The sequence below is a fragment of the Salvelinus sp. IW2-2015 genome, linkage group LG4p, assembly GCF_002910315.2.
Source record: "Salvelinus sp. IW2-2015 linkage group LG4p, ASM291031v2, whole genome shotgun sequence".
NCBI lineage: Eukaryota > Metazoa > Chordata > Actinopteri > Salmoniformes > Salmonidae > Salvelinus > Salvelinus sp. IW2-2015.
In genome coordinates, this window is record NC_036841.1 from 6,154,095 (window position 1) to 6,226,183 (window position 72,089).

General features: G+C 43.4%; 1 protein-coding gene and 1 non-coding gene across 2 annotated transcripts; one reads left to right on the plus strand and one right to left on the minus strand.

The window, feature by feature from the left end:
* Window positions 1-1,464: 1,464 nt before the first annotated feature.
* LOC111959542 (periostin-like) lies at window positions 1,465-35,819 on the plus strand. Its single transcript, XM_023981180.2, is given in 24 exon segments — window positions 1,465-1,659; window positions 2,255-2,353; window positions 14,684-14,748; window positions 15,196-15,353; window positions 15,626-15,790; window positions 16,090-16,236; window positions 16,463-16,604; window positions 20,522-20,734; window positions 21,081-21,184; window positions 21,186-21,216; window positions 23,886-24,034; window positions 24,626-24,762; window positions 25,427-25,557; window positions 25,835-25,965; window positions 27,674-27,776; window positions 29,398-29,465; window positions 32,455-32,500; window positions 32,620-32,652; window positions 33,838-33,932; window positions 34,050-34,185; window positions 34,506-34,568; window positions 34,857-34,943; window positions 35,182-35,220; window positions 35,416-35,819. Coding segments are annotated over 24 exon segments (2,505 nt in total). The 5' UTR covers window positions 1,465-1,540; the 3' UTR covers window positions 35,460-35,819.
* A 24,285-nt stretch (window positions 35,820-60,104) lies between these two features.
* LOC111960810 (U7 small nuclear RNA) lies at window positions 60,105-60,160 on the minus strand. The gene has a single exon (XR_002876916.1). It is a non-coding gene; the product is annotated as a U7 small nuclear RNA (small nuclear RNA).
* Window positions 60,161-72,089: the final 11,929 nt, after the last annotated feature.

Here is a 72,089-nt window from a genome sequence, read left to right on the forward strand (position 1 = left end):
AAGCACACTGCCCTCCCTGACAGTAGGGTTATCTCTATGATCCTGCCGACCTCACATATCTCTGTCTCTCATAGCGCATGTGGAGCAGCTCAAAACAGTGGTTGACTTGTTAGTTGGTTTTGTGTTGTGCAGACACATTTCTTTAAGTAGCTCTGAGAAGCAATTTGATTTGATTGCTCCATTTCCAAACGTACAGTAAAGTTGCACAGCTCACGCAGTTGAAAACACATGTGAACAATCAACAGATCATAGAAATATATTATCTTATTCCCTTCTGTTAGAAGTTAGATGATAACTGACCCTTATCACCCACACACACTGGTATGATTGTCTAGAGGGTTTTCTTCCTCAAAAACATTCTAGAAGGGTGTTGTGTTTTGCTGGATGTTCTATGCCTATAACACATCACTTGGATTTTGTTTGCCTCCCACAACAATTGAGTTTGTTAAATTATGAATTCTATTTTTGAAAGGCTCTATGGACATATGAGACACAGGTGTGTGTTTGTGGCATTGTTTGTTCCTCTGAGGTGTGGGCAGAGAGGCTGAGCGAGGCTTCCTTCCCTAACATCTTTAGTGTATTAAAGAGTTCATCTGGCTCTGGTATTTACAGCCACACTCTGAACCCTGTCTCTCCTCTCCTCTCCTCTCCTCTCCTCTCCTCTCCTCTCCTCTCCAATAGTCATAGACTCCTCTATGTCACACTCCCCTCTGTTCACTAGGTGGGGCTAAACACAAACTGTTACTTCTGACAGACTACTTCTCACTCCTACCTCTTGAGTGTGTGAGTTTTGTTTATGTGGTTTAATAATTAGGAGTTGATACACAGATCAGTGACTGGCACTGTAGGACTCAGCTTCTGTAGGTCCATCTGGAGTGTGTTTGTGGCTTTCTAAATCCGGAGGCCAGCTTTGTTCTGAATAAAAATGACTTACAGCCTCCAGTGGTGCCTGCCTGTTCACAGAGGTGACTAATACGGCAATATGGTACCATGTCTGTCTGGACCTTGTCTGACTAGAACAAGATAACTCTGTCTAGCTACTTGTTTTCAGAAAGGTACGCTGGATGTATGTTCTGTCTTCTACATGCCAGTGTGGTTTCTACAGGTGTTTTCCATGGCATAAATGAATACCATATGTATGATCTTGTCGTGTGATTTTTTGTGTGATTCCTTCAATTTAAACGCAATCTCAACAGAATCTGAAGTATAAAATCTGAAGTGGGAGCAAATTATCAGTATCAAAATTATTACAAAATAAAAAATATCAATTATGACAATACCTTCCATTAATCTTACAACTATTTCCCCGTATAGTAGCGTGTCGCACCACACAGTTTTAGCGTAGAGTGCGTAACATGGTCTTGGAGGGGTGCTGGGTGGTCCAGGCGTGAGTCTGGCTTTGGTGTGTTCCATTCCTCCCTCTTAGTTCCTCAACCAGCCAGCCTAGTGAGTCTCTCCTACTATATAAGTTCCCTCTCCCCAGCCTGCTCCCAGTTCTCAGTGTTTCTGTGTACCTTGAGGAGCTTCCTGGGATATCATCATGAAGATCCTGTTTGCAGCTCTCCTTGCTGTGTTTGTCCTGTCAAACTTTGACATGGCGGACTCCTCTTCTTATGATAAGATAGTCTACCACAGTAAAGTCAGGGCAAGAAAAGAGGGGTAAGTTTATTATTTTAAATTAGTATTGTTATTATTATTATTATCATTAGTAGTAGTAGTATAATTGTTATTATTATTATTGGTATTATTATTTGTATTATTATTATTGGTATTATTACTGTTATTATTATCTGAAGGACTTGATCTGCGTTCACTGATTTATGCTGATGCATGCACAGTCTCTGCAAATGTGTCATGCAAAAGTTGTTTTTAGTCCAAACTTTTGCTGAGTTGAAACACTACTATTTTTCTGCTTTTATGATCATTTACGGAAACAAATTATATCAGAGACTTTAATTCTGAATATGATTATTTCATAATTTCTAAATGAATCATGCTTTAAAGTTCACTAAATAACATTTAAGAGCTAATGTAAATAAATTAATATGTCAGATACATTTTTATGAAAGCAAAATTACCAAATGGACAAAAGGGAAATAACAAAAGTGAAATATACTGTGAATATGAAATAAGGATAAGAAATCAAACAGACATACAGTATTTATTACATGGTATGCTGAGTGCGGAACACTTTAGATATTCCAAATGTGTTCATTTAACCATCTGTCTCCTCTGTTTCCCTGGCGACCGTTAGACCCAACGTGTGCGCTCTGCAGCAGGCCATGGGGACCAAGAAGAAGTACTTCAGCACGTGTCGTAATTGGTATCAAGGGGCCATCTGTGGAAAGAAAGCGTAAGCGCCGTTTAGTTTTTGGGGGGTTCCTCCAGGACACATTCTTTCCTTTGGGTTCAACGATGAATAATATGACACTGTTAGGTTAGGGTCCTCTGTACGGACCACAGAGCATGTGTCCCAAGTTGCTCCGTATTACCTATATAGTGCACTACTTTTGGTCCATAGGGGGTCATAGGGCTCTGGTCAAAAGTAGTGCACTATACAAGGAATAGTGTGCCATTAAGGACACAGACATGGACCCAGGAATGATGTAGTCTCATGTGCCACACAGAAATGTTCAAATGGACACAGGGTGATCCCTAGTGCCATGGAAACTCATATGGACCACACAACTTCAGAGCAGAGCTTAATAATAACAATAATAATAATCATTTGGTGGGTGCTTATATTTGTCCTTTTTCGCACATGTACAAGTGTGTATTAATACACGTGTGAATTGGTAATGTGTTTTTTTTTCATATCCCAACTCCCCCTGAGACAACCTCAGAGAGGGGGTTCACAGCCAAGGGTAACATTCCCTCACTTGGAAGTCAGTGTAACAGATTTATGTGCCTTTTGTGAGGCTTTGAATCAGTTCCAGGGTTGGCTATGGTACGGATTATACGGGGTATGTGTTATGGTACAGATTATAAGGGGTATGTGTTATGGTACGGATTATACGGGGTATGTGTTACGGTACGGATTATACGGGGTAGGTGTTATGGTACAGATTATAAGGGGTATGTGTTATGGTACGGATTATACGGGGTATGTGTTATGGTACGGATTATACGGGGTATGTGTTATGGTACGGATTATACGGGGTATGTGTTTATGGTACGGATTATATCGGGTAACGGGTTTCGGGGTTGTTATGGTACGGATTATACGGGGTATGTGTTATGGGTAACGGATTATACAGGGGTATGTGTTATGTACGGATTAATACGGGGTATTGTTTATTGGTGGTACGGATTATACGGGGTATGTGTTGTGGTACGGATTATACGGGGTATATGTTATGGTACGGGTTAATCAAGTATGTGTAGATTTACGATCACCCTTTAGAACCAGTCAGGGAGTTCCCTATATATTGCACTACTTTTGACCAGAGCCAAAAGTAGTCCCCTATATAGGGGATAGGGTGCCATTTGGGACGCAGAGGGAGTTTTAGGAAAGATAACAAAAGGTCTGTGTTATCTTTGACTAATTTTGCCACTAACATCAGAGGAATGTCTAATGTATAAGGATGACCTGCCATCAAATTCCCTCTCATCATCATCCATGTTGAGAAACAAAGAGACCTTTAATGGTACTATGACTGAACTTGAACTTGAGAGGGGAGTAGTTGAGAAGGATAGGTTTAATTAACATAAACATGAACAGCAGTCAAGATTAATCTAGGAGGATGACGGACCATCAAATACCATCTCTTCATCTAGTGTATGTTGGGAAACAAAGACGACTCTGAAGGAGAGTTCAGAGGGTTTAGTAATGAACGTCAAAGGAACAAGATTTAAGATTATACCCAAGCAAGCCTTCAACTCTTACATCAATGCACAATCCCAAGCATTATAAAGGTCCTGGTTACTATGGTTATGATGGTTATTATGGTACGGTGAGCGTGGTCGCCGTAGGGACGCCACAGTGGTGCACCGCTGGTTCCTGGCTCTGATAAGGCAGTAATGTGTCAGCCATTTTTACTGGTTGGAGGTTGAAACAGTGGAAACTCTTGGAGTACAGACAGAAAGGACAGAGCCCACATAGTACAGAGAGGTTTCCACATAGTGCTGCTCACACGAAACAGACACAGTACAACCACATATTATAACAACCACATAGTATTTCAATGACCACATTGGAAAAAAGTCTATTCCAAAGTACTTTCATGTGAAATCTATCATTTCGTTCTACTTCTAAACTGTTTTAAACTGTATGGATTGTTTTACCAGAAAATACATCTAATCAAAGAACAGAATGGTTCCCATGGTTCCAGCTCTCGTATTGACGTTCTGATCCATGCCGGACTCAGGTCATGTCTTAGTTCCCTATCATCAGTTTGACAGCATGGACTCTGCTGCTGGGTTGTGTTGCAAGGTGATGCACTTACACTATTAGATGATGAGCAGTAATAGTGTTCTATGTAGCTATGCTCCTGGATGCTGAGTAGTGCTCTATGTAGCTATGCTCCTGGACGCTGAGTAGTGTTCTATGTAGCTTATGCCTTCCTGGATGCTGAGTAGTGTTCTATGCTTCCTGGACGCTGAGTAGTGTTCTATGTAGCTATGCTCCTGGATGCTGAGTAGTGTTCTATGCTTCCTGGACGCTGAGTAGTGTTCTATAGCTATGCTCCTGGATCTGAGAGTAGTTTCTATGCTTCCTGGACGCTGAGTAGTGTTCTATGTAGCTATGCTCCTGGATGCTGAGTAGTGTTCTATGTAGCTATGCTCCTGGACGCTGAGTAGTGTTCTATGTAGCTATGCTCCTGGATGCTGAGTAGTGTTCTATGTACTATGCTCCTGGACGCTGAGTAGTGTTCTATTGCTCCTGGATGCTGAGTAGTGTTCTATGCTTCCTGGACGCTGAGTAGTGTTCTATGTAGCTATGCTCCTGGATGCTGAGTAGTGTTCTATGTAGCTATGCTCCTGGATGCTGAGTAGTGTTCTATGTAGCTATGCTCCTGGACGCTGAGTAGTGTTCTATGTAGCTATGCTCCTGGATGCTGAGTAGTGTTCTATGTAGCTATGCTCCTGGACGCTGAGTAGTGTTCTATGCTCCTGGATGCTGAGTAGTGTTCTATGTAGCTATGCTCCTGGAAGCTGAGTAGTGTTCTATGCCCCTGGATGCTGAGTAGTGTTCTATGCTCCTGGATGCTGAGTAGTGTTCTATGTTTCTGGATACTGAGTAGTGTTCTATGTAGCATGCTCCTGGATGCTGAGTAGTGTTCTATGTAGCTATGCTCCTGGAAGCTGAGTAGTGTTCTATGCCCCTGGATGCTGAGTAGTTCTATGCCCCTGGGTGCTGAGTAGTGTTCTATGCTCCTGGATACTGAGTAGTGTTCTATCCTCCTGGATGCTGAGTAGTGTTCTATCCTCCTGGATGCTGAGTAGTGTTCTATCCTCCTGGATGCTGAGTAGTGTTCTATGCTCCTGGATGCTGAGTAGTGTTCTATGCTCCTGGATGCTGAGTAGTGTTCTATGCTCCTGGATGCTGAGTAAGTTTCTATGCTCCTGGATACTGAGTATGTTCTATGTTCTGGATGCTGAGTAGTGTTATATGCTCCTGGATACTGAGTAGTGTTCTATGCTCCAGGATGCTGAGTAGTGTTCTATGCTTCTGGATGCTGAGTAGTGTTCTATCCTCCTGGAAGCTGAGTAGTGTTCTATGCTAGCTATCCTCCTGGATGCTGAGTAGTGTTCTATGCTCCTGGATACTGAGTAGTGTTCTATCCTCCTGGATGCTGAGTAGTGTTCTATGCTCCTGGATGCTGAGTAGTGTTCTATCTCCTGGATGCTGAGTAGTGTCTATCTCTCCTGGATGCTGAGTAGTGTTCTATCCTCCTGGATGCTGAGTAGTTTCTATCCTCCTGGATGCTGAGTAGTGTTCTATGCTCCTGGATGCTGAGTAGTGTTCTATGCTCCTGGATGCTGAGTAGTGTTCTATGCTCCTGGATACTGAAGTAGTTTCTATGCTCCTGGATGCTGAGTAGTGTTCTATGCTCCTGGATGCTGAGTAGTGTTCTATGCCCCTGGATGCTGAGTAGTGTTCTATGCTCCTGGATGCTGAGTAGTGTTCGCTACAACATACTTCCATGGTCGGTTTCGTTGACTCTCCCCTTAAACTGCCCGTAACAACTTCTGAGTCTTTTGGAGAGGATCAGCTTGAGCAAAATGATGTGTAGTATCACTGATCTACAAATAGTATTCCCTGACAAATAATAGTATTTGTCAAACCTGGGTCCAGCGACTGTCAAGCCAACACCTTAACGTTTACACCAACAGGTCCAAACCTCTTGGCGTAACGGTTAATGTGTTGGCTTGACATTCGCTGGATCAGGATTCGAGTCCCAGTCAGGGCTACCTTCCGAATTCGCTACAACATTCTTCCATGGTTGGTTTCATTGACTGTCCCCTTAACTACCCCTAATTGACCCATTTTAAGCTACAACTTCCAAGTCTGTTGGAGAGGATCAGTTTGAGCAAAGTGAGGTGTGGAACAGTTCCTAGCATTTTCTACCTGCAGCAAGCCTAATGGACAATGCTGGATAGAAACCCCCCCACAAAAAACAACCAAACAACTAGGCCACATCATTAGTAATGATCTGTTTATTGGAAACAGCCCAGTTTTCTCCATTGACCAGATGACAGTACTACAGTAGTATTGGTTTGGCTAGCTGACATACAGAGATCTCCAGTCTAAAGTAGAGCTGCTGACAATACAGAGGGAAGTTTCCAACCCCGAAGCCAGGCCAGAGGGAGTCTTGGTTCTCCTGTATGTGCGTGGGAGAGTGGAGGTGGTTTTGCTGACTGTGCCTCATCAGGGCATGTGTGATCTCATGCCTGGCTCATCCCCCCACTCTTCCTCTTCTCTTCTCTGTGTTTCCAGGGGCTAAGTTCAAAAGAAGGCAACTATGGCAGTCAGCCATGAGCCATGAGCCATGAGCCATAACCTCTCCTCATCTGGCACCATAGCCTATTCCCTCAAACTCAAATCTGGAACGCGAAGGCAGTTCCACAGCGTTTTTTCATAGTTTCCCTCTAATAAGAGACTGATTTAGACCTCGGACACCAGGTGGATGCAATTAATGATCAGGTAGAACAGAAAACCAGAAGGCTCTGGACCTCTTAGGGTAAGAGTTGAATACATCTGTCCTATATAGTGCAATACTTTTGACCAGAGCCCTATGGGTCCCTATGGGTCCTGGTCAAAGAGGTGCATTATATAGAAAATAGGGTGCCATTTGGGACATAGCCCCTCTCCTCGTATGGCAGGCCTTGATCTGCTCTGTTTCCCTCTGCTGACTCTTACTGAGGAAGGATAGCTCTGTTTCCCTCTGCTGACTCTTACTGAGGGATGATAGCTATGTTTCCCTCTGCTGAGGGATGATAGCTATATTTCCCTCTGCTGAGGGATGATATCTCTGTTTCCCTCTGCTGACTCTTACTGAGGAAGGATAGCTCTGTTTCCCTCTGCTGACTCTTACTGAGGGATGATAACTCTGTTTCCCTCTGCTGAATCTTACTGAGGGATGATAGCTATGTTTCCCTCTGCTGAGGGATGATAGCTCTGTTTCCCTCTGCTTACTCTTTACTGAGGAATGATAGCTCTGTTTCCCTCTGCTTACTCTTTACTGAGGAATGATAGCTCTGTTTCCCTCTGCTTACTCTTTACTGAGGAATGATAGCTCTGTTTCCCTCTGCTGACTCATACTGAGGGATATCTCTGTTTCCGTCTGCTGACTGTTACTGAGGAATGATAGCTCTGTTTCCCTCTGCTGACTCATACTGAGGGATGATATCTCTGTTTCCGTCTGCTGACTGTTACTGAGGAATGATAGCTCTGTGCGTGCATGTATGTCTGAGGGAGGAGCCGGGAATGACAACCCCACATACGTCATCGTCTGTCGCTATGAAGGAAACAAGCCACTGTAAACCTCACTCCATCCTGCCCTAGACCCCCTCTCTCTCCAGTCAAACTCTGTTGATTTAGACAAGGCTGTCTTGTCCTATTATGGACCCAGCTACCACTGGAACACTGGAGAGCATGTGGAAATGTTTTTCTGGTTTGCAGACTTCCCAGGGGGACCGCTGATGAAGAAGCACAGCTGGACTTAAGTTCCAAGCCACCAAAGACTGAGCAACAAGCAACCATTATTCAAAAACCATTACTCTGGAAAAAATGAACTAAACCCCCAACTAGCATCATCCAGACATGAGTTAGTGAGTTATCTGGGATCAGCATCATGCAGGGTCAGCTCTCTGGGCACAGATGTAAATTCCACATCTAATTTAGTTCAAATATCTTGGAAACAACGTTGATTCAACCAGTGTGTGCTCAGCGGGAGTGTCCATACACCATAAAGCTTTCTACAGAGATCTGTAACCCACAATACATATTTCAGTTTCACAACCATGTAAGGTCTGGTCCACTTCAAACTGGACATCCATCTCCTACTATAGCCCACTTCATGTATCATTGTATTTGTATATTCGGCATTTGCTGGTTTGTGGTACTGTTTAGAATTTCTGCAGCTGGAAACAGTGGAATAGCGTGCTGTCCAGTGGTGTACTTGTACATCACGCTGCCTCACGTCTGCCTCTGGCTCAGAAAAGGCTTACTTACATTTGACATTTTAGTCATTTCTTCTTCTTAAACAGTGGAATACTGGCATTTACTGGCATTTACTGGCATATCATAAAGCTATGTCTGTGAGTTCTCCTCTCTCAACAATACCTCTGGCTCTGCACAAATTGAAGCATACTTGTTCTGCTTTAACAAGTCATGTCATGGTTTATGAGGTGTGGGATTATGAAATGGACTAGCTAGGTGGTTCTAGTGTACGTCCCAAATGGCACCCTTTCCCCTTTATAGTGCACTACTTTTGATCAGTGCCCATAGGGCTCTGGTCAAAAGTAGGGCACAATATATAGAGTAGGGTGCCATTTAGGACCCAGATAGTGTCCTTCTGTGGTTTTTGTCTATTAAAACAAGGTAGGGCTCTGCTTATAATAAATTGATTTAACTTTGATGCCAACTTGGTGCCCATGTGGTACTGTTTACAGTTTGAATACCGTTATAGGAGCTGATTACCACTAAAGAGAGAGATGGAGAGTAGTTACTGGGGTTTCTCATATCTCTATCATATCTCTGGGGTTTCTCAGAGTGGATAAATCAGACTTTCACTGTACTGTAACTCTCACTCACAGTCAAAGTGTGCACAAACACACACACACACACACACACACACACACAGATACACTCGCTCTCGCACACACACACCCATGAACACGCACACACACGCTCAGACATGCTGATCTACAGGTTAAGGCCCTTTATATAGTTAACAGCTGCAGGTTGGATTTCCACCTCTTTATATCTTAATAATTCTTCGTAGAAATGTATAGCTACTGTGTCTTCTCACGAAAACGTCTAAAGCGTCTGAGTGTGTTGGCCTACCCCTCTGTGGTAAGAAGAGACTCTCACCATGCTGCTCTCTGTTTTGCTCTACGACCCCCACAAGCATCAAGGAACTTGTCTGAACTCGATACAGCCTCTTCTGACAGTTTCTGTCTGTAGCGTCCGAACAGTTTGGGCTACAAACTGTCTCTCTGTCTCTGTCTCTGTCTCTCACAGACACATTACTGCACATATCGGTTGTTTTGCTCTAGGATGCCCACAAGCCTCACAAGCCTCATCTGAAGGTCCCCAGTACCAGTTTAAAGAATGAATGGAAATACACTGAACAAAAATATAACGCAACATGTAAAGTGTTGGTCCCATGTTTCATGAGCTGAAATAAAAGATCCCCAAAATGTCCCATACGCACAAAAATCGTATTTCTCTCAAATGTTGTGCACACATTTGTTAACATCACTGTTAGTGAGCATTTCTCCTTTGCCAAGGTAATCCATCCACCTGACAGGTGTGCCATATCAAGGAGCTGATGAAACAGCATGATTATTAGGTGCACCTTGTGCTGGGGATAACAAAAGGCCCCTCTAAAACATGCAGTTTTGTTACACAAAACAATGCCACAGATGTCTCAAATTTTGAGGGAGTGTGCAATTGGCATGCTGACTGCAGGAATGTCCACCAGAGCTGTTGCCAGAGAATGTAATGTTAATTTCTCTACCATAAGCTGCCTCCAACTTCGTTTTAGAGAATTCGGCAGTACGTCCAACCGGCTTCACAACCGCAGACCATGTGTATGGCGACGTGAGGGCGAGCGTTTTGCTGATGTTAACGTTGTCGTGCCATTCATCTGCCGCCATCACCTCATGTATTAGCATGATAATACACGGCCCTATGTCGCAAGGATCTGTACACAATTCCTGGTAGTTGAAAATGTCCCAGTTCTTCCATGGCCTGCATACTCACCAGACATGTCACCCATTGAGCTTGTTTGGGATGCTCTGATCCATGCCCCTACCTTTTTATTACGGTATCTGTGACCAACAGATGCATATCTATATTCCCAGTCATGTGTAATCAATCCATAGAACAGGGCCTAATGAATTTATTTAAATTGACTGATTTCTTTATATGAACTGTAACAGTAAAACCTTTGAAATTGTTGTATTTTGCATTTATATTTTTGCTCAGTATATATATGGAGATAGTTCAGTGCCTAAAATAAGGGGTTGAATACATGTTTCCTGATCTTTCTTTCTTTAATTTTTATTTTTTTATTTTTTATTTTCTTAAGGGGTGGATCAGCTTAATATTGCGGAAAGAATGTTGCTTCCATCAATGTAATTGTCTGCATCATTTCCAATCCCCCATATATTTTTTTGTTAAATATATCCATACACGCATGCATACATATACACATATACACATATATACATACACATACCTATATAGACATACATACTTTTTAAAAGAATATACCTTTATTATTATTCCCCGCAAACCCTACCACCGATCCCCCAATTGGAGTAAACTGATAAACACTTCGGCTTTTACCTTCAATTTATACATCTTATACACATTTTACAGACACAGTCTACTTTACAATAGTTCTCTCTTGTTTGTTCTTAGTCCTTCCTCTATTTATGATGTCCATCCAGTTTGATTTCTATTTGTAACTGTGCTATTTCACAAAAGTTCCAAACCTATTTACATTTTACAGATCCCGTATGCTTTACATTGTTTATCTTGTTATTAGTCCCACCCTTCAGCTCCATTCAACCCCTCCCATCTATCTCTCAACATCATCCATTTCGGATTTATATTTGCCATATATTTTTCAACTGTGCTGTGATGCTTCACAAAATAATTGAACCTTTCTATTCTCATAGCTTCTACAGATTGTAAATTAAAAATAACATTTTTTGCTAAAATAATTATTATATTATTGATTGATTGACTATGGCTTTTCAAATCACCCAGTATTGCTATCTGTAGCGTTAGTTCTAGGCAAATGTTGCAATTCTTCAGCCATTCCTGGACCTGTGACCAAAAACGAGCTYCATATGGACAATACCAAAATAAATGATCTAATGACTCTGCCTCCTCACAGCAGAATCTGCAGAGCTGGGAAGATTGTATCCCCCATATATATATAACATTCTATTAGTTGCAAGAATTTTGTATAGTAATTTAAATGGAAAAATTCGAAGTTTTGAATCCGGCGTTGTTTTGCGTATCAATTCATAAACCATGTGCCATGGAATGGGTACATCGAAAATCTGTTCCCAACTATTTTGCAATTTTTATGGCACAGCTGTCAGTTTTTTGGTCCTTAAATGAAATTGGTATATGTTTTTATTTATCACACTTTTCTTTAACCATTTATGTTCTTTAATACAGGGCCGACATACAAGTTCCTTACTTTTTCCCCCTTCTACTTGCCTCTTACATTTTTGTGGTAATGCTGCAATTAATTGGTTGTAATTTTGGGTAGAGCAGACATTTCCATATGTCTGTGTTAGCTGCATGTGTGACATAACTCCACCAGTCCTATTTATGATATCATTCACTAAAATTATACATTTTTTAAAGAATTCTTCTTCTTTTTTTTATCAATTAGTATATTTGAATTCAACCACAATATTTGTTGTATTAATTGTTCTGTCTTTTCAGGTGGATTAAACTGAAATTGCAACCAACCTTCTAAGGCTTGTTTAAAAAATAAAGATATTTTGGAGATTATTTCCTTTTCAAACAACCGAAAGTGAGCAGGTGTAATCTGAATAAAGGGAAAAAGGCCCTTCTTGAACATAGGATGAGACATTCATACCAATTTACTGGAGAACCAGTTTGGATTTAAGTATAACTTTTGTATGACTGATGCCTTTAGTGAGAGGTCTAATGCTTTAATATTTAATCATTTCTGCCCTCCGAATTCATATTCGTAATATAAATAGGCCCTTTTAATTTTATCTGGCTTGCCGTTCCAAATAAAATTGAATATTTTTTGTTCATATAATTTAAAAAGCAGGTCACTAGGTGTAGGCAAAACCATAAGCAAATAGGTAAACTGTGATATGACTAAAGAGTTAATCAGGGTGATTTTTCCACAAATAGACAGGTATTTTCCTTTCCATGGTAGCAAGATCTTATCTATTTTTGCCAAATTTCTATAAAAATGTATTGGATAATTTCTGTCTTTTTGGGATTTGTCTACCGAGTATGTCCACATCTCCGTCAGACCATTTAATTGGTAAACTACATGGTAATGTACAATTTGCATTTTTTTGTGATCAAATGCATAATATAGTACACTTATCATAATTTGGTTTTAATCCATAGAGGATAGCAAAAGTATCTAGATTCTTTATGAGGCCCTGGAGAGACTCTAATTGTGGTTTTAAAAGAAAACATGAATCATCAGCGTACAATGAAACCTTAGTTTTTAAGCCACGGATTTCTAATCCCTTAATATTATTGTTTGATCTAATCTTAACAGCTAACATTTCGATGGCAATAATAAATAGATATGCCGATAGTGGACAACCTTGTTTTACTCCTCTAGATAGTTTTAAACTAGGGTTACTATACATAACTTTAACCCATTTTATAAGAGATTCCCCAAAATTGAAATATTCTAGGCATTTATATATAAACTCCAGTCGTACTTTATCAAAAGCCTTTTCCTGATCTTTCTTGTACTGTATCTCTCAGATATAGAACAAACATTTCAGAACAAACTCTCTCCTTGGGAGCCCAAGGGGTGCACGTTTAGGTTTTTGCCTTAGCACTACACAGCCGATTCAAATAATCAACTAATCATCAGGCTTTGATCATTTGAATCAGCTGTATACTGTTAGGGCAAAAACCAAAACGTGTTCCCTTTGGGGTTCTGAGAACCGAGTTTGGGGAACGCTGCTCTAGAGGATTAAGGCAATGGTCTCTTGGAAACATTCCTTGTATATCATGGTAACGTTCCTATGAAAATGTTAGTTAATGACTTAAAGTTGTGGGAATGCTTGTTGTTAGCTGGGTTGTAACGTCATGGAGTTTAATTAAAGAGTCTCTGAAAACCTAATGAGGCCTGTTCTGTGTTTGTGTCTCTGTGGTTACGATTGCTTTTAAAAGCTGTTTGATTTAGATGAAAGATTACAGTGCCATTTCCTCCCATCATTTCCCCCCGAGTCATTTCTAATGAGCTAGTCTGTTACAGTTTCCACACAGCCCATTCAATAGTTTGTGGTAAATGCGGGAGTTGAAAAGTTCAATTTCATAACCAAGGTTTCCGACTGCTTATGGATTTGATTGCAACGCGCTACTTCAAGGCCCAAAACATAATGTCTTAGAGCTTAACCAAGGCTGATTCATGGACTAGAGTGTGAGACTAATTGTTTAGTTGCAAAGGGGCAGGGTCCTTGGTAAATAGCACCCTATTCCCTACAAAGTGCATTATATATGGAATAGGGTGCCATTCTGGGGGCAGACATAGTTTATGTATGCATACAATGTGGTAGCGTTACCCTGGAGGCGTGCTGGCCTGGGCCCTGGGACCACATGGCCTTATGGGTAATAAAACAGATAATGAGGACCATGTGGAACACACACACACATACACACACACAGGAGCATGAAACAGCCTTTCAATAAAGACATTAGTGATGATTCAGCTGAAATATACTAGGATGAACTCCGGGATAAATATACGATGTGCTCTGTTGTACTGAAAGATCTTCTAGAACACTGTAATTACATGGGATGTGGGGATCACTGTTTATGTACCCCGGCTCTGAATATTCAAACAGAGGATAGGGTATGTCTCTGTATCTAGCTTGTGACCTGTCCGTCTGTCTGTGTCTGTGTGTCGTCTCTGTCTCTAAAGCGTGATCTGTGTGGGATGTCTCCATCTCTCCCTCCTTTCTGTCTCTAACGTGTGTGTCCCTGTGTTGTCTGTAGGACGGTGCTGTATGAGTGATCTGTCCCTAAACATGACGTGTCTGTGTGTCAATGTCTGTAGGACGGTGCTGTATGAGTTTATGCGTGATCTGTCTGTGATGCATTGTCTATGTCTCTGAACTTGGTCTATCTGTGTCTCTGGTGCGTGTCTCTGTGTCTCTGGACAGTGCTGGTGCTGTATGAGTGATCTGTTTATGAGTGATCTGTCTGTGGTACATTGTCTATGTCTCTGAACTTAGTCTAGCTGTGTCTCTCTGTCTATAGGACGGTGCTGTATGAGTGCTGTCCAGGCTACATGAAGCTGGAAGGAATGAAAGGATGTCCTGCAGGTATGTAGCTACAGTCGGTTACAGTATATGTAATGTTACAGGGTACAAGATACGCTATCTATTTTTGTAGTGCACTTAATGTTATAGTGTACTTCAAAGGTTAAACAAGAGGTTCAACGAAGACATACCAAGGGGTATTACGTTTTCTCATTAAATTCACGAGTCACAATGCCACACCAACATAAAGATTCCGCTGGCACATCGTCCTGCCCCTGCATGTTTCCTTTTAGCTTCATCTGTCTGTTTTTGGGGTTCTTTAGGGTTGTTAGAGTTGTTTCAATGAGACTTGTGTGCATCCCAAGTGCCCCCCTATTCCCTATGTACTGCACTACTTTAGGGCTCTGGTAAAAGTAGTGCATTGTATAGGTTATAGGATACCATTTGGGATTACCCCCGGTATGTAGGGAGATGTAGTCATCATGGTACCTTCTATTCCCTGTTCCACAGTGGCCCCTATAGACAATGTGTATGGTACCTTGGGCCTGGTCAAGGCCATCTCCACCCAGGAATACTCTCACATCTCCAAGCTGCAGGGGGAGATAGAGGGATCTGGGTCATACACCTTCTTTGCTCCCAGCAACGATGCCTGGGACTTGTTAGATGAGGTAAGTCAGGATAAGTGTCATCTCTTACATCTGGAAAATTCCAGGTAAGTCAGACAATCAGTTGAATCCACCAGCGATAGTTTTAGGTTTTTTCAGTGCCAAAACCATTCTGTGCTTGTAATGTGACCATTTAAAAGAGCTACAACATAAAACACCAGAATGTGTGGTTGATTGACCTGAACCCTACAGTCAGTTGCTGTAAGTCTTTGTCATCACTTTATGTTAAGTATTTATGTTATCTTAAGCCTTTCTATTCTGCATTTCTTTAACAGGAAGTGCGTAGCGCGTTGGTGAGCAACGTTAACATTGAGCTGTACAATGCTCTGCACTACCACATGGCTAACAAACGCCTGCTTACCAAAGACCTGAAGAACGGCCTGGTGGTCGACTCCATGTACAACGACCTGGGACTCTACATCAACCACTACTCCAACGGGGTGAGCATCCCACTAGACCTACACAACATCATCTTATGCATCCCAAATGGCACCCGACTCCATTTTTAGTGCACTATTTTGACCAGCGCCCATGGAATGTATTGGGAATCCGATGGTTTCCATGCCATGAGATAGAAAAGTTGCCATCATGGAAAGCGAAGGCTTTATTGTGTGCAGGTAGTTGTTGAAGAGTGTGTTGTGTGAACATTGGAGAGTTACGGACGGTATGCTTTTGTGTGTTGTGTGCAGATACTGACTGTGCTGTGCATGTCCTATGTGGTGTGTTGTTATGTATGAAGATCGTGACGGTGAACTGTGCCAGGATTATCCATGGCAACCAGGTTGCCACCAACGGGGTGGTGCACATCATCGACCGTGTCATCACTGCCGTGGGCAACACCATCCAGGATGTCATCGAGGTTGACGATGACCTCACCACTCTCAGTGTAAGTCTTCTCTTCTCTTTTTGCCCTGATCTACCTTTCATATTCTACCTTTCCTTTCCTACCTTTCCTTTCCTACCTTTCCTTTCTTACCTTTTTCATCTATATCTTTTCTCCTCTTTTCTCCTTTTCTCTTCTCATCTTTTTCATTCTATTTTATTCGATTTATCGATTCATACAGTATTAATGGAGCATATGATGGAGGATATGATGTATTTTCTCCCTACAGGAAGTGGCTCTGGCCTCAGGCCTGCTGGACAAGCTGGGACAACCCGGCCAGTACACCCTGTTCGCCCCCACCAACGATGCCTTCGCCAAGCTGGACTCAGACGTGCTTCAACGACTGATGGGTGACAAGGGTGTCCTCCAAGGTAAACCAAACCGCTGGGCCAGGCTTCAGAGCTCCATCACCTCTCTGGAATGCCTTCTAGAAATACAGAGAGCAGCTCACAGGAGAGTACTTTAAAGCAGAGGGGAGACATAGAGACTTTATATAGATCTCCAACCTCAGGCCATATCCGGGTTTAATGAGATGAAGGTGCAGGAAAAGTAACTCAATGGTTCCCGCTCGCCATGTTTGCAGGGCTGAGTAACCGCAGAGTTTTTCATGTAAGCGCTTTTTCCGACTCAAAAAAAATGGAGCCAACTAGTTACAGTCTGTGCTGTGGATTTGTAATCCTCAGGCAGTTGGCAAACTGAGCGTTCACCACAGTTGTGAGAGTGAGTAATGAAAAAGAAAAGAGCTCTTGTTTCAGATGTTGGATCACATATGGCCTACGAAATAATGGCTATTCAGACATATACTTTCATATGGTGAAGCTTTTTGATAATTTGACAAGTTTACAATCTAAACATTTACCGTCACACTATAATTTTTGTCTGGGTGGCACTCCCATAATAAACACTCTAACTTGTTCAAAAATATTTCCAAAGAGGTGTCGTTCATATGGTGCTAAACACCACAGGGCAGGAAGCAGAAAGCAGCTGGCTCTGCCTGTGTCCCAAATCGCAACCTATCATTCCCTACCTCGTACGGCTCTGGTCAAAAGTAGTGCACTATTTAGAGAATAGGGTGTCATTTTGGGACACATCCCAGTCAAAGGGCTGGGACTGGAAAGGTTCAGAAGGTCCAGAGCATTAGGAGGGTTGGCAGTGGGGTGATGATCCCTAACGTCCCTGAGCTGTGAGATCCCGCCACTTCACACACAGTCAAACAGAGTCAAACACAGCAGTAAAACGTTCTCCCTGCACTCATTCGTCTCCCAACACCAGGACCCAAGGGATCTAAGGGATCTCCAGGTCTCCCGAGTTTCATAGTCTGCATCCCATATGGCACTTGATTCCCTATTTAGTGCACTACTTTTGACCAGGGCCCATAAGGATCTGGTCAAAAGTTGAGCACCTAAAGGCCCAGTGCAGTCCCAAAAAATATTTCCTGTGTTTTATATACACCCAGTGGCCAGTTTATTACCTACACCCATCTAGTACCGGGTCTAAAAAGTTGTTCAATTCGTATCAAGGGACATAACGTGTGGCAGGAAAACATTCCCCACACCATTACACTACCGCCACCAGCCTGTATCATTGACATCAGGCAGGAAGGGGTCATGGACTCATGCTGCTTATGCCAAATCCTGACTTTGCCATCAGCATGAGGCAACAAGAACCGTGATTCGCCGGACCAGGCAATGCTTTTCCACTCCTCAATTATCCAGTGTTGATGATCGCGTGCCCACTGGAGCCACTTCTTCTTGTTTTAAGCTGATAGAAGTGGAACCTGGTCTGCAATAGCCCATCGGTGACAAGGACCACCGAGTTGTGTGTTCCGAGGTACCGTTCTGCACATCACTTTTGTACTGCGCCGTTATTTGCTTGTTTGTTTGTCGTACCATTCTCTGCAAACCCMAGGCTGTTTCTGAGATACTGGAACCGGCGCACCTGGCACCGACAATCATTCCACGCTCAAAGTCGCTTAGGCCACTTGTTTTGCCCATTCGAACGTTCAATCGAACAGTAACTGAATGCCTCGATGCCTGTCTGCTTGCTTCATATAGCAAGCCACTGCCACATGACTCACTGTCTGTAGGAACAAACTATTTCCGTGAATGGGGTGGTGCACCTAAAAAACTGTCCACTGAGTGTATATTTCCATATACAGTATTTTGGAAAATGTGAAAATTATGATAATGCTCTTTTAATCTTTACATATTTTACCTTTGTTAGGTTCAGTTTGATAATGTGCACCTGCTCATTAGTTAGCTAGCTAACTAACTTTAGCTTGCTAACTGAGCCAGGCAGTCACACACACTTCATATGAAACAAATGGGGTGGTAAGTGCAGCACAATGCACACAATGCTAAATGCTTTACCAAACTAGCTATCTAGCAAGATGATGAAGAAATAATTTTATTCGCTCTCCATTTTCCCATACTTCCAGTGCCAGTTCACTTGTTAGCTAACGTTAACTAAACGGTTAGCATCTCCATTTAGCATACAGTAGCTACTCCACCGAATCTTGACAGCTAACAGGCAGCTGCTTCATTCAAAAAATGAATCCATTGTGGTTTACTTATGTTGCTATCTACACTAGTCATTTAGTTGTGGCCATCTGGTTAGTATCAACAAGGGCTTACTACAAATTCTAGCTAGAAACAACATTAGTTCTTACTATTGGCTATATATTGGCTATATTGTAAAAATGTATGAAAACAAACATTTGCTTTTGGGTGTTTATTTAAGTTTAGGGTTAGGCATAAGGTTAGCAGTATGGTTAAGGTTAGGTTTAAAATCACATTTTACGAAGAGAAATTGTAGAAATAGGCGGGGTTTATGACTTTGTGGCTGTGGTAACTAGTGATGACCCATTAGCACAGCTTGCTAGTTATCTTACATTATTTACAGCAGGCACAAGCCAAAAAATGGCCTTATGGCCTGGAGTATATGGTCTGGAGTATTTAAACGAAGCAAATCGGAGGTAAACTCAATCAATCAATCAAATGTATTTATAAAGCCCTTCTTACATCAGCTGATGTCACAAAGTGCTGTACAGAAACCCAGCCTAAAACCCTAAACAGCAAGCAATGCAGGTGTAGAAGCACGGTGGCTAGGAAAAACTCCCTAGAAAGGCCAGAACCTAGGAAGAAACCTAGAGAGGAACCAGGCTATGAGAGATGGCCAGAGATTATAACATAACATGGCCAAGATGTTCAAATTGTTCTATGTGAACAACAAAAAGTTAACTGTCGACACTGGGCAGAGGTGCTAAGTACCTATTGGCAGTCAGATTTCTCGATGTATCTGACCCTTTAGAGTTGTTTGAAATGACCGCCTGAAATTTCTGCAAGTTTTGGTGGGAGGGAGTTTTGCCCTTCCATCGTGAAATCACCATGAGCTAAATTAGCTAATAGACCAACAAGAAAGAGAGTTACAAGCCTCTCTGCCAATAACAGCTCATTTTAAGTTTTTCCCTCCCCACTCAAACCACTCACAGACAGTCCTAGCAAAGTTCTTGCTCAAAAACAATCACACTAAGTTACTTAATTGTTATCCAAAAATTATTTGATTTTGAGATAAAAATGGCTGCATTGAACCTTTAATGGAGAATAGGTTGCCATTTGGGACGTAACCTGTGATTCATTTGCTATTCTGAAGCCATGCTGGAAATGACATCATCCCATGCATAGGCACCTCTACTACCAGTCATTTGTATTGGTTACCTTCAGAAGAACCCTGTGACACTTGTGGAGGATGTAGAGTAAAACGAGTGTCTCCCCTTTCCACACTGAGGTCAAACTAGTTTGTAGCCCAAAATGTTTGGACGCTACAGACAGAAGTTGGCAGATCAGCGTTACCGACTTCAGACGTGTCCGACGGGACGTATTCATGAGAAGACCGATTTTCGGGATGTCTCATGAGAAGCTCTGACAAACACCGCTGTAGCTCGGCCACCTTTCACCTCAGATGTGGATGGCCGACAAATACGATGCAGTAGATTGAGACAGAGCCAATGCAAAATATCTCTAGCTTAAACTGACAGGTTTTGATGGGGATTTTTATATTATTTAGGATTAAAATGACGCCTGGCTAGTACAGTATATGAAGTCAAACACATATCACTTTTCCCGGGATGCTGGTCCAGTCATGTCCATAATGTAGTAACCCAACCAAACGAAAATGCTGTTAATCAATAAGGATAAACTGTATGTAGGAGTATCTGAGTGTGTGGGACCGATTGACACTTTTCTCCTCTCCTCTCTCCTCTCTCCTCTCCTCTCTCCACTCCCTCCAGCTCTGCTGAACTTCCACATGCTGAACTCTGTCCAGTGTTCAGAGGGCATCATGTCCGGCCAGACCTTTGAGACCCTGGAAGGCCACAACATCGAGATTGGCTGTGACGGGGACAGCCTGACGGTCAACGGCATCAAAATGGTGTTGAAGAAAGACATTGTCACCGCCAACGGAGTCATCCACCTCATCGACGAGGTCCTCATGCCTGACTCAGGTTAGCTCCCCCATCTTGACCCACCTAATAATTATACATGTCATTTGGATAGTGCTTTCATTACAGAGCTGTGCTCCTAACACACAGTTTGTGTTTTTGCATTTGCATTTGTTTGATGGAATGTAAATGGCATGAACTGTTTCACAAAATACACAACACCTTTATTTAAATCTCCCTTTGCTGTTACACTATTATACAAGTCAACCATACACATAGGAAAATAGATGGAAAAAATGACACAATGACGGCAAGACTAAGATAAAATCTGAAAACTCTGAATAAGTGTAGAAGTGTTGATCCTTCAGTGGTAGAGAAGCTTTTAATGGTGTTGTCTGTGTCCTCTAAGCTAAGCAGGTGATGGAGCTGCTCACCCCTTCCCAGTCCACCTTCAGTGACATGGTGTCAGAGCTGGGTCTGTCTGCAGCCATGGCAAGCTAGGCAGAATACACCACTACTGGCCCCGCTCAATTCTGTCTTCACTGGTGAGTACACATCATGGCCCCGCTCAATTCTGTCTTCACTGGGGAGTACACATCATGGCCTCGCTCAATTCTGTCTTCACTGGTGAGTACACATCATGGCCCCGCTCAATTCTGTCTGTAACACATCCCTCGCCCTTAAATACTCTTGAACGTCCTGAACTCTTTCCTTTCTTGGTCATTATCTCTCTCTCTGTCTATCCCTCTCCTTCCTCTCTCTATCTCTCTGCCCCCTCTTCCTCTCTCTAGCTCCTCTATCTGTCCCCCTCTTCCTCTCTCTAGCTCCTCTCTCTGTCCTCATCTTCCTCTCTCTACTCTCTCTCGTCCTCACTTCCTCTCTCTAGCGCCTCTCTCTGTCCCCCTCTCCTCTCTCTAGCTCTTCTCTCTGTCCCCCTCTTCCTCTCTCTAGCTCCTCTCTCTGTCCTCATCTTCCTCTCTCTAGTGCCTCTCCTGTCCCCTCTTCCTCTCTCTAGCTCCTCTCTCTGTCTCCCTCTTCCTCTCTCTAGCTCCTCTCGCTGTCCCCCTCTTCCTCTCTCTAGCTCTTCTCTCTGTCTCCCTCTTCCTCCTCTAGCTCCTCTCTCTGTTCCCCTCTTCCTCTCTCTAGCTCTTCTCTCTGTCCCCCTCTTCCTCTCTCTAGCTCCTCTCTCTGTCCTCATCTTCCTCTCTCTAGTGCCTCTCTCTGTCCCCCTCTTCCTCTCTCTAGCTCTTCTCTCTGTCTCCCCTCCTCCTTCTCTAGCTCCTCTATCTGTTCCCCTCTTCCTCTCTCTAGCGCCTCTCTCTAGCGCCTCTCTCTGTCCCCCTCTTCCTCTCTCTAGCGCCTTTTCTCTGTCCCCTCTTCCTCTCTCTAGCTCCTTCTCTCTGTCCCCCTCTTCCTCTCTCTAGCTCCTCTCTCTGTCCCCCTCTTCCTCTCTCTAGCTCCTCTCTCTGTCCCCCTCTTCCTCTCTTAGCCCTCCTCTGTCCCCCTCTTCCTCTCTCTAGCCCTCTCTCTGTCCCCCTCTTCCTCTCTCTAGCCTCTCTCTGTCCCCCTCTTCCTCTCTCTAGCTGCCTCTCTCTGTCCCCTCTTCCTCTCTCTAGCTCTCTCTCTGTCCCCCTCTTCTCTCGTCTAGCTCCTCTCTCTGTCCCCCTCTTCCTCTCTCTGCTCCTCGTCTCTGTCCCCCTCTTCTCTCTCTAGCTCCTCTCTCTGTCCCCCTCTTCCTCTCTCTAGCGCCTCTCTCTGTCCCCCTCTTCCTCTGTCTAGCTCCTCTCTCTGTCCCCCTCTTCCTCTCTCTAGCTCCTCTGTCACCACTTTATCACTCCTCTCCTTCTTGCTCTTTCTCACAGGTGGGTAATGCACACTGAGCTCCAAACTGTGACATTAGTCTTGCTGTCATGCGGACTCACTAGTGAGCAATATACTATACATACTGCATACTGGTCTCCTGAGGGAAGAGTGCTGGAATGATTAATAGCTGGAGCTTTATGCCGTGAAAACCCTAAGAATATATAATTACCACTGCGCACACACATACACACATACACAGCATAGGAACATTCAAGACCTCACAAGGTGTGGGGAGAGATATCTCCTACCTGAATCCAACATTTGTAACGCATGTGTGATAAACTGAACCGAAGTATATTAATCAGTAGTATGATACACTAGCCTGCTGCATGCTCCAGGAAAGGAAAGAGTCCCAGGCTGGAATAGCTGAGTTACGGCCTATAAATTCCTCCACTAAATTGTTCTCTAATTTAGACTCTACATGATGTGTCCATTGTCGACGTACGGCACGGTACAGTACAGAACAGAACAGCTCTGTATCTCAGACAGCTCAGCACTTGTTAAAACGTCCTCTGTTATTAGAGCCACAGTTTCCTCCCTGGAGGAGGTAGCACTTCCCCCGACGGGATATCAGTATATTAGGTACGGGAAATGCAGACTGGAACAGTCACTGTCTGTGTCCCAAATGGCACCCTATTCCCTATATACAGTAGTGCACTACCTTTGACCAGAGCCCTATGGGAATAAGGGAATAAGGTGCAATTTGTGACGCAGACACTGTTACAATGTGGCTGATCAATCTGTCTGTGGGGAAGCTACAGAACCCGGGAGATTTCCTGGAAAATAAGGTTGACGTTTTACAACTAGACCACCAGACTGCATCATTAACCTATATTATGACTCATAATGACGATAATAATCACAATTTAACTTTTTTATCGTCTTCGTCCAAGGAAAACCTTTGATCTACATTTTTGCGGAATTTGGGCTAGCTCCTAGAAAAGTTATTGTTTACAAACAGATTTATTGTAATCTTTTGATCTGTACACGTCTGAGTTTTGCCCAATACCGCAAGATCCCCTGCATTTGGCTGTAGTTAATTGTGTCTTTTTGTTTATCTAAATATGCTATTAACCATGTAGTATATACTGTACTGTACATATATTCCATGTATATCATCCTTCCAGACGAGGTGTCGACACATCTGGGTTTTCTTTAATAGAGAAGTTTACCATGTGTATATTTATCATGTACACCATCCACCCAGTGGAGGTGAAGGTCCTGGGAAAAACATGTATCTCCATTTTTGCAGAATTGGGGCTAGTTTCTAAAAATGTATTGTTTACAAACAGATTTAATGTAATCTTTTGACCTCTTACAATGTATCTATATGAAATATCTCATCCTCCAGATGAGGTGATGGCCATTGACCAGAGCTTTCTGAAGGTGATTCTGGAGAACCACATCCTGAAGGAGAAGATCACTCTGGGACAGCTGTACAACGGACAGCGCCTGGAGACTATCGCCGGGAAGTTCCTCAGAGTCTTCATCTACCGCACAGTAAGTCTCTGTGTGTGTGTGTGTTTGTGTGTGTGTTTGAGTGTGTGTGTGTGTGCGCGTGTATGCGTGTGCATACAGTATGTGTGTGTTTGTGAGAGAGTTTGTGTGAGTATACACATGTGTGTGTGTGTGGGTGTGTGCGTGCGTGCATGTGTGCGTGGGTGCAAGTCCATCTCTTGTCTCTGAACAGCTGGTCAAACACAATGGCTGTCTGCCATACAACACATATCCTTTTCACTGGGCTATCCACTGGACTGACTAAGAGTCTGTTAATTCAGTAGCTAGTAGACTATTAATTTCCATGTCTTATTAAGGGCTACTTCAGCAGATGTTCCAACTCAAATTTCAGTTTTAAAGATGCTCAAAAAATAAGTTAGCTGGCTGGAGAACCAATTAGCCTAGCTAGCTTACTATCTGGCTAGCTAACTAGTTAGGTGCTTATGCTAGCATACCAAAATGCCCACATAGGTCATAATTTAGCTAAAATTAGGATATTAGGACTAGAGTTACATTATTAGGATAAAAAAAAGTTTTCACTTAAGTGGTTCTTTAACCGGTATACCCTGTGTCCTGTGTCCTGTCTGTCTGTAGGCGGTGTGCATAGAGAACTCCTGCCTGGTGCGCGGCAGCAAGGAGGGCAGTAACGGAGCCCTCCACCTGATGAGGACTCTGATGAAGCCAGCTGAGACCACCATGTTCCAGATCCTCACTGACAACGGAGGATTCAAGTAAGCTGCTTGTGGACATATAGACTGTGTGCGCTTTAGCCTGGTCCCAGATCTGTATGTGCTCCAGCCAATGAAATAGTCAGATAAGTTAGCTCAAGCTCATACAGATCTGAGATCAGACTAGTTGAAGGATCAAGGGGCACATGAAGATTGTTCCGATTTTGTGGCCAACTCATGAATATATTGTATATTAAACAGTGTTGGATTTGGAGTACAATCCTGTCTCACCCCCTACTCCTGCTTGAGAAAGGATGTTCTGTAGCCAACCCAATAGCCAGAGAGTCAGAGAGTTCACTAATCAGGCAGAGTTCAATCAAATTTATACAGACCTGGGAGCAGGCTGAGAAATGTACTAAGAGTTTATACAGACCAGTGGGCCAACTTCTTTCCAAATCATGTACACCTCTTGCAAGGGATCTTTTATCTAAATAATACCAAGGATCTCATCACTGTAGAGGATCCTTTTCTAAAGCTCAATCGGTTCGTACGGGCGGTCACATGTGTTGGCAAGGTAGAGTTAAATAAACTAGTTAAATCCCAGTCAGAGACAAGTTCAGGAAGGAGTTCTATATGCGAAGCTATCACACTGGCACCGGTTATATCTACCCTCAGTGGTTGTCATGAGAGCCAGGTAACTGTTTCCTTCATCATGTTTTGGTTGTAGGATCTTCCTGTCACTGATGGAGATGGCTGGTCTGACTGACCTGCTCAAACAGGAAGGAGAATACACTCTGTTCGCTCCCAGTGATGAGGCCTTCGCTGGCGTCAGCGACAGTGACATGGCTCTGCTCAGAGGTTGGTTCATCTCTCAGACTCTCCCTCTCTCTCCGTCCCTGTTAGTCTGTCTCAGTCTCTCAAACAAATATCACAGCCAGAGGTTGTTCTTGTCAGGCCACATCGTGGTGGTCAGGAAAAACTGCTTACCTTAACCATAGCTACCATAGCTACAAGCTATCTCCTAAAGGTTGTAATGTCAAAGGAACATCCATAAGACTTAGAGTTAGTAGATGTATGTACGATATGTACTATGGATCCATAGTCTTCCATCTAAAACCCTGTCTGTTCTGGCCAGGCAATATGAACGCCCTGCGTACCATCCTGCTCTACCACTTCAGTAACGGAGTGTTCATCGGCGGAGGTTTGGAGACTGGGGTGACCAACCTCCTCAAGTCTCTGCAGGGAAACAACCTCCGAGTGCTGCATGTGAGTCCAACCCTCTCAACACTCAACAGGGCTGTAAATATAAGAAATCAAGGCATCATGGCTGCAACAAGACCAAGCAAGTATCACAAAGATCCTGAAGAGATTATCTACATTCAGAAAGTATTCAGAACCTTTCACTTTTTCAACATTTTGTTACGTTAAAGCCTTATTCTAAAATGTATTAAATTGTTTTATTTCCACACCAATCAACAAACAATACCTCAAATTTTTTTTTTTTTTTTTTGAAATAGTCACATTTACATAAGTATTCAGACCCTTTACTCAGTACTTTTTTGAAGCCCCTTTGGCGCCGATTACAGCCTCGATCCTCTCAAGCTCTGTCAGGTTGTATGGGGAGCGTCGCTGCTCAGCTAATTTCACGTCTCTCCAGAGATGTTCGATCGGGTTCAAGTCCGGTCTCTGGCTGAGCCCCTCAAGGACATTCAGAGACTTCAGCCACTTCTGCATTGTCTTGGCTGTGTGCTTAGGGTTGTTGTCCTGTTGGAAGGTGAACCTTCGCCCCAGTCTGATTTCCTGAGTGCTTTGGAGCAGGCTTTCATCAAGGATCTCTCTGTACTTTGCTCCGTTCATCTTTCCCTCGATCCTGACTAGTCTCCTAGTCCCTGCCGCTGAAAAACATCCCCACCGCATGATGCTGCCACCACCATGCTTCACCGTAGGGGTGGTATTAGCCAGGTGATGAGCGGTGTCTGGTTACCTCCAGACGTGACGCTTGGCATTCAGGCCAAAGAGTTCAATTTTGTTTTCATCAGACCAGAGAATCTTGTTTCTCATCGTCTGAGAGTCCTTTAGGTGCTTTTTGGCAAACTCCAAGCAGGCTGTCATGTGCCTTTTACTGATGAGTGGCTTGCGTCTGGTCACTCTACCATAAAGGCCTGATCGGCGGAGTGCTGCAGTGATGGTTGTCCTTCTGGAAGGTTCTCCCATCTCCACAGAGGAACTCTGGAGCTCTGTCAGAGTGACCATCAGGTTCTTGGTCACCTTCCTGACCAAGGCCCTTCTCCCCCAGTTGCTCAGTTTGGCCGGGCGGCCAGTTCTAGGAAGAGTCTTGGTGGTTCCAAACTTCTTCTATTTAATGATGGAGGCCACTGTGTTCTTGGGGACCTTCAATGTTGCAGTTTTTGCTACACTTCACCAGATCTGTGCCTCGACACCATCCTGTCTCGAAGCTCTACGGACAATTGCTCAACTTCATGGCTTGGTTTTTGCTCTGACATGCGTTGTCAACTGTGGGACCTTATATAGACAGGTGTGTGCCTTTCCAAATCATATCCAATCAATTTAATTTACCACAGGTGGACTCCAGTCAAGTTGTAGAAACATCTCAAGGATGGTCAATGGGAACAGGATGCACCTGAGCTCAATTTCGAATCTCATTGCGAAGGGTCTGAATACTTATGTAAATAAGTATACATTTTTTAATACATTTGCAAAAACTTCTAAAAACCTGTTTTCGCTCTGTCATAATGGGGTATTTTGTGTAGATTGATGAGGGAAAAAATGTATTTAATCCGTTTTAGAAAAAGGCTGTAAAGTAACAAAATGTGGAAAAAGTAAATGCCAACCTAATTGAGAAACATATGGCACATTACCAGCTTGTACTCATAACTCATCTCATTGTGGTTGTCTTATCTGTAATTATCCCATCAGTGTTTGGATCTTAATCCTCTCTACTCCTCTCCTCCAGGCTAACAASACAATCAGAGTGAACACTATTGAGGTCCCTGAAAATGATATCATGGCCACTAATGGAGTCATTCACTTTGTCAAAACCCTCCTCTACCCCGGAGGTAAGACTGACTCAAACCTCTCTGACTGCCAGCTCCTCTGTTGGAGAAACAAATTATGCACTAATTATATTGTCATGTGTTGAGAGACGCACTGTGCAGGGAATCATTTATTGATATATTATATATATTTAGCAGTGCTAAATGGTTCAGTACGTCTAACAACCTGTGTTGTGCTGTATGTACGCTAATGTAAAAGGGTAACAACGTCTAGACAACCTTGTTGTGCTGTATTGTACGCTAATGTAAAGTGTTACCAGTACGTCTAACAACCTGTGTTGTGCTGTAGTACGCTAATGTAAAGTGTTACCAGTACGTCTAACACCCTGTGTTGTGCTGTATGTACGCTAATGTAAAGTGTTACCAGTACGTCTAACAACCTGTGTTGTGCTGTATGTACGCTAATGTAAAGTGTTACCAGTACGTCTAACAACCTGTGTTGTGCTGTATGTACGCTAATGTAAAGTGTTCCAGTACGTCTACAACCTGTGTTGTGCTGTATGTACGCTAATGTAAAGGTTACCTGTACGTCTAACAACCTGTTGTGCTGTATGTACGCTAATGTAAAGTGTTACCAGTACGTCTAACAACCTGTGTTGTGCTGTATGTACGCTAATGTAAAGTGTTACCAGTACGTCTAACAACCTGTGTTGTGCTGTATGTACGCTAATGTAAAGGGTTACCAGTACGTCTAACACCCTGTGTTGTCCTGTATGTACGCTAATGTAAAGGGTTACCAGTACGTCTAACAACCTGTGTTGTGCTGTATGTACGCTAATGTAAAGGGTTCACTGTACGTCTAACACCCTGTGTTGTGCTGTATGTACGCTAATGTAAAGGGTTACCAGTACGTCTAACAACCTGTGTTGTGCTGTATGTACGCTAATGTAAAGTGTTACCTGTACGTCTAACACCCTGTGTGTGCTGTATGTACGCTAATGTAAAGGTTACCAGTACGTCTAACAACCTGTGTTGTGCTGTATGTACGCTAATGTAAAGTGTTACATGTACGTCTAACACCCTGTGTTGTGCTGTATGTACGCTAATGTAGTGTTACCAGTACGTCTAACAACCTGTGTTGTGCTGTATGTACGCTAAGTGTAAAGTGTTACCAGATATGTAGAGGTAAATGCCAAAAATAAGGAAACACCAACATAAAGTGTAGGGTGTTAGGCCACCACGAGCCCAACATGGTTTTATGCCATGTAAACCATACCATATGGTTTACTTTGTTTTCATGCTCATCAAAAATTACGTGATCACTTGAGCCCTGTGGATGTCATCCTATGGGGCAAAGCCATGGTAGCCAAAATATTGGCCAAAATAATGGCCTGCCCAGCATTTATATACATGACCTAAGCATGATGGTGTAAGCACCAGCTTTCAATATATCTTGTACCCTCATTTCCTCAAGTGTTTCCATTACTTTGGCAGTAACCTTTATGTACCCTAAAATAAAGTTTTACCAGATTGTCTAACACCCTGTACTGTGCTGTGCTGTATGTACCCTAGTGTAAAGTGTTACCAGTATGTTTAACACCCTGTACTGTGCCGTACTGTACAGTATGTGCCCTAGTATAAAGTGTTACCAGTATGTCTAACACTCTGTACTGTATTCCTGTAGAGCTGCCTGCTGGAAACTCTGACCTTCTGGGGCTGCTGAGAAGACTCATCAAGTACATGGAGATCAAGGTACTGTCACGTTCTGACCCTAGTTATTGTGTTAATCCTTTGTTTTGTTGGTCAGGAGTGAGCTGGTGGGCATTCTATTGTTGTGTTTCTATGTTGGGTTTAATGTGCCTGATATGGTTCTCAATTAGAGGCAGGTGTTTGACGTTCCTCTGATTGAGAACCTATTTAAGGTAGCTGTTCTCACTGTTTGTTTGTGGGTGATTGTCGCTGTGTCTGTGTTTATTGCACCACACGGTACTGTCTCGTCTCGTTCGTTCTTTCCTGTTCGTGCGTTCTTCATTTTATGTAGTTTGCATGTTCAGGTCAGTCTACGTTGTTTGTTATTTTGTATTATCAATAGTATAGTTCGGTTAGTGTTCGTCTTGTCTAATAAATTCATGATGTCGACATCCTCGCTGCGTATTGGTCATCTGATCCTTCTCGCCTTTCCTCGTCTGAGGAGGAGGACGAAGTAGACAGCCGTTACAGAACCACACCTAACCCGGACCAAGCAGCGTGAGTTCGAGCAGAGGTACAATACTAATCAGGAATCCTGGACATGGGATGAAGTATTGGAGGGAAAGGACACTGGGCTCACTTGGGGAATATCGCCGCGCTCGGGAGGAGATGGAGGCAGCGAGAGCCCAAGAGCGGGTGGTATGAGGAGGCAGCAAGGAGACGTGGCTGGAAGCCCGTGAAGAAACCCCAAAAATGTCTTGGGGGGGGCTAAGAGGTAGTGGGCCAAGGCAGGTATGAGACCTGCCCCACTTCTCAGGCTAACCGTGGAGAGCGGGGGTACGGGCAGACACCGCGTTACGCAGTAGAGCGCACGTGTCTCCTTACGTGTTATAGCCCGGTGCGGGTTATTCCACCTCCCCGCACTGGTAGGGTAGATTGGGCATTGAGCCAGGTGTCATGAAGCCGGCTCAACGCGGCTGGTCTCCAGTGCGTCTCCTCGGGCCGGCATACATGGCACCAGCCTTACGCATGGTGTCCCCGGTTCGCCTACATAGCCCGGTGCGGGTTATCCACCTCCCCGCACTGGTCGGGCGACGGGGAGCATACAACCAGGTAGGTTGGGCAGGCTCAGTGCTCAAGGGAGCCAGTAAGCCTGCACGGTCCGGTATATCCGGCGCCACCTCCCCGCCCCAGCCCAGTACCACCAGTGCCTACACCACGCACCAGGCTTCCAGTGCCACTCCAGACCCCTGTTCCTCCTCCACGCACTCTCCCTGTGTCGTGTCTCCAGCCCAGTGCCTCCAGTTCCGGCACCACGCACTAAGCCACCTGTGCGTCTCCAGAGCCCTGTACACACTGTTCCTTCTCCCCGTACTCGTCCTGATGTGCGTGCCCTCAGCCCGTACCACCAGTTCCGGTACCACGCACCAGCCCAAGGTACGCTTTGAGAATTCAGTGTGCCCTGTCCCTGCTCCCCGCACTAGCCTGAAGGTGCGTGGCCTTAGCCCGGTGCCTCCAGTTCCGGCACCACGCACCAGGCCTACAGTGCGCCTCATCCGGCCAGAGCCATCCGTCTGCCAGTGCCATCTGAGCCATCCGTCTGCCCAGTGCCATCTGAGCCATCCGCTGCCAGTGCCATCTGAGCCATCCGTCTGCCCAGTGCCGTCTGAGCCATCCGTCTGCCCAGTGCGTCTGAGCCATCCGTCTGTCCAGCGCCGTCTGAGCTGCCCGTCTGTCCCGAGCCGTCCAGCCAGGACCAGCCAGAGCCGTCCAGCCAGGACCAGCCAGCCGTCCAGCCAGCAGCCAGGCCGCCAGCAGACCAGCCAGAGCCGTCCAGCCAGGACCAGCCAGAGCCGTCCAGCCAGGACCAGCCAGAGCCATCCAGCCAGGACCAGCCAGAGCCGTCCAGCCAGGACCAGCCAGAGCCACGCCAGAGCCTTCCGCCAGACAGGGACCGCCAGAGCCTTCCGCCAGAGCAGGACCGCCAGAGCCTTCCGCCAGCCAGGATCCGCCAGAGCCTTCCGCCAGCCAGGATCCCCAGAGCCGTTCCGCCCAGCCAGGATCCGCCAGAGCCAGCCAGCCAGGATCCGCCAGAGCCAGCCAGTCCGGAGCGGTCCCTCAGTCCGGGGCTGCTCCTAAGTCCAGTGGGACCCATGTCTAGGGTTCTCAGTCCAAGGTCGGTGGCGAGGGTCGCCACTTTGAGGAGGCCACAGAAGCGGACAAAGACAAGGGTGAAGTAGGGTCCACGTCCTGCGCCAGAGCCGCCGCCGCGGACAGATGCCCACCCAAACCCTCCCCTATAGGTTTAGATGGTGCGGTCGCAGTCCGCACCTTGGGGGGGGGGGTTCTGTCACGTTCTGACCCTAGTTATTGTGTTAATCCTTTGTGTTGTTGGTCAGGACGTGAGCTGGGTGGGCATTCTATGTGTTGTGTTTCTATGTTGGGTTTAATGTGCCTGATATGGTTCTCAATTAGAGGCAGGTGTTTGACGTTCCTCTGATTGAGAACCATATTTAAGGTAGGCTGTTCTCACTGTTTGTTTGTGGGTGATTGTCGCTGTGTCTGTGTTTATTGCACCACACGGTACTGTCTCGTCTCGTTCGTTCTTTCCTGTTCGTGCGTTCTTCATTTTATGTAGTTTGCATGTTCAGGTCAGTCTACGTTGTTTGTTTGTTATTTTGTATTTATCAAGTATAGTTCGGTTCAGTGTTCGTCTTGTCTAATAAATTCATGATGTCGACATACCTCGCTGCGTATTGGTCATCTGATCCTTCTCGTCTCTCCTCGTCTGAGGAGGAGGACGAAGTAGACAGTCGTTACAGGTACTGTACCAGGCCACACCCACATAAAGGAATTAGGGAGAACCCTGAGATAGCAAGAAGAGATTAACGTCTAAGTGTTTGTTACTAAATTACCTTAAGATGACAAGACACTATGTAAAGCCTTGAACAAATACAGTACCTACCACATTGGAGTTGAGCAGAACGATGTGTACACAGACCTACAATAATACGGTTTACAGCCTCTAATCCTTCTTTCTATTCATTCATAGTTCGTGTCAGGATACAGATATAAGGAAATCCCTCTCACATTCATGAGTGAGTACAACTGTATCAGGCCAAGTCTTAGATGTCTGCTGTACCTTTTTGTGTTACAACTATTTGTAACTTTGTTGTTGTCCTGTGATTAACTGCTGTGTGTTTTCTGTTCCCTTCAGAGAGGACGATCGTCACACGCGTCATTGAGTCAGGTAAGTTACAGTTAAAGGATCGTAATAACGTCCTTCATGCATACATCTTAGCATTGTGTAGTACACTGAGTGTACAAGACATTAGGAACACCCATCCTAATATTGAGTTGCACCACTTTTTCCCTCGGAACAGCCTCAATTCATCAGTGCATGAACTCTAAAAGGTGTCGAAAGCATTCAACAGGGACGCTGGCCCATGGTGACTCCCACAGTTATATCAATTTGGCTGGATGTCTTTTGGGTGGTGGACCATTTTTGATACACATGGGAAACTGTTGAGCGTGAAAAACCCAGTGCGTTGCAGTTCTTGACACACTCAAATTGGTGGCTGTCTCCTCCCCTTCATCTACACTGATTGAAGTGGATTTAACACGTGACATCAATAAGGGATCATAGGTTTCACCTGGATTCACCTGGTTCGTCTATGTCATGGAAAGAGCAGGTGTTCCTAATGTTTTGTACACTCCGTGTATATTCATTTTACATGATATATCATGGGTAGTCTTGGAAAGACTTGAAGACATTGTGCTACAAGAGTTGATAGAATAGTTGGCACAGTTCAGATAAGGAGGATCTCTGTCTTCCATGAGATTCATGACCCACGTTCAAGAGGAAAAACCATTGTGGTTGTTCAGATAATTACAGTACAGACAGCAACAAGAGAATACTTGCCATAGCAGCAGACACCTGGGAAGGTTTTATCTGTTCTGGATAAAATTACCGTTCTTTATTGGGATTTGACTTGTAAGGTTAATTCTTGATGTGAAAGAGAAATATGCACAGAAGTTCAAGTTACTGTTTATACAATTATCTCCAGTCAAGATTCTGAAAGAGGTATTTGCTACTCTAAGGGGAAAACTGATGTCTTGGAGAAAGCTTTTACTTGGAACGTATCTGCAAAGCACATATCCACGTGTCCTTTGATTATGCAATATATTCCTGTCATATGAATTATTTTAAAGCCAGTGAAAGGTTGGGCTTCAGTCTAATTCGATAAAACCTATAAACTACAATATTTTAATCAAGGAGTAGAGGAACCACTGACACACTACATGTGTCTAGAGTTTTTAAGTTCATTCGGACCTTCAGATCTTACTAGTTTGCCGTTTAAACGTCATGTTCTTTGATGATGCTTTTGTTGTTATTTATTCCAGTTGTTAAACTTGTTGTCCTCTCTTTCTAAAGCGCCTGATGTGACCCATGTGACTAGGGTTATCGAAAGGGAACCTACCATCACCAAGGTGACCAGGGTGATTGAGGGACAGCCTACCATCACCAAGGTAACACCAATGTAACAAACCATGTTTCAACCGTTGTATCCACCCATGTAACCACCAAATCACGTTGAGCACCGGGAAAAGCGTTATATAAATCTAATACATGATTATGATTTTTAGGTGACTAGAGTCATTGAAGGCGAGCCAAAGTTCACCAAGGTCACTAGAGTCATCGAGGGAGAGCCCAAGGTCACCAAAGTTACCAGAGTCATCGAGGGAGAGCCCAAGGTCACCAAAGTTACCAGAGTGGTCTCAGGTACGTACCTCACAGACACACAGGTCTTTCTTGACTCCTATCCATGAGGTCTGAAGAACTCTGGCTACATATTAACATATAGTAAAATTAACCTGTTTTGGTCTATAGTTGCTATATGGTGTATTGATGCACTATATGAAACAAAGAAGTGAATGTTTGGGTTGCTGAGGTGAGACACGTCTACAGATGTTAATGTGTTGTATTGAATTCCCTTTGCTCACGTCACCTCTGGATCATGACTCTTACATCTGCCACTCTGTGAAAACATTATGTTTCTATGTGAAGACTGATGTAATGTTTCAATATGTTGTCATCCACAGGTCCTCAGTACTCGGCCAGCAGCAGTGGCTCCAGCAGTGGTATCTCCAACATTGAGCTGGAAGGTCAGTAACATCACTCTGGTCGTAGTTAGATAGCTTAATATAGAGGAAATAATGCAATGTTAAATTGAAAATCACGTATATGCATGTCACTGGGTAGACATGTGACAGGTTCTGTTAGAATCTGGGTTGAGAGACTGACAATCAGGATTCAAACTAACCGTTACATTTCCACCCTGTGATATTTGGCGTAGTCGGCAGAATTAGTCAATTGTCCAACATAATTGCATGTTTCATTAGAATACATAATAGTGTGACATATACAGTAACATCCCTGTCTCCGTCCTGTAGGTGCTGACTTCTCCCGTATCACCACCATCGAGGGAAACCCCTCAATGCTCGACATGGACTCTGAAAAAATCACCAAGTTCATCCAAGGTAAGAGACACATCTAAACCCTACTCATCCTCATTGGGTTCTGTAAGGATCTGTAGTGATTAAGATATGATTTCTGTTATGGCTGGAGTTTGGATTCTGTAGGGTTCTATTGTGACAGAGGTTTGGTTCTGTAGGGTTCTATAATGACTATGGTTTAGGTTCTTTAAGGTTCTGTAGTGACCAACATTTGGGTTCTATAAGGTTCTATAATGACCAAGGTTTAAATTTGTCTTCACAGAGGGAAACCCGAGACGAGTAACTGGCAGGAAAATTCCAGGTAAACCATGATTCCTTGATAACATAACATACTGTTTGACCGTGTTGGGCGATTCAAATGATGGGTAATGTCATCCTATGAGGATCTGTAATTGCGACCATAGAAATAGAATGACCACCTATCATTGAACATTGACTTGAACTTTATTTCTATTATTTGAGTGTATGAAGATTTTTCTGTTGTCTCTGTCCCTAGCTGGTGCCAGGAGGAGAGTCAGACCAGAGGGACAAAGAGCATAAACATGGACAGACCAGGTGACTAAAGACGCATCAGCGACCAGAGAGGAACAACAGAGATAATGTCAATGAATGGTCTCCCATAAAAGCTCTACACTCCAAATGATGCGTGTGTAGACATACAGAACTTGAACTTAGTGAGACCAGTAAAGCCATTTGCTAAACAAAACAAAAATCATTGATGCATGTATCTAAAGATAACTAAAAGCCATCAATATATGTAAATAGCGTACGCATATTTGTGGGTTTTCGGTGTATATTAGAGATGAAAGATTAGAAGCTAGCCAGGGGTAGCAAAATAATCTTTGAAACCAATCTATTTGAAGCCTTGACCATTGGTTGAGGTAATAAAACAGGATTTTTAGGAAGATTTTGTAATTTACCTCTGCATGATATCGAGTTTGTGGTGCTCACATAAAAAAAATAAAAAAATAAAAAAAATGTGATTGCTGTTTTCTGACTGTACCTTAATTTCTGCAAATGTTTATATTTTTCTACCAGATGTAATTTTAGCTCTGATCTGAGTTTCACAGTAGTGTGTTTGCTCTCTCTTTCTGCCTGACTGTCTGTTATTCTACCTAGCTAACCATTCAGATATTGAGCTTGTCTTTGCTTTTAGAAGTTTCAAATGTGCAACACTCTGACAAACTTAACTTTTCACATATTCTCAATAGCTTTTTTTAACTGCAGTTTTCAAACCTTTTTCAATAAAGTATATTCTTGGATATGAAGTGCATAATTCGCCAGGAGAATTTTTTGTTGTTGAAAAACGTGTTAGTAGTTCATCGCTATAAGGAATTCAATTCAAGTTACATTTTAGAATCACATTTACCCAATTTGAGGAGAAGATGTATGATCGCAATCTAATTTGTGCACGTGTCTACTGGGCCCTGCCTACTTAATGAATCCCATTTTTTTGTATAACGCTAGTTGTTTGGGGAGGGGAAAGGGGGTTGTCTGTTTTTTAGTTCTCCTAGAATCTATGAAAGAGTTTGACAATGCTACAAATGTCAATCTGTGTCCTTTTAAATGTGTCAGTTGTTACGCTTTAACCTAGCTCCCTCTAAAGAGAAACTCCTAAAGTGAGAATGAAGTCAAATCTAAAGCAAATGTCAAAGGTCAGAGTGCGAATTATACCATGATTGTCGGGGTCTCAATTTTTGGGGGGCCTTGACCTCCAAAAATGTCATGCGCTTGCATGACATTTCTTATGGGCCTAATAGTAAAGACATGTAATTCATTTTTTAATTACCTTTTAATTTGTCATGAACACAACGAGTCGTGATGTTTTTATCTTATTGTCAAACAAGTCACCGTGCACTGTTTAGATGCTGTAATGTTTTTGGAGTGGACAAATATGCACAGGTAGACTACCTTAAGCGATTTGTTTGACTATAAGATTAAAACATCATGACTGGTTGTGTTCATGCCCAAATTAAAAGGTAATAAATAAAAAATACCGTTAAATTACATATTTACTCTTAAGTCCATTAAAAAATGCCATGCAAGTTCGTGCACGCATAGGAGGTCCAGTCAAAAAAAAATCCCAGAATGTCAGACTTTTTCCACACCATTTGATGAATGGAAATAGACATGGTTACTAAACACCAAAAAGTGTAATGACATTCAGCGATTGTCTATACTCTTCTAGACTAAATGAATTGATGTATCTTGCTGACTGACAAAAGGAACTTTTTTGTAGAAAAATTAATTGGGGCAACTAAAAAGGGTCTGAGATAGGGGACTATTGTAACGTATACGCTGGGAGTCAGAAAGCAAGTGCAGGTGGTGAGTTTAATAATAAATGGAACATCGAACACTATAACAAACACGAGAGAGTAATATGCACACTGATACAAGTTCTGTGGATTACCCTGTCGTCGTCTGAAGCGTCAACCTCCACCACAAAGGATATCGTGGGATTTGGGTGTTTGAGCAATGGAAGTGAAATGTTCCTTGAGTAGACGGAAGGCCCCGTCAGCTGCTGGGCTCCACACTAACCTATGGGGACCACCCTTGAGAGAGGTGAGAGGGGCGGCGACGGAGCTGAAGTTCCTGATGAAACGGCGATAGAAGTTGGCAAACCACAAAAACCATTGTAACCCCTTTAGGGTGATTGGGACTGGCCATGACCTGACCGCATCTACCTTCTTGTCTTCTATCCTCACTCCCTGCGGGCTGATTTGGTAACCTAAGAATGAGACGGCCTTCTGATGAAATTGACACTTCTCAGCCTTCACAAACAGGTGGTTAGCCAGGAAGCGTTCCAGGACTGCTCGAACGTGAGTGACGCGATTCTCCAGGGTTGCCGAGTAAACCAGGATGTCATCGATATACACAACCACCTGGCGTCCGAGCATGTCCCTGAACACCTCGTTAACGAATGCCCGGAACACTGACGGAGCATTGGCTAAACCAAACGGCATCACCAAGTGCTCGTAGTTACCAGACATTGTGCTAAAAGCCGTCTTCCATTCATCCCCCTCCCGGATGCGGATGAGATTTTATGCACTCCGCAGGTCCAGTTTGGTAAAGAAATGGGCCCTGCGGAGCTGTTCTATGGCTGCTGGCACCAACGGGAGAGGGTAACGGTACTTTGTGGCGATTTCATTGAGTCCTCTAATCAATACATGGACGTAACCCTCCATCCCGCCTGCCGATGCAGGAGAAGTGGACGTGCCGAAGAAACCTTGTAGGAGCGCCTCTTGGATGTAATCCTCCATGGCCTGGGTCTCAGCCACCGACAGAAGGTAGATTCATCTGTGCAGAACCTACCAGCAGGTCAATGGCACAGTCCCAGGGGCAATGAGGAGGAAGACAGGTGTTGCAGGTCTTGAAGAAAACCTCCCGCAGGTCCTGGTATACCTCCGGGATGTTGGGCTGAAGGGCAACCATAGGACTCTCAACCGACGTGGAACCACAGGGGATGGGGAATACAGGTCCTCCGTTATTCGTGTGACCCGTCTGTGATTCTCATCCTCGACCATAAGATGGTGGGGTTATGAAGTTGAAGCCTAGGGAGGCTGAGGATGATCTTGTGAACTGGTGATGAAGGGTATGTTCTCCTGATGAATGGATTCCACGGTGAGGGTGAGGGGTTGGGTGATGTGTGTGATGGTTCCGGATCCTAATGGCCGACTATCGAGGAGTTGAACCGGGAAAGGAGAAGAGAGCGGGTATGAGATGATGTTAAGAGAGGAGGCAAGGGTCTGGTCAATAAAGTTCCCCTTGGCAACGGAATCCACTAACGCTGTAGACACAGTACATGAGGGACAGTCAACTAGTGTGATGGACACCAAAAAGTGTTTAGCAGGAAGTGATGAAGATGGAATACTCACTCCTACACCAGGAGGTGGAAAAACACACGACCGTCCCTCTGCTCTTGTGAATCCCGGATTGGGAAGTGCCGGACACCGCTGGAGCTCTCCTTGACCACAATACAGACAGAGCCCCAGCTGCCACCATCTGTGTCGCTCCGCTGCGGGGCGTGTGACCCCTACCTCCATGGGTTCAGGCTCTGAGCCAGAGTGTTCAGTGATGGAGAGAAGCGATAAGAGTACCGACACTCCCGAAGTAGGTTATCCAGACAGATGGCCATCGCAATGAGTGCGTCCAAGGAGAGATTGTCGTCTCGACAGGCCAATTCCGTCTGGACCTCCTTGCGCAGACCTCTTCTGAATAGCGTACGAAGCACCGGCTCATTCCATCCACTGGATGCTGCTACTATCCAGCAGGTGAACGTGTACTTGGCAGCCGTCTGGTCCCCCTGCTGTAATTAAGTAAGCTCTCACCTCCCTCTCTGCCCTCTGGGGGATGATCGAAGATGCACTTGAACAGAGCCATGAACCCCTCATATGAATCTAGCTCCTCTCCTCGCTCCCAGATGGCCGTGGCCCATTCCAACGCCCGCCCAGTCAGCAGAGAATTAACCGTGGCAACCTTGGACCTCTCGGTGGTGTGGGCTCCTATCTGGTGTGTAAAGTAGAGGGAGCACTGAAGTAGGAAGCTACGACATTTAGATGGGGTACCATCATATTTATCCGGGAGGGACAAACGGGCATAGCTGACCAGATCGGGTTGCTGAATGGGCTGTTGTGCTGGCTCGCTGGGTCGACTGTTTGTAGAGTATCCTCCGCTAGTTGACGGCCACGCCTTCCGGGTATGTTCGAGACGTTGCACACTGCGAAGAACCTCTTCCATAGCCGTCCCCAGTTGTGCCAGCTGGTCATGATGTTAACGCAGAAGGTATCCCTGCTCGTTGACTGTCTGGGAGACATTCTGTGTTCCTGCTGCTTCCATTGTTTGAGTCAGTATTCTGTAACGTATACACTGGGAGTCGGGAAAGCAAGTGCAGGTGATGAGTTTAATAATAAACAGAACATCAAACAATATAACAAACACGAGTAGCGTATAGACATGAAACACATAAACAATACTGACTGGGGAAAGATCCTAAGGGAGTGCCAGACATAAGTGAGGTAATATATGAGGTAATGGAGTCCAGGCGTGCCTAATTATGTGCAGGTGCGCGTAATGAGTAATGCCAGGTGTGCGTATAATGATGGATCCCAGGACCGGTGGTTAGTATACCGGCGACGTCGAACGCCGGAGGGGAGGAGGGGAGTAGACGGGAGGAGGGCTAGTTTAATTTGGAAAAAACTTTTATTTTCATATTTACCACTGTAGAAGTACAAATTGCATTTTAAACAAATAGGAGAATGGTTAAATTAACATTATTTAGAGACCCCCCAAAATGTTGACTTTGTTGCATTTAGGGGGACTCATGACTCATTCAGCACCCCCCCTGCACTCTGCTGAATGTTCCAGTTCTCTGGATGGGAAGTATCTCCATGTGTTCTTAGCTAAACAAAACCAAAATGTTGGGAATCGCTACAGTGAGAAGAAATCTGTATTCCAGATGGCACAATATTCCCTATATAGTGCACTACTTTTGACCAAGGCCCAAATGGCTCTGGTCAAAAGTAGTGCACTATGTAGGGAGTAGGGTGCCATTTGGGATGCACAGGGATTATCCGATGACGTACATGTTAAAATACAGTGTTACACATGACAGCTAGACACACAGGGCCAGAGCTTTAGCTAGTGAAGTCCATTGACACAACATTAGTTTGATGTTATTGCACTATACAAACACATATGATGGTATGATGGGGGTTTAAGGTGGTGGTATTATAAGACAATGATGTGAAATGTATGGTTTAGAGCAGGGGTATTTAAATCCAAGCCTGGAGGTCCAGATTACTGCGCGTTTTCTGTTCTACATGATAATTAACTGCACTCACCTGCTGTCCCAGTTCTAAATCAGTCCTTGATTAGAGGGGAAGGATGAAAATCAGAAGTAGAACTGGCCTCGAGGTCCAGAATAAAATTTACCTTGTGAGTGTTTGAAGGGTGATAGTGTACTTGCTATATGATTGGTACGTCAACTATCTGCTTCCATCCAGACTATAACCACAACCAGCTGATCCCAGAAAAGGAGATGCATTGATCTGGTAGAAATATAGATCAGATCAGGAGGTTCTTATATTCTTCTCTGGCTGCAGTGATTGTGTACAACCCCATAAACCACACCAAGACAGTCGTGAAGAGAGCACGACAACACCTATTCCCCCTCAGGAGACTGAAAAGATTTGGCATGGGTCCTCAGATCCTCAAAAGGTTCTACAGCTGCACCATCAAGAGCATCCTGACTGGTTGCATCACTGCCTGCATGGCAACTGCTCAGCCTCCGAACGCAAGGCACTACAGAGGGTAGTGCGTACGGCACAGTACATCATTGGGGCCAAGCTTCCTGCCATCCAGGACCTCTATACCAGGCTGTATCAGAGGAAAGCCCAAAAAATGGTCAAAGACTCCAGCCACCCAAGTCATAGACTGTTCTCTCTGCTACCGCACGGCAAGCGATACCGGAGCACCAAGTCTAGGTCCAAGAGGCTTCTAAACAGCTTCTACCCTCAAGCCATAAGACTCCTGAATATCTAATCAAATGGCTACCCAGACTATTTGCATTGCACACCCCCCCCCCCCTTCTCCCCTCTTTTACGCCGCTGCTACTCTCTGTTATTACTGATTTGATTTATTATTACAGAGACAGGGAAGTCATAATAAGAAGGAGCCCTGACACAATCTCCCATCCAAAAACACGTGTAAAAACCTCACACAAGACAGGCAACCGACCATCTATTATTCTTTATTCCATTTATTTTTCATTTGCGGTGCATCAATGAACAACTTCTTCCTCAACCTGAAAAGAGTTGACTTTAGGTATATTTATCTTTCATTTTTCCTCTGCTCTGCATCAACAAACAATGCGTTTCTTGTACAGCTTCTTCAGGTTCTCATGTTGACTCTAAGACAGTTCTTTTTTTTATCAACCTGAAAAGAGTTTCAGTTCAGTTCAAGTTAACAACAGATTGACATGCACACTTGCAGAGGCAAGTTCCGTGATTACATCTCCCTGCAGCTGAGGACTACAGTACCACTGAAGTGTTGTATTCTAACCTCAGAGTCAACTGGTCTATATGCCCATACTCGTATGGAACCGTCCTGCAAGAGCTATCATTGGCAGGATCTTTTCCATCATTTCAGTGTCTCAGTCTTTGTTGTCTTAATGGAGACCATCAGCAACCACCACATGTCGTAATATGTACTGCAGTAAAGGCCTTTTTCCGTTGTATTACAGTACTTCTTATTCCACTGACAGGACTTTTCCCCTCTTTCCCCCATCCCTCTCCACCCCCGTCCATCCTCTTCTCTCCTCTCCTCTCCCCATCCTCTACGCCCCTGCACCCGTCGCCTGTCCCTAGTCCGCCCAGGCTTTCCACAGGCCTCTGATTTAGTGTGCTAGCAGGACACAACACATGAGGAGGAAGTCAGTAATAGTCATTACTGCTGGGTTTAACAAGAGCCCTAACACTGTTCATATACTCTTAGAAAAAAAGGTACTATCTAAAACCAAAAAGGGTTCTTCGGCTGTCCCCATAGGAGAAGCCTTTGAAAAAAAACTTTTGGTTCCATGTAGAACCCTTTTGCTTCCAGGTAGAAACCTTTTGGGTCACATCCAAACAACTGTAAACCCTATTTGCCTCCGTTCCATTTATTCCATTCCAGTCAATACAATGAGCCTGTCCTCCTATAGCTCCATCCACCAGCCTCCTCTGAGGTAGAACCCTTTCACATAGGGTTCTACATGGAACCCAAAATAGCTCTACTGGAATCAAAAAGGCTTCTACTGTACTTTGAACCAAAAATGGTTATTCTAGAGGACTGCCACAGAACTCTGTTGGAACTAAGAGTGTACTGCTATGCCAGACTAGAGCCCTGACACTAGGATCTTTAGATGCACACCCACTGAGACACTGATTGCATCCCAAATGTCATTCTATTCCCTATATAGTGCCCTACTTTTGACTAAAACCTTATGGGTCCTGGTCAAAATGTGTGCACAGCAAAGGGAATAGGATGGCATTTGGGATGCAGCCTATGAATCAAATGGTGTAGAGATAAATCAATGAATTTTCCACTATGTTGTTTTCAGCACTTGCATGTTTGATTCAGTGTGAGTCTATTTCAGCTCAGGCGGCGCTGGACAGACGGGCAGCTCAGGCGGCGCTGGACAGACGGGCAGCTCAGGCGGCGCTGGACAGATGGGCAGCTCAGGCGGCGCTGGACAGACGGGCAGCTCAGACGGCGCTGGGCAGACGGGCAGCTCAGACGGCGCTGGGCAGACGGGCAGCTCAGGCTTGCCGAGGCGCACTGTAGGCCTGGTGCGTGGTGCCGGAACTGGTGGTACCGGACTGGGGACACGCACCTCAAGGCTAGTGCGGGGAGAAGGAACAGGATGTACTGGGCTGTGGAGGCGRACTATAAGCCTGGTGCGTGGTMCCGGAACTGGTGGTACCGGGCTGGGGACACYCACCTCCGGGCGAGTGCGGGGAGGAGAAACAGGGRMTACAGGGRTCTGGAGACGCACAGGAAGCCTGGTGCGTGGTGTAGGCACTGGTGGTACTGGGCTGGTGCGAGGAGCTGTCACAGGCGGACTGGTGCGTGGAGAAGGCACCGGATAAACCGGACCGTGGAGACYCACTTCAGGTCTCGAGCACCGAGCCTGCCCAACCRTACCTGGCTGAACACTCCCCTTAGCCAGGCCAGTGCGGCGAGGTGGAATAGCCCGCACTGGGCTGTYCTGGCGAACCGGGGACACCATGCGTAGGGCTGGTGCCATGTACCCCGGCCCAAGGAGACGCACTGGTGACCAGATGCGTAGAGCCGGTTTCATGGCACCTGGCTRGATGCCRACTCTAGCCCGGCCGATARGAGGTGCTGGAATGTACSTCACCGGGCTATGCACACGCACCYGGGACACCGTGCGRTCCACCGCATAACACGGTGCCTGCCCGATACGACGCTCTCCACGGTAAGCACGGGGAGTTGGCTCAGGTCTCCTACCTGGCTTAACACCACTCCCCGTGTGCCCCCCCCAAATACATTTTTGGGGCTGCCTCTCTGTTTTCCAGCCGCGCTTACGTGCAGCCTCCTCATACCGCCGCCTCTGCGCTTTCGCTGCCTCCAGCTCAGCTTTAGGGCGGCGATATTCACTAGCCTGTGCCCATGGTCCCTTACCGTCCAGAATCTCATTTTTCCACAACGCGCTGTTCCTCTCTTTCAAGCTGCTTGGTCCGATTTTGGTGGGTTATTCTGTCACGCTCGTCGTAACGTTGAAGAGAGGAGGACCAAGGCGCAGCGTGAAATGAATACATACTTGATTTATTTAACGAAGACGAAAATGAAGAACACTTGACAAACTATACAAAACAATAAACGACGAACGTGAAGCTAATGAAGACTAGTGCTGACACAAACACTACACATAGACAATAACCCACAAACTACCCAATGAATATGGCTGCCTAAATATGGTTCCCAATCAGAGGCAACGATAGACAGCTGCCTCTAATTGAGAACCAATCTAGGCAACCATAGACATACATCATGCCTAGACTAGCAAACACCCATAGAAATACAAAAACCCCTAGACAATAACAAAAACACCTGCATCCCCCATGTCACACCCTGACCTAACTAAAATAATAACGAGAACAAAGATAACTAAGGCCAGGGCGTGACAATGGTAGTGGCAGAATCATGCTGTGAGCATGTTTTTCGGTGGCAGGGACTGAGAGACTGGTAAGGATAGAGATAGCAATGAGAGAACAAAATCCTTGATGAGAACCTTCTTCAGAGTGCAAACAACCTTTAGACTGGGGGCGAAGATTTACATTCTAACAGGACAATGACCCTAAGTATACAGCCAAAGCATCACTGGAATGTCTTCAGAACAAGAATATGAAAGTCCTTTAGTGGCCCAGCCAAAGCCCAGACTTGAATCTCATTGAAAATCTTTGGAAAGACTTGAATACTTGCTGTTCCCTGCAGCTCCCCAGCTGATTTAACAGAGATTGAGAAAATCTGCAGCGCAGAATGGGAGAAAATCCCCAAATCCAGATGTGAAAAGCTGATACGTAGATCTAGATAGAATTTCCTAAGACGACTGCCTAAGCTGTAATTGCCGCCAAAGGTGCACCTACAAAGTATTGACACAGGGGTGTGAATACTTATGTAAATGTGATATTTCTGTATTTAATTTTCAGTAAATCTGCTAAAAGATGATTTTTTGAATCCATTTTCAATTCAGGCTGTAACACAAAAACATTTGAAGAGGTATGAATACTTTCTGAAGGCACTGTAAATATCCTGAAGGTCTGAAGGATTGATGTTGAATGTGTCCTATGAAATTACAGACATGTTTGTGAACAGAATTATGAACTGAGCCTGGTTTATGCAAATCTATTCAACGCTAGAGGGCATCACTCTCAAAAGGGGTGACTGCATGCTGTGGCAATGGAAAGCTTTGTATCAAATAATTGTAGCTCTTGTCAATCAAAATAAACCTGCACACGATAAATGCAAATAAATGTTTGTTTAACCAATCATGTTGCAGATCGCTAGAGTAACTTGTTCAGACCAGAGTGAGTTTGAAGTATGGGACTAGAAGTGGTTAACTGCCATGGCTGAAATCCTCTGGGCGACGCTTCCTCTGACACCATAAGTGTTTTAATGGATAGCTGACATTGGCAGCTCCAGGGAGGGGTTTGCCAGTGCTGAAGCCCTCTCAGGAATAAGCCTAGCACCCCGTTAGCAATTTATTAGTACATACACACATGTACTCCATAGACTGCCAGCACCCCTACTTCACGTGGTGAAAACCCTTTGACTAAAATTCAGCCACTGCTTTCCGAGAAAGACCAGTATTTTGAAACATCAATTCAATAGGCTGCCGTCGGTGTCACGTTCCTGACCTTGTTTTCCTTTTGTATAGTTGTGTTTAGTGGGTCAGGACGTGAGCTGGGTGGGCAGTCTGTGTTGTTTGTTCTATGTTAAGTGTCATTGTTAATTGACCTTGTATGGTTCTCAATCAGAGGCAGGTGTTTGACGTTTCCTCTGATTGAGAACCATATATAGGTAGGTTGTTTCACARTGTTTGTTGTGGGTGGTTGTCTCCTGTGTCCGTATATGTTACCACACGGGACTGTATCGTTTGTTTGTAGTCTGTACCTGTTCGTGCGTTCTTCGTTATATGTAAGTTCACATGTTTTAGGTCAGTCTACGTCGTTTGTTATTTTGTTAATTATCAAGTGTTATTTCGTGTTTCGTCGTTTGTTTAAATAAATCATTATGTCAACATTTCACGCTGCGCTTTGGTCCGCTCATTCACCACAAGACGACCGTTACAGTCGGCCTGTTTGAGTCTGCTGTGTTCTGTTCATCATTCTATATTATGGTATTAAGATTTATAGAAGTTATGGACATATTATTCTTTTTATTTTTCCTGATGGGAATCGGGGAATTGGCGAGATCTGACCACAAAGAGGCTGACAAAGTGTTCCATGCTTCACAATACTGACAATTAAATGTCATTTCCAGTCAGACGCCTATTCAGAAGTGTTTACAGCATTCTCTGTATTGTAATAAAGTACATGTACGTAGAAACCATGTAAAAGTGATTCCTATTGCTTTTCCATGTGGTTTTGGAAGTACAGAAAATGCTTAGCCCTGATCTTTCTATCATTCAGTTTATATTTTATGAGACTGTGGAAGAGATGGGGGAGATCACCAACAGACAATACCAAAATCTGACAAACAGCAACACAGTGATTTTCAAGGGGCAAATTACCTACATTCAATGTGCATCCAGAATGGCACCCTATTCCCAATATAGTGCGCTACTTTTGACGGGGGCCCATAGGGCTCAGGTCAAAGATCAGCACTATATAGAGAATAGGGTGCCACTTCTTTGTGACGCATCCGGTTCCATGCTGCCAGTGTGATGTACCATTTATGCCAACCTTCGTCCTGACCTTTTCCTTGTTGAAAAGGCATGCACCTTCTTACCACACGGCAATAATACACCTTAAATGCCCTTTCGGCAAAAGTATAGCTGTCCCGAATTACACCCTATTCCCTACATAGTGGGCCTGGGTCAAAAGTAGTGCTCTAAATAGGGAATAGAGTAACATTTGGGACGCAACCCTTCATTGAGTTCAATAACACACATACCCTCAGGCATTATATTCTCTTTATGAGCAGTTAGTGGGGAATGTCTCATTATTACCAACTAAAAAGGCTTTTATAGGCGTGGTTGAATGAAGCCTTGGAGATATGGGAAGGGAAAATGTGTGTTTAGAACTGTATGGGTGGATATTAGTTGTCATACAGAAATATGTTTTCAGAACTGAACTGACTTTTATACGTATAGGTCTTTGTAAAGAGACTGTAACTCATAAAACCTCCATTGTTGTCAAAACTCAATGCCAGTTTTTCACTATGAAGTGTCTGTATTTTAGACCTGAAATCTGCAGTGTTCGCTGCCTTTCTTGACTTGGAATGATTCCTGCTGTGAGTCTATAGTTCTGTCACAATTCGGTGAGGTTTAGGGTCTGTCTTTGAGTCGGGCAGCTGGCATGTTTTGTTCTTATCAACAAGCACACACTTTCTCATCAGGGTCTTCCTCAATGGGGCATCTGCGGTCCAGATTCAGTGATGTTTGAGCTCTTCGACCAGAGTGTGGAAAACCCTCACATCCGGTTCGAAAGAACAACAGAAAACAAGAATGGGTGGACTGAGTGAGTAGTAGTAAGCAACAATCATCCTGGGACTCAGTTTTCCTCCTAAACCTCACTATCATATGCTTTCACGATACAATGTATGAGTATACTGTTTTTGTTCCTTATCTAAACCATCACCTCAGTCAGAGTTCCTCATTTGGGTGGTATTCCTTCAACAAGGAATAGTTTGTGTCACCAGCAGCTGTTCCTGCCTTCACATGTCAACTCAGCGAGACTAAATCCAGAGCAATGTCTGTAAGATAAGAAATGCTGGCAGAAATTCTTAGTGTAACAAATATACGATATATATATAAGAAATCACTATGTTGCATTGTAACCTGCTGTCCACTGAGCCCCCCACTGACATAGTTATGAGATGGGCCTCTTACAGAGAAACTTAACCTGCTTTTTCCTACTCACACATCCCCCGTGTCAGCTCATCACAGAGAAAGCCTCGTGCTGCGTCCCAAATACCAGCCTTGCTGTTTTACGATCCAGAGTGTGTATCAGTTTATAAAGATGTTACGGGTGCGCTGCCTGCCTCGTTGAATGCCTTGGCTTTGCATCCTCAGTGTGAATGTGATTAGTCAGCTGGTTGCAACATTACAGTTCTGGAATCTGAGCATGGTTTTACTGACTGTGGGCTTTTACTGAGGTAGGTAGGGCCATTTATGAGTCTTACCTACAGCACAACGACTCAACCCATGTAGTAGTACTACAGGGGAACTACTCTGGGGTGTCCCAAAAACCGTATGTTTTTAGGTGCTTTCACTGGACACGTATAGCTTTTTATGCCGTGAGCAGAGCTTGAGCCACTTCATCAAGTGTAAGGCTCTGCAAAAGTTACACATCAAGTGTAAGGCTCTGCAAAAGTTACACATCAAGTGTTSTCAAGTGTAAGGCTCTGCAAAAGTTACACATCAAGTGTTGTCAAGTGTAAGGCTCTGCAAAAGTTACACATCAAGTGTAAGGCTCTGCAAAGGTTACACATCAAGTGTTGTCAAGTGTAAGGCTCTGCAAAAGTTACACATCAAGTGTTCTCAAGTGTAAGGCTCTGCAAAAGTTACACATCAAGTGTAAGGCTCTGCAAAAGTTACACATCAAGTGTAACATGCCTGTTAGATGCAGAGAGAACCCATGTAGTCATGTTTGTTATTTTATTAGGATCCCCATTAGCTGTTGCAAAAGCAGCAGCTACTCTTCCTGGGTTCCACACAAAATATGAAACATGACATAATACCGAACATTAATAGACAAGAACAGCTCAAGGACAGAAGTACATAAAAAAWTTTTTTAAAGGCGCACATAGCCTACATATCAATACATACACAAAAACGATCTAGGTCAAATAGGGGAAAGGCGTGGTGCCGTGAGGTGTTACTTTATCTGTTTTTTTAAAACCAGGTTTGCTGTTCATTTGAGCAATATGAGATGGAACGGAGTTCCATGCAATAATGGCTCTATATAATACTGTACGCTTTCTTGAATTTGTTCTGGATTTGGGGACTATGAAAAGACCCCTAGTGGCATGTCTGGTGGGGTAAGTGTGTGTGTCAGAGCTGTGTGTAAATTGACTATGCAAACATTTTTGGATTTTCAACACAATCTTTCTTATAAAAAGAAGAAGTGATGCAGTAAGTCTCTCCTCAACTCTTAGCCAAGAGAGACTGGCATGCATAGGATTATTATATCAGCCCTCTGACTACAATGAAGAGCAAGATGTGCCACTCTGTTCTGGGCCATCTGCAGCTTAACTAGGTATTTCTTTGCAGCACTCGACCACAAGACGGGAGAATAATCAAGATAAGACAAAACTAGAACCTGCAGGACTTGTTTTTGGGAGTGTGGTGTCAAAAAAGCAGAGCATCTCTTTACTACGGACAGCCCTCTCCCCATCTTTACAACCCTTAAATCTACAGTACCAGTCAAAAGTTTGGACACACCTACTCATTCAAGGGTTTTTGGGGATTTTTATTACTTTCTGCATTGTGCATCTCTAAAACTAAGAGCATTGTATTCACAAATATCTCAAATATAAAATATATTTTCATTTGTTGAAAACTTTTTTGGTTACTCCTTGATTCCATGTGTTATTTCATATTTTTAATCTACAATGTAGAAATTAGTAAATTAGTAAAAATAAAGAAAAACCCTGGAATGAGTAGGTGTGTCTAAACATTTGACTCGTAATGTATATGTTTTGACCATGACAGTTTACAATCTAAGTTAACACCAAGTAATTTAGTCTCCTCAACTTTTCAACAGCCACATTATTCAGTACCAGATTCAGCTGAGGTCTAGAACCTAGATAATTATTTGTACCATGCTCTTAGTTTTAGAGATGTTCAGGACCAATTTATTACTGGCCACCCATTCCAAAACAGACCGCAACTCTTTGTTAAGGGTTTCAGTGACTTCATTAGCTGTGGATGCTGATGCGTATATGGTTGGATCATCAGCATACATGGACACACATGCTTTGTTTAATTCCAGTGGCAGGTCATTGGTAAAAAATAGAAAAGAGTAAAGGGCCTAGAGAGCTGCCCTGCGGTACACCACAGTTGACATATTTGACATTAGAGGAGCTTCCATAAAAGAAAACCATTTGAGTTCTATTAGATAGTTAGCTATGAATCCACAATATGGCAGATGTTGAAAAGCCATAACACATACGTTTTCTCAACAACAGGTTATGGTCAAAAATATCAAAGGTGGCCTCCCGAGTGGAGCAGTGGTCTAAGGCACTCGATCACAGTGATAGCTGTGCCACTAGAGATCCTGGTTCGAGTCCAGGCTCTGGTGCAGCCGGCCACGACCGGGAGACCTATGGGGCGGCACATAATTGGCCCAGCGTCGTCCGGGTTAGGGGAGGGTTTGGCCGGCAGGGATGTTCTTGTCCCATCGTGTACTAGCGACTCCTGTGGCGTGCCAGGTGCAATGCACGCTGACACGGTCGCCAGGTGTACGGTGTTTCCTCCAACAAATTGGTGCGGCTGGTTTCCGGATTATGCGAGCAGTGTGTCAGGAAGCAGTGCAGCTTGGCTGGGTTGTGTTTCGGAGGACACACAGCTCTCGACCTTCGCCTCTCCCAAGGCCGTACGGGAGTTGCAGCGATGGGACAAGACTGTAACTACCAATTGGATACCAAGAAAAGGAGTAAAAAAATGTAATTGAAATAAATATCAAAGGCTACACTGAAATCTAACAGTACAGCTCCCACAATCTTCTTATTATCAATTTCTTTAAACCAATCATCAGTCATTTGTGTCAGGGTAGTACATGTTGAGTGCCCTTCTCTATAACCATGCTGAATGTCTGTTGATCTTTTTTTTTACAGAGAAATAGCATTGTATTTGTTCAGAGAGAGTATCTTCCTATAAGAGCCATGGCACAGAGCATGTGTATCATTAGGTAATTGCAATAACAGTTGTTCTCAAGCCTGACATAACTGAATGGACTCCCTCAGAGTCAGTACTCTCCTAGTCTCTCCCAGCTGCTATAGTACTCTCCCAGCCCCAACCTATCATCTGTTAAGACAGAGAGAGTTTTCCATTACCATTCCATTGGTGCATGGTGTCACACAGAGGAACTGATTCAACAGTTGCACAATCTTTCGTGCACTGACAGGAAGCCAAAAGGCATCGCAAGTGCAACATAAATGGAACCCAATAAATAATCCTCCTCAGCTCAGCTGCGGCCCTTTAATAGGTAAGCTGGTGCCAGAAATGTTTTTTTTTAACTTATGCTACGTGGCTTAAAATGTGGTTTACTATAGGCCGTGTGTTTTTCTTTATTTTTCCCTGTTAGACCAATGTTCATGTTTCTCAAAGTATTTGAGACATATCTACAGGTTACTGATTTATGTGTTTTTAACTTTAAACATTGTTAAGTCTTAATTAATGTCACACAAGAAAATTATTGGATCAAACAAAATATTTGAAAGCGCCACTTTTTAGTTATACTGTCGTTGATTTGCAATACTGCCCCTATGGGAATCTGTTCACAGTATGTAACTTGTATCCACTTGGAGACAGTACTGTTGTCAGTATCTTGTCCCAAAGCATTCTCAACAGGCAGTGGTTGAAAGTGAAGTTCAGAGATGCAATAATCCTACAGTATGATATCACAGACACATCCATCTTATTCCAATGTCAGCCAGCGTGCATGGACACATGATTCATTTAAATCCAGGTGACGCTTCAATAATAATGGAGACCAAAGAGTTACGTAACGTTGGTCTGGAAATAGTTTTTAACTCTGGAAAAGCGTGTGTTGCAATAAAACATTTTTTACGGCTGTTCAAATGCTTTGATGGATGTAGAGTGGAAGACAGATCCAACTCAGATTTCCTCTGAGGAGCTCAGAAGAAAAGAGCTCAGTGGAGGTTCCAGCGACTATAGCCTATAGGGACTAGACTCACTGGGGTTCAATCATCAGCTCCTGCTGTAGACCTGTATACCTACCACTGTATGCATGAGGTGCCTCCAGAGATGTACAGTACTGTATACTGGCACTGAATAATCATAATGTCTTTTCTAATGTTATTTTTTTCCAAAAAAAGGGCATAACTGTTTGTATAAATCAATGATTTGCGTCAAAGTACTTTTTGGTTGTTTAACATAATAACATCATTCTACAAAACTCTAACAAAGCTTGTGAATTTGCTATTTTGAAACCTTATTGGAGTGTTGTTCATCCTCTTGGGTAGTTGAATGAATTGATCCATCCCAAGTGTCCAACACGCATCATTGTTCTTACTGAAGATGCAATATTCCTATCCATGCTGTATTTCATAAAACACTATTGTAGATCATGTTGGAATATTTATTAAGTTATCATGGATGTAGGATTGCAAAAGGAGTGTATATTACTAGTAACTTTCAAAATGTTATATGGCCTTTTTGGGTACTTCAGATTATCACAGGTGTCTGTAATCATCTCTGGCCCTCTGCGTGGCCTTATAACACGTTAAATACTGCATATAACCTAATCAAATAGTTTGATTATTAAATCAAAATAGAATGACAAAGCTGTAAAACATTATCCTAAATATAAACCATCAACTTAGTGAATACCATTGGTGTTTAATATGAGGGTTTCAGAATTAAATATACTTCTTTTTTTTTTACAATATTATTTATGTTACTATGTCAATATGTCTTTGTTGTAAATGTTTTGGCACTAAGTTGTGAAAAAGTAAATAGTTTCAGATTTAATTTAAATAATGCCATTGTTGATTAGATGCTTTTTTCATTAATTAGGCAATTTTCTCTTTAACCATATGGTCTATCCACTAGAAACTCATGGACAATATGGACACAGATATAAAAAATAATACTATATGAATCCAGTATTTTTTTAAGTTATTCAAGTATAAATTACTAAAGTTACCATAGATTACCTGTTAATTATCAAAATTACTGAAGATTCCGGGAACTTTGGTAAATTACTTGTAGTTTTGCAAACGTACATGGATGTTTTTATGTAAATAACAGATGATGTCAATTTCTATAAAACGTATATTCTTGAAAACAATGGTGTATCCGTTGTTGTTTAGAAAAAAAGTTTCTTGTTCCTTTTTTAGAAACTTGTTGGCTTCTTGTACACATCTCTGTTCACAATGGGTTTTATGATTTCCCTTCACTTTGTGTTGGATATTAGCCTCAATCCAAAATCTCGATCCAAGCTGTTGTTTCAAAGGAGTCCGTAATGTACTATGAAATAAATCATGTATTATAGTGCTTTATAGCAGTATGTGTATGATTAGCAATACATGGCAATTGTTTTGATAAGTCATACAAGGAATTCAAACTGTTACTAACAAATATACACATAAAAACCTTATAATTATTTTCATCATGATCTTATGTTTGAAGCCCATGCAGTGATCCAATTATCTGGGTTGAATCTGTCTGGTAATTTTACTCCCTGAAGACTGCACCATAAATATTGTTATGTATTGACAAGTGTCAAACAAACTGCTTTGATTGTGTGTGTGGCATTTAGTCTTTATCAGAAACTATTTCAACAATGGTATGGCTTAATCCTTTTGCAATTAAATATTGTTGATAGGACTTGACAATACATCAGTCAAGAAAATTATGCTTTATGAGGAGAATCTCACCAGGCTCTCATCCATCCTGTCCAAACCCTTACCTGTACATACTTGCAGCCTACATAACACATTACAGTGTAAACAAAACTTAAACTAGAATTCAACTTCAGATCAATCAAAGGATGGGTTGTTAGCTCCCTTACCAAATTCTTATTATGAAAGTGTTATGCCAAACATGTTTGGCTTGGGAATGACAATGGAGTAAGAAAAAGCACAAACAGATCTGGGACCAGGCTAATAGGGGGTGGGAGGGAGGATTTTACATTTTGTATTGTTGTTTCTCATTTGTGGTAATGCTGTTGAAGTGACTCAATAGAAACAAGTGTTCCCTAAAAAGATTTGGTAAATGTAAAGTTATGACATGATATTATAATAACAGCATGATGTCAGGTGGCTCTGAGTGAAATGTTTCCACGGCGATCCAGGTGATGACAGGTGGTGATGAGGAGGATAGTAATGTAATTAAGACTGTAGGGCTGCATCCCAAATGGCACCCTATTCCCTATATTGTGTACTATTTTTGACCAGGGCTCTAGTCAAATGTAGTGCACTATGTAGTGAATATGGTGTCATTTGATATTCAGCCTAGATGAGTAGAGGAGACCAGGGCCCTCAGCTCTGACCCAAGCCTTCCTCACATACCTCAAACCAGATCTCAGCTCAGCAGCACGAGCCCCCAAGACGTTAATGATGGTTTTGTCCCAAATGGCACCCTATTCCCCTATTTAGTGCACTACTTTTGGCCAGGGCTGATAGGGCTCGGGTGAAAAGTAGTGCCATTTGGGACGCACTTGTAGACTCCGTGACTAGCTCTCGCTGTGTCATATAGCCTGCTATAGTAGGAACGACAATGAGTCTGAGGGGAAGTGATTCCTCCTGGTAGAGTTGTAATGTATATTATATATAGGCTTTGATAAAGCCTCAAACCAGGCTTCAGCTCAGCAGGCAAGTCCTCAGGAAGCTAACATGGAGTCCATGGCTGCCTGTTGTCACGCCCTGATCTGTTTCACCTGTCCCTGTGATTGTCTCCACCCCCTCCAGGTGTCGCTGATTTCCCCCAGTGTATTTATCCCTGTGTTTCCTGTCTCTGTCCCAGTTCATCTTGTGTGTTTTCCAAGTCAACCTAGTGTTTTTCCCATTCTCCTGCTTTTTGCTATTCTCCTTTTTCTAGTCCTCCCGGTTTTGACCTTTGCCTGTTTCTGGACTCTGAACCCGCCTGCCTGACCAGTCTGCCTTCCTTGACCACGAGGCTGTCTGCCACTCTGTACCTCCTGGACTCTGATCTGGTTTTGACCTTTTGCCTGTCCATGACCATTCTCTTGCCTACCCCTTTTGGATTATTAAACATTGTAAGACTCCAACCATTTGCCTCCTGTGTCTGCATCTGGGTCTCACCTTGTGTCATGATACTTGTAGCTGTGCTATATAGCTGGCTGTAGTAGGAAACAGTCTATGGACGAGGAAGGGATTCCTCCTGGAGTTTAAAAAAATAGACACATTGAAGCTGTAGTAAATCTAAACTCTGTGTACTGTGGAGCCACACTGTGATGCGGACATACATTCTTCTGTTAAGCACTAAGAAATGGAAACATGTTGATAAAAAAATCGAGCCCATTCGAGGCACGTGGAGGAGTGTGAGAATGAGAAAGTAAAATGTGTTGTTTATTACACTGTCCTTTGAACAGGGATGGTTCTATGTAGGTCATCATCTCTTGTTTCCCAGGTCAGGTCATAAAAGCATCCCTCTGTCATGTTTAGGCTAAAACACACTTTGTCATCTTGACACAGATATGGTATGTATTCCCTATACTGTATAATGCATTACTTTTGACCAGAGACCTAAACAAAAGAAAGACAGACAGACAATAATTATATTTATTATATGGCCTTTTGTTTAAAGGGGTTCATTCAGTATTCCAGTGCATTTAGACCATTTGGGATGTATACAGAGAATTTTGAAGAAAGATAATAGAATAGACATTAGACGATGAAAGGAGGTCTGGGTGCAGTAACAGTAGAGACAACACAGGGCATATTCAACCACAACTTCTTACTGGTGAAACACTGTACTTCGGTTGTCTCTGGGAAGACAAATATTTACACTGTGCTCATTTGGAATTGAAATATGTTCTCTTGCAGTGCTAAAAATAGGCTTTTATCTTACCCTGGAAACCTGATAATAGATTGCGACTGAATAAGGCCCATATATACACTATATAGCCTACGGGCCAGCAATATTTTGAAATGTGCTGTTCGGCAAGTCTGCACCTACAGTAAGTGATATCCATACTGTATATGACATATGTTCAGTAACCATCCACTGAGAATTGTACTATTTTGCACCTTAGAGAGGAAACCAACTTTTTTCAAAGATATGTCTTCCCTGAAGTGGATCCAACAGTTTGCACAAATCATTACTGCTGTATCCTGTTACATAATTTTCCCCCCATCTCCTCCTACTCCCCCTGTCCTCTTAGAGCTTCTCCAGAGTCTCTCCTCTCCTCCTCCTCTCCCTCTACTCCTGCCTCTCCTCTCAGAGGAACTCTGGGGTTCCTCCTCTTCTTGAGTTCCTCTGGAGACGGTAAGGATTTCCTGGCCTGTGTAGAGCTGAGATAAATGTATTCTCTGAGAACCTGAGTGTCTGATGTAGACAGAGCAGGTTTCAAAGATATCATCCCCTGTGCAGTAAGACCTCATATCAGACCAAGAGGCCCTGTTCTGTCTGTGTCTGTTGTACCCAGGTTTGAGGGGATTCTGACATGAAAAATACTATAGTATACTATGGCATAAATATTATAAACTCAGCAAAAAAAGAAACGTCCCTTTTTCTGGACACTGTTTTTCAAAGATAATTCGTAAAAATCCAAATAACTTCACAGATCTTCATTGTAAAGGGTTTAAACACTGTTTCCCATGCTTGTTCAATGAACCATAAACAATTAATGAACATGCACCTGTGGAACGGTCGTTAAGACACTAACAGCTTACAGACCGTAGGCAATTAAGGTCACAGTTATGAAAACTTAGAACACTAAAGAGGCCTTTCTACTGATTCTGAAAAACACCAAAAGAAAGATGCCCAGAGTCCCTGCTCATCTGCGTGAACATGCCTTAGGCATGCTGCAAGGAGGCATGAGGACTGCAGTTGTGGCCAGGGCAATAAAATTAGCAATTCCTACTGTAGACGCCTAAGACCGTTACAGGGAGACAGGACGGACAGCTGATCATCCTCCCAGTGGCAGACCACGTGTAACAACACCCACAGGATCGGTATATCCAAACATCACACCTGCAGGACAGGTACAGGGATGGAAACAACAACTGCCCTAGTTACACCAGAACGCACAATCCTCCATCAGTGCTCATGATTCTGAAAGAGCTGGAAAACCTGGACCCATACAAATCAGCTGGCTTGACAATCTGGACCCCCTATTTCTGAAACTGTCCGCCGCCATTGTCGCACCCCTATTACCAGCCTGTTCAACCTCTCCTTCGTATCATCTGAGATCCCCAAGGATTGGAAAGCTGCCGCGGTCATCCCCCTCTTCAAAGGGGAGACACCCTGGACCCAAACTGTTACAACCTATATCATCCTGTCCCTGCCTATCTAAGGTCTTCGAAAGCCAAGTCAACAAAACAGATCACTGACCATCTCGAATCCCACCGTACCTTCTCCGCTGTGCAATCCGCGTTTCCGAGCCGCGTCACGGGTGCACCTCAGCCACGCTCAAGGTACTAAACGATATCATAACCGGCATCGATAAAAGACACTAGTGCAGCCGTCTTCATCGACCTGGCCAAGCTTCGACTCTGTCATCACCATATTCTTATCGGCAGACTCAGTAGCCTCGGTTTTCTAATGACTGCCTTGCCTGGTTCACCAACTACTTTGCAGACAGAGTTCAGTGTGTCAAATCGGAGGGCATGTTGTCCGGTCCTCTGGCAGTCTCTATGGGGTACCACGGGTTATATTCTCGGGCCGACTCTTTTCTCTGTATATATCAATGATGTTGCTCTTGCTGCGGGCGATTCCCTGATCCACCTCTACGCAGACGACACCATTCTGTATACTTCGGCCCTTCCTTGGACACTGTGCTATCTAACCTCCAACCGAGCCAATGCCATACAAAAACTCCTTCCGTGGCCTCCAACGCTCTTAAACGCTAGTAAAACCAAATGCATGCTTTTCAACCGTTCGCTGCCTGCACCCGCACGCCCACTAGCATCACCACCCTGACGTTCCGACCTAGAATATGTTACATCTATAAGTAGGTGTCTGGCTAGACTGCAAACTCTCCTTCCAGACTCATCTCCAATCCAAAATCAAATCTAGAGTCGGCTTTCTATTCTGCCAACAAAGCCTCCTTCACTCACGCCGCCAAACTTACCCTAGTAAAACTGACTATCCTACCTGCCTCGACTTCGGCGATGTCATCTAAAAAATAGCTTCCAATACTCTACTCAGCAAACTGGATGCAGTTTATCACAGTGCCATCCGTTTTTTACTAAAGCACCTTATACGACCCACCACTGCGACCTGTATGCCCTAGTCGGCTGGCCTCGCTACAGTTCGTCGTGTCAGACCCACTGGCTCCAAGGTCATCTACAAGCTATGCTAGGTAAAGTGCCGCCTTATCTCAGTCACTGGTCACGATGGCTACACCACCCGTAGCACGCGCTCCAGTAGGTGTATCTCACTGATCATCCCTAAAGCCAAAACCTCATTTGGATGCCTTTCCTTCCAGTTCTCTGCTGCCTGCGACTGAACGAATTGCAAAAACTCTGAAGTTGAGACTTTTAATCTCCCTCAACAACTTTAAACATCTGCTATCCGAGCAGCTAACCGATCGCTGCAGCTGTACATAGTCCATCGGTATATAGCCCACCCAATTTACCTACCTCACCCCCATACTGCTTTTATTATTTTACTTTTCTGCTCTTTGCACACCAGTATCTCTACTTGCACATGATCATCTGATGATTTATCACTCCAGTGTTAATCTTGCTAAATTGTAATTATTCGATTTATTGCCTACCTCCTCATGCCTTTTGCACACATTGTATATAGAATTCTCTTTTTTCTACCATGTTATTGACTTGTTTATTGTTTACTCCATGTGTAACTCTGTGTTGTTGTCTGTTCACACTGCTATGCTTTATCTTGGCCAGGTCGCATTGCAAATGAGAACTTGTTCTCAACTAGCCTACCTGGTTAAATAAAGGTGAAATAAAAAAAAATAAAAAAAAAGACTGTCTGCAATAGGCTGAGAGAGGCTGGACTGAGTCTTGTAGGCCTGTTGTAAGGCAGGTCCTCACCAGACATCACCGGCAACAGCGTCGCCTTATGGCACAAACCCACCGTCGCTGGCCCAGACATGACTGGCAAAAAGTGCTCTTCACTGACGAGTAAGGTTTTGTCTCACCAGGGGTGATGGTCAGATTGCGTATCGTCGAAGGAATGAGCGTTACACCGAGGCTTGTACTCTGGAGTGGGATCGATTTGGAGATGGAGGGCCGTCATTTCTGGGGCGGTGTGTCATAGCATCATTGGACTGAGCTTGTTGTCATCGCTGGCAATCTCGACGCTGTGTGTTACAGGGAAACATCCTCCTCCCTCATGTGATACCCTTCCTGCAGGCCCATCCTGACATGACCCTCCAGCATGACAATGCCACCAGCCATACTGCTCGTTCTGTGCGTGATTTCCTGCAAGACAGGAATGTCATGTTCTGCCATGGCCAGCGAAGAGCCCGGATCTCAATCCCATTGAGCACGTCTGGGACCTGTTGGATCGGAGGGTGAGGGCTAGGGCCATTCCCCCCAGAAATGACCGGGAACTTGCAGGTGCCTTGGTGGAAGAGTGGGGTAACATCTCACAGCAAGAACTGTCAAATCTGGTGCAGTCTATGAGGAGGAGATGCACTGCAGTACTTAATGCAGCTGGTGGCCACACCAGATACTGACTGTTACTCTGATTTCGACCCCCCCTTTGTTCAGGGACACATTATTCCATTTATGTTAGTCACATGTCTGTGGAACTTGTTCAGTTTATGTCTCAGTTGTTGAATCTTGTTATGTTCATACAAATATTTACGCAAATTAAGTTTGCTAAAAATAAACGCAGTTGACAGTGAGAGGACGTTTCGTATTAGCTGTAGTGTTTTTGCTGACTTTACTGTAGTATTCACTGTTGTGTTGTCGACATGACTGTAGTATACTGTAGTATTTACAGTTTACTATAGTATAAATACTGTATTAAAAAAACAGTAGTATTACTGTAGTGTTTTTGCAGACATTACTGTAATATTTGCTATGGTGTTTTCATTTGATTATCTTTTACATAGCAGTGGGGGCTTTCTCCTAGAGGAAACCTACTGGACAAAATACTCAAAGAGCAAATGTTCCATAACCTTTAGGATAGTTCAGAGCTTCTGCACGCTTCTATAACACGTAGTATCAAGGCACAAGGTGAGACCCAGATGCAGACACAGGAGGCAGATGGTTGGAGTCTTACAATGTTTAAAAATCCAAAGGGGTAGGCAAGAGAATGGTCGTGGACAGGCAAAAGGTCAAAACCAGATCAGAGTCCAGGAGGTACAGAGTGGCAGACAGGCTTTGTGTCAAGGCAGGCAGACTGGTCAGGCAGGCGGGCACCGAGTTCAGAAACAGGCAAGAGTCAAAACCGGGAGGACTACAAAAAGGAGAATAGCAAAAGGAGTATGGGAAAAACACGCTGGTTGACTTGACTAAACATACAAGACGAACTGGCACAGAGAGACAGGAAAAGCAGGGATACATACACTGGAGAAAATCAGCGACAACTAGAGGGGGTGGAGACAATCACAGGGACAGGTGAAACAGATCATGGCGTGACACGTAGTGAGTAAGTAAACAGCTCAGGGCTTCCTGTCCTTTTCTACCCCAATTCTCATTGTGTCTGTTGAGTCGAGGATGAGGTGTCACGCCCTGATCTGTTTCACTTGACCTTGTGATTGTCTCCACCCCTCCAGGTGTCGCTTACAGCACCCTGGCGGCCCCCCTCTCTGCACTCACCTCTTTCAAAGTACCGTTTACATGGTCTCCAGCTGTCAACAAAGCCTTTGTGGACCTGAAGCATCGGTTCACAACAGCACCCATTCTCATCCATCCAGACCCGTTCCGTCAATTTGTGGTGGAAATGGATGCTTCGGATGTTGGAGTGGGGGCCATCCTGTCCCAGGACTAAAACCTTCATCCCTGTGCCTTCCTGTCCCATCAACGCAACTCTGCAGAAAGAAACTACGACGTGGGTAACCGAGAACTTCTGGCGGTCAAGATGGCACTGGAGGAGTGGAGACACTTGCTGGAGGGAGCTGAACATCCGTTTTTGGTCTGGACCGACCACAAGAATCTGGAATATCTCCGCACAGCCAAGTGCCTTAATTCCAGGCAGGCTCTGTTATTTATTAGGTTCAATATCACTATCTCCTACCGCCCAAGGTCCAGAAACGTGAAGCCGGATGCACTCTCCCGTCTATGCAGTTCCTCTGCAACTCCCTCTGAATCTGAGACCATCCTCCCTGCCTCTTGTTTGACAACTTCTGTTGTTTGGGGAATTGAGGCTCTAGTCTGCAAGGCTCAAACCTACCCCTCCGGGTAGAATCCCGAAAACTTTCCCCCCATTTCATTGGTCCTTTCCCCATTTCTAGAGTCATTAGTCCAACTGCTGTCCATCTGCTGTTGCCCCGTACCCTCTATGTACACCCTACTTTTCATGCTTCCAGGATTAAACACTTGCCTCACTGTCTTCTGCTTCTAGGCCCATCCTCCACCCCGTGTCATCGATGGCCAGCCAGCGTATACGGTGAGACGCCTTCTGAGGGTTTGACCATGTTTCCAGTATCTGGTTGACTGGGAGGGTTATGGCCCGGAGGAGAGGTGCTGGGCTCCGGCTAAAGACATCCTGAACCTGGCCCTCATCACCAATTTTCACTGCCGACACCCCGTTCAGCCAGGTATGCGCCCAGGTAGGACACCAGATGGTGTCCCTAGGGGGGTGGTGTACTGTCAAGCACTGATCTGTTTCACCTGTCCTTGTGATTATCTCCACCCCCTCCAGGTGTCGCTTATCTTCTTCTTAATAGGGGGCGCCATTTCCACTTTGTGAAAAAATAGTGCCAATATTAAACGGCCTCGTACTCTGTTCTAGATCATATGATATGCATATTATTATTACTATTGGATAGAAAACACTCTGAAGTTTCTAAAACTGTTTGAATTATATCTGTGAGTAAAACAGAACTCATTTGGCAGGCAAAGTTCCAAACAGGAAGTGAAAATTCTGAAATGGGTCTCTGTGACAGGCCTCGCCTATTCAATTGCCTTGTATTTATGGATATGTATGCACTTCATACGCCTTCCACTAGATGTCAACAGGCAGTAGAATGTTGAATGAGGTGTCTGGCCTGATGTGGGACCGAATGAGAGCTTTTGGAGTGACAGGTCCGCCATATTGGCAGTATTTTGCTGCGCACCTGGGAGCACCATATCATTTTCTGCAATGCGTTAGGTAGACACGAAGAAATGCTCCGTCTGGGACGTTATTGGATACATATGAGAAAAACATCATAAAGATGGATTTTCAACTGAGTTTGACCAGTTTATTCGACTTTTATTATGACTTTTGGAATTTTTCGTTCCATGCGCCAAACGTTCATGGACACGTGAGCACCATTATGCTAACCAAAGTTGCTAATTCGACAGAAGAAATGGACATTCTAAAACAAAACAATGATTTATTGTGGAACTAGGACTCCTGGCACTGCATTCTGATGAAAGTTCATCAAAGGTAAGAGAATATTTATGATGTTATTTCGTATTTTTGTTGAATATGTGGACTCCAACATGGCGGAGAATGGCTGAGCGCTGTCTCAGATTATTGTATGCTGTGCTTTTTAATAAAGTTATTTTTTTAAATCTAACACAGCGGTTGCATTAAGAACCAGTGTATCTTTAATTATTTGTCCAACATGTATTTTTCAGCAAAGTTTATGATGAGTTTTTCTGTTAGATTACGTGACTCCAAAATTTCTCTGGAAATGTTGGTGCTATTTGTGACGATGGCTGCGTTGTAAAACCCAGATTTGTAGCTATAAATATGCACATTTTCGAACAAAACATAAATGTATTGTATAACTGTAACGACTCCTACCGAAGGTGGCTCCCCTTCCTGTTCGGGTGGCGCTCGGCGGTCGTCGTCACCGGCCTACTAGCTGCTACTGACTTTTCCTCCCCCTCCTTTTTGTTTAGTGGTTACACCTGTTTGTGGTTAGGGTGATTAATGGGGCTTTATTACCCAGCAGCCCGGCCTGCTGGGTGTGCGGGATTGTTTTGTGTACAGGTTGTACATGCTTGTGTGTCACGGTTCGTGTACGTTGTCTCATGGTATTTCGTGTTCTCGTTTATGTGGTGGAGCATTCATTTTAGAGTGGCGTCGTGTTCACCTGTTTGTGGTATTAAATTAGAATGCTACTCTGAACTCTCTGTCTCCTGCGTCTGACTCCTTCCTCCACTACACCCCGGGCATTACAATAACATGATGTCATAAGACTGTCATCTGATGAAATTGTTCAAAGGTTAGTGATTCATTTTATCTCTATTTGTGGGTTTTGTGAAAGCTATCTTTACGGTGAAAAAATGGCGTTGTGTTTTGGGCTATTGTGGTGAGCTAACATAAATATATGTTGTGTTTTCGCTGTAAAACACTTAAAAAATCTGAAATATTGGCTGGATTCACAAGATGTTTATCTTTCATTTGCTGTACAACATGTATTTTTCATAAAAGTTTTATGATGAGTATTTATGTATTTCACGTTGCTCTCTGTAATTATTCTGGCTGTTTTGGTGCCATTTGTGACTATGGCTGCAATGTAAAACTACGATTTATACCTATAAATATGCACATTTTCGAACAAAACATAAATGTATTGTATAACATGATGTCATAAGACTGTCATCTGATGAAGTTGTTCAAAGGTTAGTGATTCATTTTATCTCTATTTGTGGGTTTTGTGAAAGCTATCTTTGCGGTGAAAAAATGGCGTTGTGTGTTTGGCTATTGTGGTGAGATAACATAAATATATATTGTGTTTTCGCTGTAAAACATTTTAAAGATTGGAAATGTTGGCTGGATTCACAAGATGTTTATCTTTCATTTGCTGTATTGGACTTGTGATTTCATGAAATTATATTATATGATATCCCTCCCTGTGGCGCTAGGCTAGGCTATGCTAGTCAGCTTTGCTGATGAGGATGATCCTGGATCCGGGAGGGGGGGTCCGTAGAGGTGTTAACTTCCCCAGTGTATTTATCCCTGTGTTTCCTGTCTCTGTGCCAGTTCGTCTTGTATGTTCAAGTCAACCAGCGTGTTTTTCCCGTGCGCCTACTTTTCTATTCTCTTTTACTAGTCCTCCTGGTTTTGACCTTTGCCTGTTTTTCTGGACTTCATTCCCGCCTGCCTGACCATTCTGCCTGCCCTGACCTCGAGCCTGCCTGCCATTCTGTACCTCTGGAACTCTGAACTGGTTTTGACCGTTTGCCTGTCCACGACCATTCTTTTGCCTACCCCTTTTTAGATAAGAGGGAGAGCTGTTAAAGAGGGAGAGGTGTTAAAGTTTCCTTTTCTCTTCTGAAACTTTATTTTAATTAAAACAAACTTTATTGGTTAATTAAAAGTAAAGAAGCAAAATAAAAAAGATGGAGGGGTTGGGTTGGGGGAGGGAGGGAGGGATTTAATATCTTTATTGGAAATAGAAAAATAGTGGATGGCTGATTGTACCTCAGGTAAATTTGGGTAGGTATTCCTGTTCAAGGCTTTTCTGGGTAAGTACAATACGTTTTCAGACACGTTGACTTTTTCCACATTTTGTTGTGCTACAGCCTGAATTAAAAATGAATTACATTTAGATTTTTGGTAACTGGCATACACACAATTCCCCATAATGTCAAAGTGGAATTATAGTTTTACTAATTTAAAATGAAAAGCTGAAAAGTATTCAACCCCTTTGTCATGGCAAGACTAAATACGTTCAGGAGTAAACATTTGCTTATCAAGTCGCATAATAAGTTGCATGGACTACCTTATCTCTGTACCCCATAGATACAATTTTCTATAAGGTCCCTCAACCGAGCAGTGAATTTCAAACACAGATTCAACCACAAAGGCACGGGAGGTTTTCCAATGTCTCGCAAAGAAGGGCACCTATTGGTAGATGGGTAAAAAAACAGACACATATCCCTTTGAGCATGGTGAAGTTATTCATTACACTTTGGATTGTGTATTAATACACCCAGTCACTACAAATATACAGACGTTCTTCCTAACTAACTCAGTTGCCGGAGAGGAAGGAAACCACTCAGGGATTTTACCATAAGGCCAATGGTGACCTTAAAATAGTTAGAGTTTAATGGCTGTGATACGAGAACCTAGGATGGCTTAACAACATTGTAGTTACTCTACCACTCCATATTTTCAAGAATAGTGGCGGCTGCATCATGTTCTGGGTATGCTTATAATCGTTAAGGACTGAGGGGTTTTCAGGATAAAAAAGAAACGGAATTGAGCTAAGCACAGGCTGAGTCCTAGAGGAAAACCTGGTTCAATCTGCTTTCCACCAGATGCTGGGAGATAAATTCACCTTTCAGCAGGGCAATAACCTAAAACACAAGGCCAAATCTACACTGGATTTGCTTACCAAAAAGACAGTGAATGTTCCTGAGTGGCTGAGTTACAGTTTTGACTAAATCTACTTGAAAATCTGTGGCAATATCTGAAAATGGTTGTCTAGCAATGATCAAAAACCAGATCTTGACAGATCTTGAAGAATTCTGAAAAGAATAATGGACAAATATTGCACAACCCAGATGTGGAAAGCTTTTAAGTTACCCAGAAAGACATAGCTGTAAATGCTGCCAGAGGTGCTTCTACAAAGTATTGACTCATGGGTGTGAATACTTTTGTTAATGAGATAGTTCTGTATTTCATTTTCAACAAATTTGCTAAAATATCTAAAAACATTTTTTCACTTTGACATTGTGGGGTATTGTGTATAGCTGGGTGAGAAAATAAAGTCACATTTTTAAAAATGTATTTTATAATAGGTCACTGCAGGTAGGTATACATGTTTTAACTTCTTATGGCTGCAATCCCGTTAACGGGATGATATGACAACAGCCAGTGAAAGTGCAGGACGCCAAATTCAAACAACAGAAATCTCATAATTAAACTTCCTCAAACATACATGTATCTTATACCATTTTAAAGGTAATCTTGTTGTTAATCCCACCAAAGTGTCCGATTTCAAATAGGCTTTTCAGCAAAAGCACCACAAACGATTATGTTAGGTCACCGCAAAATCACAGACAAACACAGTCATTTTTCCAGCCAAAGACAGGAGTCACAAAAAGCAGAAATAGAGATAAAATGAATCACTAACCTTTGATGATCTTCATCAGATGACACTCATAGGACTTCATAATTACACAATACATATATGTTTTGTTCGATATAAGTTAATATTTATATTCAAAAACCTCAGTTTACATTGGCGCCATGTTCAGAAATGCCTCCAAAATATCCGGAGAAATTGCAGAGAGCCACGTCAAATAACATAAATACTCATCATAAACTTTGATGAAAGATACATGTTTTACATAGAATTAAAGATACACTTGTTCTTAATGCAACCGCTGTGTCAGATTTTTTTTTAAACAAACAAAAAAAAAGCTTTACGGCAAAAGCACAATATTCAATAATCTGAGAAACAGCGTTCAGCCACAAAGCAAGCCATACAGTTACCCGCCAAATTGGTGCAGTCAACAAAACTCATAAAAAGCATTATAAATCTTCACTTACCTTTGCTGATCTTCGTCGGAATGCACTCCCAGGACTCCCACTTCCACAAGAAATGTTCATTTTGTTTAGTAATGTCCATCATTTATGTCCAATAGCTATTTTTGTTAGCGTGTTTGGTAAACAAATCCAACGTCAGGAGCGCGTTCACTAAAAGCAGACGAAATGTCCAAAAGTTCCGTAACAGTCAGTAAGAAACATGTCAAACAATGTATTTGAATCAATCTTTAGAATGTTTTTAACATAAATCTTTGAATAACGTTCCAACCGGAGAATTACATTGACTTCAGATGTGCGATGGAACATAGCTCCCTCTCATGTGAACGCGCATGGTCAGGTCATGATAGACCTGACTAATTCCTGTCTCCTTCGGCCCCACTTCACAGTAGAGCATCAGACAAGGTTCTACAGACTGTTGACATCTAGTGGAAGCCGTAGGCAGTTGCAAACTCATCCATATCTCACTGTGAATTCAATAGGGTCTTGGTTGAAAATCGACCAGCCTCAGAATTCCCACTTCCTGTTTGGATTTTTTCTCAGGTTTTTCCCTGCCATATGAGTTCTGTTATACTCACAGACATCATTCAAACAGTTTTAGAAACTTCAGCGTGTTTTCTATCCAATACGAATAATAATATGCATATATTAGCAACTGGGACTGAGGAGCAGGCAGTTTACTATGGGCACCTCTGTGCACCTTTCATCCAAGCTACTCAATACTGCCCCTGCAGCCATAAGAATTAAATGGCATGCATATTTTAAAAGGTTATGTTTGAAAATCGGCTCTGGGTCGGTATGTAGGGAACACAATATAGGAGATTCTCTAACATTTGAAATCAATGACAGTTTTAGGGCTTCAGTTACCACTACAGCACATATAGTACAACATTTGTGTTTACCGAACTTGAACGGAGCGCTTTGTCTTCACCTTGGGGTAATGGAGCACGTTGAGATCACCACGTGGTGATATGGTGACCCATGATGGTTGCAATAGGCCCAATGACTCCAGCCAACTATACACCACAACAATGAACCACAAGAACACAACGACTTCAGCAAAATCTACAACACAATACTGAATCACATCAACACAATGTACTCCAGCTAACTCCCTTCAGCACAATATCTCAGAACCACAACAGTCAAGCTGCTGTTCTGTTGAGGTTGATCTCAGTAAGGTGATGCAAAAGGCAGTAAGACCACTTACTAGCTTGCCTCAGCTACACCACTAGTTAGTCTCCGCTACACAAGTAGCTAGCCTCCGCTACACAAGTAGCTAGCCTCCGCTGCACAACTAGCTAGCCTCTGCTACAGCTGTGTACGGTACACACCTGTATGGTGGTGTTACTACAAGGTCATTAGAGAGATAGATTCAAGTCTGTTTGGTTCTCATTAATGTAATTTATCTAGCGACAGTTTGACTCCTTTCTCTATCTGAGCCAATCTAAACATTGTGGAACATATTATTGTTTTTATGAGCATTGTCTTGGGAATACATTTTTCTATGACATTGCCAAGGAGGTCTTAACTCTTCAAAGCCCTTCTACTTATTCCTAAATAACTGCTTGTGGGCTTGTCATTCAATTCGATAGATTTAGACCAATGGTGGACCCAAATCCTAAATTAATGTATAGGCCAATCTTGATAACTAATGTCACTGACTGCATGTGTTACACATTTGTATGGCCAAAAGTAACGCTAACAGATGCGCTATAAAGGTTACCTATCCAGTGTTACCACCCCTGGTGCTTTAGACTTTGCTCCCAGCTAGAAGTAACACTAATATTTGTTCAAGAGGAGGGTACCATACCTCTTCAAGAGGAGGGTCATTCACTTTTATTACGAGTAGAGTAAGTCCAGTTTTACAACTTCATGTGCCTTCTGATTACAAAGACTTGAGACTTGACTCAGACTCCAGCTCAAAGACTTTAGACTTTACTTGGAATTGCATGAAATAACTTGTGGAGTGCATGTGTAACACCCAGTGGTGGAAAAAGTACCCAATTGTCATACTTGAGTAAAAGTAAAGGTACTCTTAATAGAAAATTACTCAAGTAAAAGTGAAAGTCACTTGAGTAAAAGTCTAAAAGTATTTGGTTTTAAATATACTTAAGTATCAAAAGTAAATGTCATTTCTAAAATAAACTTAAGTATCAAAAGTAAAAATATAAATCATTTCTAATTGCTTATATTATTAAGCAAACCAGACAACAAAATGTTCTAGTTGTTTTATTAACGGATAGTAAGGATCACACTCCAACACAGACATAATTTAAAAACAAAGCACTTGTGTTTAGTGAGCGCCAGATCAGAGGCAGTAGAGATGACCTGGGATGTTCTCTTGATAAGTATGTGAATTAGACCATTTTCCTGTCCCGTTTACATTTAAAATGTAACGAGTACTTTTGGGTGTCAGAGAAAATGTATGGAGTAAAAATACGTTATTTTATTGAATAATGTGGTGAAGTAAAAGTTGTCAAAATTAATAAATATTAAAGTATGGTACAGATACAACTTAAATAATGCTTTAATCTTGTCAATATGGGGGCGCTGTTTTCACTTTGTAAAAAATCGTGCCCAAATTAAACTGCCTCGTACTCTATTCTAGATCGTACAATATGCATATTATTATTACTATGGATAGAAAACACTCTCAAGTTTCTTAAACCGTTTGAATTATATCTGTGAGTAAAACAGAACTCATTTTGCAGCAAACTTCCTGACAAGTGAAAAATCTGAAATCGAGGCTCTGTTCCAGGGCCTTCCTATTAATTTGCTTGAAATCTATGGATATACATGCACTTCATATGCCTTCCACTAGATGTCAACAGCAGTGGGAGGTGGAATGAATGCGGTTGTGTGTTTGCTATTGTGTAAGCTAATATAATGCTATTTGTGTTTTCGCTGTAAAACACTTAAGAAATCTGAAATATTGGCTGGATTCACAAGATGTTTATCTTTCATTTGCTGTACACCATGTATTTTTCATAAATGTTTTATGATGAGTATTTAGGTATTTCACGTTGCTCTCTGTAATTATTCTTGCTGCTTCGGTGCTATTTGTGATTGTAGCTGCAATGTAAAACTATGATTTATACCTCAAATATGCACATTTTCGAACAAAACATAGATTTATTGTATAACATGTTATAAGACTGTCATGTGATGAAGTTGTTTCTTGGTTAGTGACTAATTATATCTCTATTTGGTCGGTTTTGTGATAGCTACCTATGCGGTAAAAAAATTGTGAAAATATGCGGTTGAGTCTTTTGCTATTGTGGTTAGCTAATAGAAATACATATTGTGTTTGCGCTGTAAAACATTAAAAAAATCGGAAATGATGGCTGGATTCACAAGATGTGTATCTTTCATTTGCTGTATTGGACTTGTGATTTCATGATATTTATATGCTAGTATTTACTTGTGGCGCTATGCTAGGCTATGCTAGTCAGCTTTTTTACTGATGAGGATGCTCCCGGATCAGGGATGGTGATGAAGTAGAGGTTAAAGTATTTTTACTTAAGTACTTTACTGCACTGGTAACACACATTTGTATGCTGAAAATTAAACCCCACACACTATGAAGGTTGCCTGTCCAGTGTTAACCCAACTGTGCTTTTTCATGATTGTGCTTGAGATTTGCATTTAGCACCCAGCTGTAAGGAACACTTGATATTAGCAACACCATACCTCTTCAAGAAGAGGGTCACTGACTTCTATTACGAGTCAAGTGAGTCCCGTTTTACAACCTCATCCTTCTGATTACAAAGAGACTGTCCTACAGAGCACTGAACTCTCCCAGAGCACAAGAAAAACACTGACCCAAATAAATACTCTAGTGGACAGCATACCACTTAGACTGTGTCCCAAATGGCACTGTTCCCATTATAGTGCACTACTTTTGACCAGGGCCCTAGGGAATAGGGTGCCATTTGGGATGTAACCTCAGGCTTAAGAGATTCCTACAGCGCCCATGTCTTCTATGTCTCAATATACTGAGTCACACGTGGTCCCGTGTGGCTCAGTTGGTAGAGCATGGCGCTTGCAACGCCAGGGTTGTGGGTTCATTCCCCACGGGGGGACCAGGATGAATATGTATGAACTTTCCAATTTGTAAGTCGCTCTGGATAAGAGCGTCTGCTAAATGACTTAAATGATTGTGAGGGGAATCTAATAGGGCTTGAAAACCAAAACAGCTAATTTCCTCAGTTAACACTTAAATCAGCTTAGGCACAAAACAAACCCCATTGCTTCATGATATTGATGCCTTAGCTCTGCCAGATAGACCAAGGATGAGCCAGACCAAGGATGAGCCAGCCAAGTAAAAGATGAGTAGGTTGAGTTGTGTCTTTGTATTTATTAGGGATCCTTATTGTTATGCGGAGTGGAACAGGGGAGCAGACTCAGACGAGGAGACTGGGATGAGGTAACCAAGGTATTTATTGACACAGGGGGAAGATGGAGTGCAGATTAGGGGAAGCTCGGTCGGGTTGCTGGAAACCAGGTGCAGAGGCTGAGGCTGGAGCGAGAGGGGTTGAGACAGGGTAAGCAGGTCTGGAGGGGAATCCAAGGGAGTAGTAGAGTGGGGAATCCAGGACAGAGTAGTAGGATGACGAGACGTGGGACTGGAGACAGGGACCAGAGCCAGAGCAGGCAGAACTGTAGCGGAGAAGAAAACAGCGTCAGGCAAGGAAAACAGGCACAACAGGATGACAGGATCTGAATAGTAACAAACGGACAGAAACGGAAACTGACTGAGCAGAGATTACGTTCTGGCAGCGTAGAAGTGGCAGGGCTGAGTATTTGTAGAGGTCTTGATTATGGAACAGGTTGCAGCTGGTGGGGATCTGCTCTGACTACAGCACACCTGTCTCTGCCCACACAATCACACACACAGAGAGGGAGAGGGAGAGGGAGAGGGTACTGGGGGAGTGGCAGCAGGTCAAGGAGTCACAGGATGAGCAGAGAGAGCGTTGCAAGAGCAGATGTGACACCTATTAGCTTCTGCCAAGGCAGCAGCTACTCTTCCTGGGATCCAAACACATTACATTACATATAAAACAAAAGATAAAACAGTACATCATATAACATTATTACACCACTACATATCTACAATACAAAATGTACAATACCATCATACAACAATATTACAATGTACGTGTGTGTAGAGTGCTAGCGCTTCTGTGTGTATCATTAATGTTAGCTCCCTGTGTACAGTGCTGCCCTGTTCAGAGCCAATTGTAATTTTCCTAAGTCCCTCTTTATGGCACCTGATCACACTACTGAACAGTAGTCCAGGTGTGACAAAACTAGGGCCTGTAGGACCTGCTTTGTTGATAGTGTTGTTAGAAGGCAGAGCAGCGCTTTATTATGGACAGACTTCTCCCCATTTTAGCTACTGTTGTATCAATATGTTTTGACCATGACAACTTACAATCCAGGGT